The sequence below is a fragment of the Phacochoerus africanus genome, chromosome 8 (assembly GCF_016906955.1).
Source record: "Phacochoerus africanus isolate WHEZ1 chromosome 8, ROS_Pafr_v1, whole genome shotgun sequence".
Lineage (NCBI taxonomy): Eukaryota > Metazoa > Chordata > Mammalia > Artiodactyla > Suidae > Phacochoerus > Phacochoerus africanus.
Genome location: NC_062551.1, coordinates 36,519,522 through 36,591,610, shown reverse-complemented (window position 1 = coordinate 36,591,610; position 72,089 = coordinate 36,519,522). Strand labels below are relative to the sequence as shown.

General features: G+C 43.0%; 1 long non-coding RNA gene across 1 annotated transcript; it reads right to left on the bottom strand.

Moving 5' to 3' along the window:
- Positions 1 to 39,685: 39,685 nt before the first annotated feature.
- LOC125134537 (uncharacterized) lies at positions 39,686 to 68,726 on the bottom strand. The gene is made up of 3 exons (XR_007136679.1): positions 68,696 to 68,726; positions 62,579 to 62,678; positions 39,686 to 39,794 (listed from the first exon to the last, which is right to left on the bottom strand). It is a non-coding gene; the product is annotated as an uncharacterized LOC125134537 (long non-coding RNA).
- Positions 68,727 to 72,089: the final 3,363 nt, after the last annotated feature.

Sequence of the window (72,089 nt, the reverse complement as noted above, 5' to 3'; positions counted from 1 at the left end):
TCAAGCTCTATAATCCAATTCTGTCCCCAATTCTTTGCCCATAAATCCTTTTTCCTGGTCTGGCTGATTTTCTTAGGATGCCCTGTAGTTGACATACCTGTGGAGTTCCTGGGCTTCCTTCCCTGAGATCTTTTTCCATCTCCCTGGGAGTAGGTCCCTGCAGCCCTAGATGCCCACTTTCTTACACCACAGCTGACTGGATCTGTGGTCTCACAGAGGCTCTAGTTAGTTGCAGAGCTAGACTGGAAGTTCTATGGACTTGGGGGGCTGTGAGGTGAGTGGGGGTTTCCAGGCTGAACCATATAGAGGTGGAATAAATGAAGCTGGTCCAAGAGAAGTCAGGCAAAGGAAAGATGCTCTTTGTCTGAGATCTTGCTAGCATTCTAGGTCCTTGTTCCTATTTGTCTTTTTGTCTTGACAACAAGGCTTTTTTTTTTTTTTTTTGCCACATGCATGGCATATGGAAATTTCCAGGCCAAGGACTGAGCCAGAGCCACAGCAGTGACAATGCCAAGTCCTTAATCACTAGGCTACCAGGGAACTCCCCAGGCATGTTTGTTTAACTTGAATATCAGGAAATAATATTATAGTAAGTCTACTTTTTTTTTTTTTTGGCCACACCTGCAGCATGTGGATGTTCATGGGCCAGGGATCAAACTCATGCTATAGCAGCAACCTGGGCCAGTGCAGTGACAACACCAGGTCCATAATCTGCTGTACCACAAGGGAACTCTGTAATAAGTCTACTTTTAAGTTATAATAAGTATATGGTAAAATGGCTCAAGTACTGAGTGGGTTGTGGTTTCTAGATCCCAAATGGTCTGTGATAAGCCCACATGTTGACTGTTTCATTGTCCCCATTTATGCTGCCCCCACTTCAGTGGTGTCTTCCTCTCTGCCCTCTGCTTACTTGAGCCCTCCCCATCCTCCATAAGCCTCCCTGACTTCCCTAGCCCAGAAAGGGCTCCCTGTGCTTTGAGCCTGTCTTAGTCAGTCTGGGATGCTCTTAACAGAAATATCATAGGCCATATGACTTAAGCAATAGAAATTGATTCCTCACAGTTCTGAAGCCTGGGAAGACCAAGATCAAGGTGCTGGCCAATCTGGCTCCTAGTGAGGACTCTCCTGGTTTACAGATGGCTGCCTTCTTGCTGTGTCCTTATGTCTCTTGTGTTTCTTCTTAGAAAGACTCTAATCCCATTCCTAAGGGCTCCACCCTCATGACCTAATTATCTCCTGAAGGCCCCACCTCCAAATACCATCACCCTGGGGATTAGGTTTCAAAATAAGAATATGGGGCAGGGGGTAGGGGGGAAGCACACAGATATTCAGTCCATAGCAAGCCTAAGGATTTGACTCCACAGAAGCAGTCTAGTTAACAGTCTCCATGTGAGCTTCCTCTATGGGCCAGGCCTGTGCTGGGCACTGGGAACACAGAGACACAGAGACGCCAGCTGCCCTGTAGGCATTCACAGCAGAGGAGACAGGCCTGTGAAAAGACAACCATAATGCCAAGTGACAAGTGCCATGAGAGCCTTTCTTTTTGTGTGGGGAGGCATGGGGTCCTCAGGGAAAGATAGAAAGCAAGGTGACCTTGAAATTGAAGGACGAATGAAGTTTTGCCAGGTATGCAAGAGATGCAGAGCCTTCCAGATTCTTAAGTTATAGTTGAGAAAAAAATGATTCTGATATTTGTTAAAACAGTAAGGAATATTTTACGCAAGACTGTTGCAGTACCAGAGATTCTTATACTAAGTGAAGTAAGTCAGAAAGAGAAAGACAAATACCATACGGTATCACTTATATGTGGAATCTAAAATATGGCACAGGGAGTTCTCTTCGTGGCACAGTGGAAACAAATCTGACTAGAATCCATGAGGATGCAGGTTTGATCCCTGGCCTTGCTCAGTGTGTCAGGGATCCGGCACTGCCATGAGCTGTGGTGTAGGTTGCAGACACTGCTTGGATCTGGCATTCCTATGGCTGTGGTGTAGGCCAGTGGCTACAGCTCCGATTCAACCCCTAGTCTGGGAACTTCCATATGCTGTGGGTGGGGCCCTAAAAAGCAAAAAAATTAGAAATAAAATAAAATAAAATTTGGCACAAATGAATCTATCTACCAAACTGAAATAGACTCACAGACATAGAGAAGAGACTTGTGGTTGCCAAGGGGAGGGGGGAAGGAAAGGTTTAGACTGGGAGTTTGGGGTTAATAGATACAAACTACTACATTTAGGATGGATAAGCAATGAGGTCCTTCTGTGGCAGCACAGGGAACTATATTCATGACAGAATATGATGGAAGATATGGGAAAAAGAATATATATATATGCATATATATATGTATGTATATATATACATATATATATATATGTATGTGACAGGGTCACTATACTGTACAGTAAGATATGGGAAAAAGAATATATATATGCATATATATATGTATGAATATATATATATACATATATATATGTATGTGACAGGGTCACTATACTGTACAGCATAAATTGGCACATCATTGTAAATCAACTATATTTAATAAAAATTTTTAAAAATTTAAAAGAAGATCATTGCAATCAAGAGAGATCAGCAAGGTCAGTGGGGTTTACAGCCAAGGCACAGGGCGAGGGGGTCAGTGGATAAAAAACTGCCAAGAGGAGACATCAAGCAGAGGGATACTCTTGCTAAATTGACCTAAAAAAATTCTTGGTGAAAGGCGGCCAAGGGGTCATACAGCAAAGGTGGGGGGGATGAAGAATTTGGTCAGATTTCTAAGGGTAGAGGGATGACTCTGCAGGACTCTTTGCTTAGACCCGTCCGAGGAGGCCAAAGACAGGATGTGGGCTCAGGCAGAGGCCTCGTGGAAGAGAGGGCTCAAGGAACCTGTCTCAACCTTGGTCAAGGAGAGTCTGTCATAGTCCAGGTCCTGAAATATTATCCGATTATTATGTGTGAGATAGACTTGACTTCTGGTCAGTCTCAGTCATTGACTGGCTAGGAAGAAGGACTGGTCAGCTCTCTGACATGGGGCATCCCTTTTCTCTCCTCCCTCCTTCCCCATCCCCAACTTCACCTTCTTTGTCTCAACTACTTTGACTTCCAGTTTTCTTGTAGAGACCTAGGAATTTCAGCATCTAGAAATCACACACACACACACACACACACACACACACACACACACACACACTCTCACACACAATGGTAAAGAAACCATCTTGGAAGTGTATTAAGATATAGATAAGAAAGGGTTAAAAAACAATCCTTATTTCCTACAAGTTCAAAAGGGAGCTAGGAATGGAAGCTAGCATCAACGGAGGCAGCAGACAAAGGCCAGTAAGTAAAGAAACTCATAGGTGGGAATGGCCCCACTTTAGGGTGAAGGTGTTGAGGCAAAGTTGGGCTTCTCTAACTTGGCAGAAAAGAGGAGGTAGGCCTGAGTTATTTCTCTGAGACACTATAACATTGGCTCCATTCCTATCTCAGCATCTCTATGGCCCCTGGGTGCTTTGTGCAGACTACTGCCTCCATCAGCATTTGTATCAAATGAAACATAATTAGAAGCCACTGCTTGGTGACCCTCGTCACAAATGGTAGCAGATTTACCATCAGGACCCAAAGTAAAGTGAGGGATGGACAAAAAATATATTGAGAGTATTAAAAGGAATTCAGAACAGCATGCTCTTCTTTTCAAATATCTTTTCTTCCATTCTTCTTTCTTGACAAGGGTTTTGAAATAATGAGGCTAGTAGGTGATATATGAGGGCCCTTTATTTCTTACAGCTATGAAAAATGTAAGGAGCTTGGCTGAAGAATCTCATCTCATTGTCATCTACTCTTAGTTAGATACCTGCGTTGGTACAGCCTTCAGAGGGGAGATTTGATAGTATCTATCAAAGTTGTATAGCATTTTTTCTTGCACCCAGCAGCCATAATTCTGAGCGTTCTGTTCTGGTTATCTGTTGCTGCATAACAGACCACCCCAGGACTTAGTGTCTTAAAATGACCATTTCTTATTACTGCTCAGCTTGTGCAAGTTGACCAGAAGTAGCTCACTTAGGGTGTCTCAGGTGGCTGTGGGCAGATGGAGGTGGGGGCCAAAGTCCTCTGAAGGTTCACCTGGGCTAGACACCCAGGATGGGGCACCCCTGAGGTTGGGAATTGGTGCTGGCTGGCAGTGAGAGCCCCACCCCTAGGGCTGCCTGGATTACTTCACATGGCGTCTTCATGTGCATTGGCTTTTCCTAGCATAGCAGCTGGATCTCAAGAAGAAATGTGTCATGAGTAAGTGTTCCAATAGGCAAAAAAATGGAAGATTCCAAACCAGTTAAGGGCAATGTCCAGACCTGGCCCAGTGTCATTTCAGCCTGATTCTACTGGTCACAGCAGTCCCTGGGTCCACCCTCTCACCGAGGGCCCATACACCCCTCACTCCCTTAATATGTTCTTTGAAAGGTTTTCACACCAGTCTCTTTCTTGTTTAAAAATATCAGAACTCTTTTTATGTGCTAAGTTTTTTCACTTTAGGGTTCTTTGACTCTAAGCAAGAGAAACTGATTGCAAGCAGTAGAGAAGCTTCTGGATGAGGAGTGGCTGAGGGATGGGGCTTGGAGCAGGAAGTAAGTGCTGAGCAGTGTCTCCTGGGTTCTGCTGCTGGAATGAATGAACGCTGTGCTTGATTCCACTCTTGCTCCTCAGCTCAGGAGTCAGTGTCCCAGGAGACAGACCCTGGTTGGCCAAGCTTAGGGTAGGAGCCCTGTCTTTGGGGAGCCGCGGGAGTTGCTTCTGGAAACTCCTATAGCTTCCATGGTGCAGGCAGTTGCCAAGATTTCCATTCCAGCTGATTTAACTCAAAGGCAGAGAGGCGATAGCCCAAGGACAATGATGCTGATGCTGGATTGACAGACAATGATGGATATCCTGCCCAATGGATTTACTTTCTAATGCCTTCTTCTGATGTCACAGGTTGCACTCATGACCAGATATGAATCTTGGCTGTGGTCCAAGAAGGATGGACTTTGAATCCAGACATGGGCCATCACTTAATCTTTCCTAGTCACATTTTCCTGATCTATAGAGTGGAGGTAAATAGTGCCAAATTTTCAGGGTACAGGTAAGGATTAGAGATGACCTGTATAATGTGCTTTGCCTGATCTCGGGCCCACAGTAGACCCTTGGTAAGTGGCAGCCATTGCATCATTCTTCCTGATGGAGCAGTCATGGAACCAGCTCCTCTCTTTCCCACCACTGCTGGGGGACATCTGTTCTTCCTTTACGACTGATGATGAACATACTATCTGATGTGTGAACTGGGTATGAACTGTGGGACCTCAGAACACCCTGGGAGGGAAGGGCAGCTGACAGAGAGCCCCCTGCCTGCCCCCGAGGAGAGTGGTACCTGCCTGCGTGCCCACTGTTGGAAGGAGGGGCTCAAGCTTCACATCATTTGACAGAGTGTTTGAGCACACACCCTCTCACGGCTTTTGCTCCTTCCCAGAAAGCCAGGCACACTATGTGCTATTTAAAGCTGCCATTCCATGGGCAGTCACATCCCTCCTCTTTCATTCCTGGGTCTTTCTGTTCTTTCAACAGACCTTTGTTCTGTTTTTTGAGATCCCTCTAAGAGTAATAGGATGGGTTCATGACTCCTGTCACCCTCAGAATTGCCTGGCTTTGAGATTGTATTCAGAATCCTTTAATGGTGCTTTAATGTCAGGTATAAAATGAAGCCTTTCCTGAGTCTTTATAACATGCTTGAAGGGACAAAGTGGTCTTGTCATAGGCTGCTGTGATGCTCTCAGAGCCTTGCCACAATTCATCTTGTAACAGATGGACTCTTCATCAGATGTGCGCATTGCATCCACCCGGGAACGCATTACCTTTGGTGGAGATTTGATTCCAGCTGCAGATAATTACTCCCTTTCTTGTTTTGACCCTTAGATCAAAGAGGATCAACAAATTCAAATTCTTTTGTCTCTTCTGCTGGGTTGGAATGCTAGAAATAGGTTGGATGAAACCAGCTTTCTTTCAAACAGCTTGGCTTGGATTCAAATACAAAGACCCAGGTTATTAGTGTTTGGCAGGAAGTGCAACACAGAGCTTCTGGCATTCATAGCCATGGATATCATGGACGAGAGCAGATTCCATTTCTATTGCTCCTGGCATCACTCCTGCAAAGCTCAGGTAAGGGACCCAATGACCTCCACATGAAATCATTCTTAATATGCTCCTTCCTTCTCCTGATTTATTTTCCTGCCACTCTGACCATTGCATCTGTCTTTTTGCAGGTTTGTTTTGCCCATTAAATATATGAGGAAACTCAAGCTTAATCCAATTTCTTTTCTGTTTTCATGTTTTTTGGTTTTTTGTTTTTTTTTCTTTATGGCAGCACCCATGGCACATGGAAGTTCCCAGGCCAGGGGTCAAATTGGAGCTACAGCTGCTGGCCTACACCACAGCCACAGCAACTCAGGATCTGAGCCACAACTGTGATTTACACCACAGCTTATGGCTATGCTGGATCCCCAACCCACTGAGCGAGGCCAGGGATTGAACCTGTGTCCTCATGGATACTAGTTGGATTCATTTCCACTATACCACAAGGGAAACTCCCTGTTCTCATTCTTTAATCTCTTCTTACGAACTTCATTGGTGCCCATGTCTCTACTGACTCCAGTTTGAAGAGCCTAAACCTAGCCTCCGAATCTCAAACTCATACACCCAACTGCCTTCCTGACATCTCCATGTGGATACGTCAAAGGCTCTTCAAATTCAGCCTCTTAAAATCTGAACTCAGAGAGTTCCCGTTGTGGCTCAGCAGGTTAGGGACCCAACATAGTGTTTGTGAGGATTCAAATTCAATCCCTGGCCTCACTCAGTGGATTAAGGATCTGGCATTGCCACAAGCTGCAGCATAGGTGGCAGATGCAGCTCAAATCCCAGTGTCACTGTGGCTGTGGTGTAGGCCTCAGCTGCAGCTACAATTTTGCTCCTAGCCCAGGAACTTCCTGCGCAGTGGGTGCAGCCATAGAAAGAAAAAAAAAATTAAAGAAAATCTGAACTCAGTATTTCCCCTCAGAGAAAGGTTTTCTTCTGGGATTTCCATCTCCATGGATGGTGGCCCCATCTACTAACCTTCAAACAAAAAACCCAGGTGTTTTTCCTGCCATGTCTTTCATCCACCCTCTCCCAACCACTCTATCATTAATCACTGCACTTCTATCTTTTGAATATCTCACATTGGTCCACCTATTTGTATCCTGCCACCAGCACTCTGGCCCATATCATCTTTCTGGCTGAGATTCCTGTGCATGTTGTAAGCTTTCCAAAATGTAAATTATGCTATGTTATCCGCTGCCTAAAAACCTTCAAGGTTTTTTCATCTGATGTGAAGATAAGAACTCAAATCCTTAACCTGTTCAGAAGACCATTCTTGTCCGACCCTTCTCCTGCCTTCCACACCATGCATTGCCTTCCCTCTGCCTGTGCCTGTTTCTGTGATGGTCACAGCAAAGCTTTCTTGCAGGCTGTTTGCTCTACATTCCCCACCCTTTCCCTGTGCTTGAGATAATGTTTACCCTGGTTCAGATTTCTGCTCAATTATCAGCCCCTCAAGGAAGACTTTTCCTTACCTCCCAGACAGGTCAAGTCCTTCTTGTGAATATTCTCAGAGCACCTGTGCAGAGGCACTTATCATCACAGCACTTAACATAATGGATCCGTGGGATTCTCTGATTCCCAGGCTCTATCTTATGAGAGCAAGGGCTGTATCTGTCTTTGCTCATCGTTACGGTGCAGCACTTAGGACAGCGACCACACACATAGTAGGTGCTCATTACACATTTTTAAGTTCACACGAAATGCATGCCATTCAAGGATTAGACCAGATAAGCCTCCATGAGTTCTGGATAGAAGCAAAGAGGAAACAGGACACCTTATTCAGAAAGTCTGGTTTGGGGCTAGGGGACTCAGTGGTCTCTGCTTTTTATCATGGAAGTCTTTGTTGTAGCCCCAATGTCAGTCTATGCCCAATGGGATTTCTGCAGTTGTACAAGCTAGGTTTGCCATGGGAAGGAACATTCTATCATAGTTCTATTGAAGGACTGCTCTATTAGTTGCTAAATGTTTATTTCTACTGTGTCCCATTCCTGTGCTTACTGAATTTGAGGAACTCAGTCCAGCAGGAGGGCAGGGACAAATCGACATGAAATATAAGTGTTGAAGCACAAAAGGAGAGACCAGGATTAGAATCGGCTCTTCAGTTCTCAGATGTGGGACTTCTAAAACACTTCTTAACCCCTCTGAGCCCAGGGGTTTTCAGCTGTAAAGTGAAGATCACAGATTTGTAACCAAGCTAGTATGCTTTTGGGCTCCTAGGCACACAAGCCTTTCTGTGTCCCCCATTTTTTGTTTTTAGGGAATAAGCCTCAGCCTCCATGACCTTCCCTGGGTTCCAAAGAGCAGTTGCTAAGCAGGAAATGGAGGGGAGGCAGAGACCAGGGAGGAGGAGTCCAGAGACAATGGGGCAGCCTTGGGGCAGGATCCTGGTTCCTCCTCAAGGAAGATACATAGTAATATCTCTGAGCCTTTCTGCAGAACTAAAACTCCCAACAAATGGAAGACCTACTTGATGAAGCATTCTTTATTCTGGGAAGAAGGAGGGCCATTAGAACCAGTCCTGGGGCCACTAACCCCCAGCTTTGAAAGACAATGCAAGCTTGCCTCTACCCTGATCCTTATTCCACTCCCCAAACTGTAAAACCACCTCCTAACCCCTTCCAAAGGGGGCACAGTCTTTAAGCCTGGGAACCTCCATAAGCCATGAGTGTGGCCCTAAAAAAAAAAAAAAGAAAAAGAAAGAAATAGGAGTTTCCTGGCAGCTTAGTGGGTTAAGTATACAGCTCTATGGCGTTGTCACTGCTGTGGCTCAGGTCATTGCTGTGGCACGGGTTCAATCTCTGGCCTAAGAACTTCTGCATGCCACGAGTGCAGCCAAAAAAAAAAAAAAATCAAGAAATAAGTAAAGCTGACCATGTGGAGTTTGAACTTGAGTTTGCTAGGTATTTTTCTAATGCAAACAGAATTGTAAATTTTTGGGGCTCTGTGCTAAGGATTTTCGCACCCTATTTTACAAGGAAAAGGGAAGAAAGCACACAGGCATGGGTGTCCTGCTATGTCAGGATAACATGACATCATTAACGTTTCTCAACCTCAGTTTCACACCTTTAAAATGGAATTAAAGGAGTTCCTGCTGTGGCATAAGAGGTTAAGGACCCAGCGTTGATGAAAATGTGGTGTAGGTTGCAGCTGTGGCTTGGATTGGATCCCTGGCTCAGGAACTTCTGTAGACTGTGGATGTGACACACACACACAAAACAAAAAATGCAATTAAAACACTGCCCAGCAACGGTAAATATCTTCTAAGTGCCTATGGGCTGGACACTGAAGTGTCTTAGTAATCAAGATATGCAATTGATTGGACATCATATTATGTGATTTACATGCATCAAACACTCATGAGAACCCATTGAGGTAAGCTTATTATCATCCCCATCTTCCCTGTGAGGCACAGGGAGGTTCAGTAAATCAGCCAGTCAGGTTCCAGGACTCAGTGTCTGACCCAGGAAGCTTGGACTGTCCTAGTTACTACCTCACAGAGCTGTACCAGGAACATGTGGCATAGTGTATGGAAAACACTACCCAGGAGTTCCTGTCATGGCTCAGTGGTTAACTAATCTGACCAGTGTCCATGAGGATGAAGGTTCGATCCCTGGTCTTGCTCAGTGGGTTAAGGATCCAGCATTGCTGTGAGCTGTGGTGTAGGTTGCAGATGTGGCACAGATCTGGCATTGCTGTGGCTGTGGCATGGGCCAGCAGCTACCGCTCCGATTCATCCCCTAGTTGGGAACCTCCGTATGTCTCAGGTATGGCCCAAAAAAGACGAAAACACCACGTGGCCTACTAACTCGTTTGTTGTAAGCATTCACCACACATATGCTCTCTCACATTTGATTATATTTATCTCAGTAATTTATTACACACTGTTCCTTATTTGTTTCAGGTGTTTCCTTTTCATTCACTAACAATGGTAATAAATTTCTTAAAGCAGGCATTACAGCTTGTGTTTCTTTTGTAGTGTTCACAGTGCACCTAGAGCTTCTCAATAGAAATTTCTTAAAAGGAACTGAATAAATGCCTGCTGGTTGAATAAATGAGGATTTGGTTTAAAAAAAAAAAAAGCAAATGTAGAATATGACTGATTAGCTTTGATGTCTTATTTTACCCTGCTAAATTCAAAAGGAAGATTGGAGGACGATTATAAAAATATGAAAGATTCGACAGGCTGAAAGAAAAAAGTGAGAAAACTGGAGTGAGGAGAAATAAAATTAAACAGGTGCTTATTTCATCATCAATTTTTTGTCTTTTGTTTTTTGTTTTTTGTTTTGTAGTTGTTGTTGTTGTTGTTGTTTTAAGGCCTGCACTGCAGCATATGGAAGTTCTCAGGCTAGGGGTCAAATCGGAGCTACAGCTGTTGGCCTACACCACAGCCACAGCCAAAGCCACAGCCACAGCCACTGGGGATTCAAGCCACATCTGCGACCTACCCAACAGCTCAAGGCAATGTCAGATCCTTAACCCACTGAGCAAGGCCAGGGATTGAACCCGCATCCTCATGGATATTGCTTGGATTCATTTCCACTGCTCCACAAGGGGAACTCCTAATTGTCATTTTTTTTTTTTAATGGAAATTTGTCAGCAAATAGAGATGAAACTCAGAAAATTTTCCAAGAACTGAAACTGATTCCTGTAGAATGTTCCTTGGACTGATGGGACACAGCTCAAATCTCCAAGGGAAAGGGATGGATGGTTTGAAAATGGAGGGAATCTGGGACTTTTCTCTGATCTGGCTTCTAGGAAGGTATCAGGTCTTCCTCGAGACCAATGCACTCGGACCTCTCTTTATAAAGAGGTAGTTTTCTCAAAGGTAGAGAGAAACGTATCCCACTGGCTTACTTTTCCCATTCGACCTCTCTCACTTCAATTTCTTCCTGCTCTCCGATATCTATCACCATGTGTCCAGAAGTCTTGGCAGAACCTTATTAATCATCTCTCTTCTCTTCCACATTTAGAAGTGGTTGAGGAAGTTCCCATTGTGGCTCAATGATAATGAGCCAGACTAGTATCCCTGAGGATGCGGGTGCAATCCCTGTCCTTGCTCACTGGGTTCAGGATCTGGCATTGCCCTGAGCTATGATACAGGTCACAGACATGGCTCAGATCCCACGTTGCTGTGGCTGTGGCTGTGGCTGTGACTGGCAGGAGCAGCACTGATTCTACCCCTAGCCTGGGAACTTCCATATGCCACAGGTGCAGACCTAAAAAGCAATGGAGAATAGACACAACAGGGTCTATGGAAACCAGAGACAGTGGAATAAGGTTAAAAGATTGCCTCGGAGACTATCTACCCCTCACATCTCACTTGACCTTTTCATTTACAAATTTCTCCCAATCAGTGGTTCTTAGTTGTGGCTGCTCAGTAGAATGAGTGGCTTTAACAAATCACTGTCGCCTGTACACCATCCAGGGAGCATCTGATTTAATCGATCTGGGAGGGGTCAGGCATCATCATCTCTTAAGCTCCTGAAAGGATTCTAATGTGTAGCCTAGTGTTGAGAATGGTTTATCCTGCCTCAGAATCCCCTGCAGGGCTTGTTACAACACAGGTTGCTGGAGCCCACTCCAGAGCTTTGGATCCAGAAGCAAGAGCAGAAATAAACTGGTAGGTGATGCTGGTGCTGTGGGACCTGGGACCCCACCCTGAGAACCGTTTCTCTCAACCCACAGTTTAGCCAGAGGATCTCAAGGCTCACAAAAATTCCATTATCATATAAAGTTTTATTGGTATAGAGATCATTTCTGTGTGTTTCTTTTTGATTTATGGAACAACTAATACTAGAAAAAAAATGGAATGGAACACAAAATCCCACAACCTTTGCACACGTACCATTATATTATATAACAGCAACAGTTGTAACTAGCATTGATCTCGTGCTTCCTATGTCTAAGGCACAAGCTAAAACTTGAAGGGCATTCTTTGTTTTTGGGGTTTGTTTGTTTTTTTGCTTTTTAGGGCTGCACTTGAGGTATGTAGAAGCTCCCAGGCTAGGGGTCGAATGGGACCTGCAGCTGCCTGCCTATGCCACAGCCACAACAACGCAGGATCTGAGCCATGTGTGCGACCTACACCACAGCTCACAGCAACCCTGGATCCTTAACCCACTGAGCAAGGCCAGGGATCGAACCCACATCCTCATGGATACTAGTCGGGTTTGTTACCACTGAACCACAACAGGAACTCCTTGAAGGACATTCTTCATGACAACTCTATGAAGTAGTTACTTTACTATCCTATTTTAGGAAAAGGAAAGTTTGCAACATGAAGAGATTGTAAGGGTTATTTTATGCACTTGTCACCAGAGCACAAAGTCTGCTTCTTCATACCATATTTTCCATACTCTCCCCCTGCATTCACATATCACAAATTTTTTTCTCATTGGAGGTTTAGATATTTTCCATGTTTCACAATTAGCATTAACATAGCAATGATCAATTTCATTTCATTCTTGTCTTATTTTCTTAGGCTAGAACCTCAGTCCATTCAAAGGTAAAATCACCTAGCTTTGCTTACAATGTACCAGAAAAGAAAACACTTCCCCCCACCAAAGCAATTTTTTTTCCAAGCCAAATCATTCTCTGACTGGGTTTAGATAGTCATTTCAAATACTGGTACTATAAGAAAATACTTAGGGAGGTATTCCCTGTCATCGAGCCTCATCCTCAGGCAGCCAAGCATTTTAAGAAGATGCTCAGATTTCTGATGGCAAAAAGATGTTTCTGCCCTCTCCTACTAGTCACCCCCAAACAACAAGGGCATGTGAACTAGAAACATGACTCTATTTTGGGCAACAGCACAAGACCTCTGTAACTGAGGTCCCCCATTGTATAAGCAGAATGTGTGGCAGGAAGGTCAAAGCTGGGTGCCTGAAGGAAGGCTCAGGAATCTGAGGCACCAGGTACTGCTGCAAGTGAGCAAAAGGCAGTAGCCGAGGACAAGGGGGCAATGTGAAGCTCAGTGGAAGGGACAGGCAGAGCCCCCAGATCTCATCTCCCACTGCCATGCAGCAGGTGGTTATGCTCCCCGGAAAATGACTAGATAGCATCCAGATACAGGAACATCAGGCACAGAGGGGTAAGATGTGCCAGGCCAGAGCCAGGAGGTTGGGGACAGATCTGCATCTCGAACAGGGCCCTTTGACCAGGTGAAATCACATCATTGGGTTTCCCTGACTCTGCATAGGATTTTTTTGTTGTTGTCTTTTTGCCTTTTCTAGGGCCGCTCCCATAGCCTATGGAGGTTCCCAGGCTAGGGGTCTAATAGGAGCTGTAGACGCCGGCTTACGCCAGAGCCACAGCAACACAGGATCCGAGTCACGTCTGCGACCTACACCAACACCACAGCTCGCGGCAACGCCGGATCCTCAACCCACCGAACAAGGCCAGGGATCGAACCTGCAACCTCATGGGTTCCTAGTCAGATTCATTAACCACTGAGCCACGATGGGAACCCCATTTTTTTTTTCTGTCTTGCATAGGATTTTAATGTTGAAAACACTTCAGATAGATTTATTCAAAGGTTATGCTATAAGCATATTAGAAGATTGAGTTGAAGAGAGGAAGTAGGACGTGAGAGAGCCTTATCTATTTAATAGCAAATTGTGTTCAATATGGAAATATTTGGAAATATGGAGGTAAATAAAGGATATACAGATAAAATTGTTAAAAGTATTTGCCTCTAGGAACAGGGATGAGGGAGGGAGGGTTAGATGCTGTTATATGTTTTTTTCTCTTATAAGCTTTTAAGCACTAATTGACTTTTTAATAATGTGAGTGTATTTCTTTGACAAATTAAAATTGAAGAAAAAGGGAAAACATGCTTGGGCACTTACCAGTCTACTACCTAATTTATGTACCTTATAAGCTGGATTTCCACAAATGGATTTTGTTCAAGCCAGCCACTCACAGAGATTGCAGGTCATAAAAAAGAATCAGTCATATTGGGGAGATAACTAATTGGTCTGTAGCAAAAGAGAAAACATCAGTTCTTAAGAGATAAGTCTGGGCTCCAACTTAGTTAGGATCTCAACCGTGGGCTTCATTCTGGCCAATATTCTAAGAGAAAACCTGTACTATGCCACCCTTTGCAATTCAGTCTAGCTGATGAGTCACCTATACTGTTGATGAGAGTCTAACTAACCATCCTTCCAACTAAAAAAATGCTCAGCTGACTCTCTGTTGCCATAGAAACTGTGCAGCTCGAGTCTCTCTGTTGCTTTGGTAACCCACCCCCTTTTCCTCACATCACTACCGCTGGGGTATTTTGCTGCCAAGATAATGGTCTCTATTGTGGAATGAATGTTAATGGGGCAGCACTCTGCCCCAGCCTACACCCAGCCCCCCTCTGCAGCTCCACATTTTAAGGCCTTGTCTAAGTGTCATTTCAATGAGATGATAATAGACACTCAAATCAGATGGAGAGGAGCTGTAGTGGTTGCAGTGGTGGGCGGGAGGAGGGGGTGTTCCTTGTTATGGGGAAACAAGGGGTCAGCTCCTAATCTGGAAAAGGGGAAGATCATCCATTAGAGGGCTCAGCTCTGTGTCAGGCCCTGAAGCCAGTCCTCTCAATCAATAAAGGAAAATCATCATAAATAAAGCTCACTAGGTGATGAATATATACTCAGCACTGGGTTAAGTACTTCATGCCCACTGAATCCCTTCATTTACAGAAGAAAAAGGTAAGCAACCTATTCAGTATCACACAGACTCAAAGTTCAACCTTAAATCTTTTTTTATTTGTTTGTTTGTTTTTTTTGTATTTTTAGAGCCACACGCAGGGCATCTGGAGGTTCCTAGGCTAGGGGTTGAATTGGAGCTGCACCTGCTGGCCTACACCCCAGCCACAGCAACCTGGGGTCCGAGCTGCATCTGCAACCTACACCATAGCTCACAGTAACACCGATCCTTAACCCACTGAGTGAGGCCAGGGATCGAACCCTCATCCTCATGGATATTAGTCGGGCTCATTACCGCTGAGCCGCAATGGGAACTCTCAAACTTAAATCTCAATCAATGCACTAAGCTGCCGCTCAAGACCAGGGAAACCAAAAGACTCCCCTGAGAGCGTACTTGAGCCAAAAGAGTTTACTCTTTAACTGGAAAAAGAAGCTTAACACAAAGGGGGAAAAAAGGAGAAGTGAAGGGTGTGAAGTTCATGTGCCATGTTCACCAAGAGGAAGGAGCAGGCACAGAAGTCATAATGGAGTTTCTGCAGGGAAAAAGGAGAGGGAGGATCCTGCAGATGTCATGAGAGATCAGGGGACAAGTCTTACATCGCAAGGCTCAGGATCAACGTCAGCCTCTGGCCCAGAGCAGGGTTTAACCCAAGTCACCTCCCGGTGATGGCAGCCTTTCAATTACGCAGCAAAGGGAAGCCTTTTGCTCCCCTCCTGATTGCCTGTGTCCTCAAGCCTTAGGAGATTCAAATTTACTTGATGCTGTCTGCCTCTTTCATTTAGAAATAAAAAAAAAATGGAATTTCATATAAAATTGTTTTAAATTTTATGGCTCTCAATTTCACAATCCAATAATTCTATTTGCTTTCCAAGTAAATTTTTTTTAGCCACCCTAAGTCTGCATGGCTTTAAGTGGAGTATAAATCTTCAGAAATAGAATTTTTATGGTGTCTGGATTTTTTTTTATCAGAATTATAATGCTTAGACGTGTCCTTGTGTACCCTCTAGTTTGCCCACACTCTCCTCCTTTTAATACTCCAAGGCATGACAGTCGTAGACAGCAGGCTGCAGGGACCATGTGGAGTTATAATGGAGACACTGAGTTCTCCAAGGAGAACTCAAGGGTGAAGCATCCTGATGGCCCCATCTGTGGGGTCTTTTAAAGCCCAAAGCAGTGGTTCTCAATTCTGAGCTCTCTCCCCAGTGATCACAAAAGATGTAAGAAAGGTTCAACTGTCAAAGTCAAATGAATATAAATTTGCTTTTACTTTTTATAACATATACATATGTTGTCAGGAAATCTTAGCAGAACTTGAAGGCAAAGGTTCATCTGAGCCTACTAGTAACTCTTGGTTAGGATGGTGGCTTGTGGGAGTTCCTGTTGTGGCTCATCAGTAATGACTCGACTAGTGTCCATGAGGACGAGTGTTTGATCCCTGGCCTCACGCAATGGGTTAGGTATCTGGCGTTGCCAAGAGCTGCAGTGTAGTTCGCAGAGGAGGCTTGGATCCTGTGTTGCTGTAACTGTGGTGTAGGCTGGCAGCTGTAGCTCTGTTTCGACCCCTAGCCTGGGAACCTCCATAAGCCATGAGTATGGCCCTAAAAAGACCCCCTAAAAAAGGATGATGGCTTGTGAGAGAGACTTAGATTTGAGTCCAGCTCAGCCTCTCTCTGTTTCCTTTCTCCCTTTCCCAATAGTTCTCCCCTTTCTCTCTCTCGATAGCTGTGTGACCTTGACCAAGTCCCTTCATCTTCTGAAGCCTCAGTTTGCTCAGCTGCAAAATGGGGAAAATAATGGTAAGTCATTTTTGTGCAGATTAGGTGAGGCTTTGCATGTAAAGACTTGTTCGTGGTACCTGGCACATAACGCTTAGCAGATAATAACAGTTTTTACTCTAGAAAAAGAATCCACCAGGTGCTTAAGATCTTCGGAAAGATTCCTCTGCTTTGGGGTTTGGCTTCGGTCAGTCTAGCTCGGTTTGGTGTATGGATTTTGGAAAGTGGAACTGCCCAGCTATTCCTGCAGTTTCTCTTCTAGGCTCCTACTTGGATTTCACAATTCAGACCCTGATGTCTTAAGCTTCTGACGTTGCTTAGTCCTTGCCTCCAGCCATTTCCACATTCTACATTCTGGTTTCCATGGTCCTGCTTCTCGACTTGGGATTAGGTCTTGAATCTTAGTTGTTTCCTTTGCTTAGCAGTAAATTTCTGATATTCTTTAAAAAATTTTTTTTCCTTTGGCTGTGACTGCAGCATGTGGAAGTTCTTGGGCTAGGGAGTTGAACCTGTGCCACAGCAGTGACCCAAGCCACAGCAGTGACAACGCCAGATCCTTACCTTGCTGAACCACCAGGGAACTCCCAAAGTTCCAATATTCTTGATGATGATAATTCAGGTTATAATTCACACAATCGTGGAAGGGATTTGAGCTCTTGTAGGAAGAAATCGGATGTGTTGGCATTATGTGAATTGATCATTACTGCTCCAGAGTGTAGAGGCAAATGTATTAATCAATGACTGTGTCAGGGCCTAGAATTTAGAAAGCTTCTGGCAAGAGTGTACGGCTGTTCTTGATTAGCTTTGTCTGAATAACAGACTTCTCATCTATGAAAAATCTTCATCACACAGAGAGCATTCAGCCTATTAATGATGGGAAAGGAGGTCTGTAAAGAAAGAAGGGGACCCTCACAGCCATCAGAGCAACTGGACCAATTTTGGTGATTCATGGAGTGATGGTAGTAGTTACTCAATATGCTCACATCCCTGATAATTTATCATTTGCAAAAATGCAGAAAACTGAGAAAACTGGAATTCTCACTGTGGTGCAGCAGGTTAAGAGTCTGACTGCAGCAGCTTGGGTTGCTGTGGAGGCACAAGTTCAATCCCCAGCTTGGCACAGTGGGTTAAAGAATCCGGTGTTGCCGTAGCTGCCGCTCAGATTCTATCCCTGGCCCAGGAACTTCCATATGCCGAAGGTGTGGCTGAAACTGACAACGCTAAAGACTTGAACCTGACCAGAACCCATGTGCCAGGACTTGAACCCAGCCTAAACCCAGACTGGGACTTGAACCCAGCTTTTAAATTAGAATCACTCACCCAGTGTCTGGACTTCCTGAGGTTCAGGTTCTCTGTGCCTCCACACGGAAGGAATTCAGCAAGAGACAAAGTGATAGGCAAGAAATAGATGTGTTAAGATAGGACGCTTGTGAGGGAGGCAAGCAGGCAGGCAAGGAGGATTAGTAGGAGGGCTACAGTTTTATAATCCAAGGGGAGTAGGGGTGGGAAAAGACTGCCTCTTCCTCTTTCTTTAAATAGTAGCTCCTCCTTGGTATTCAGTAAGAGAAAACTGATCAAAACTAAACTTGGATTCAAATCAGCAGAAAGGTGGTCCTTAAACTCCTGCCCTTGGTCTGAACCTGAATACAAGTCTCACCCAACCCCCCCACCCAATGACCTAAGGCATATCTCATGCCTGCCTCCTTCTAATGACTTTCTTGAGCAATGAATTAACTTACAGTGATCTTGAAAAGTCCCCTAGGTTTCCCTCTCCATCTATGGTCCCTTACTGGGACTTCCACAACTACCTGTGTAACTATCCTACTCCATCCCTATCATAAAAAAAAAAAAAAAAAAAAAAAACATAAGAGTTCCCGTCGTGGCGCAGTGGTTAACGAATCCGACTAGGAACCATGAGGTTGCGGGTTCGGTCCCTGCCCTTGCTCAGTGGGTTGACGATCCGGCGTTGCCATGAGCTGTGGTGTAGGTTGCAGACGCGGCTCAGATCCCGCGTTGCTGTGGCTCTGGCGTAGGCCGGTGGCTACAGCTCTGATTCAACCCCTAGCCTGGGAACCTCCATATGCCGCGGGAGCGGCCCAAGAAATAGCAACAACAACAACAACTAAATAAAATTAAAAAAAAAAACATAGAAAACTTATATATTGCTCTTCATAAGCTGCTGTAATTGTTGAGGATAGGTAAACAGAATCAGATACTATATAAGTATCTCTATATAAGAGAATATGTATACAATATATGTATATGTGTGTTTATAACAAACTCTAAAGGCTATAGAGTTGAAAGATACTTACCAAAATGTGGCAGAGCTAAACCACACAGCTGAATGAGGCTGAGGTGGGGTGGTATTCAAGGTAACTATTTATGCTTGGGTTGGAGACCATCCAAATATAGCAGAAAGAGAGTATTGACTTGGCAAGGTTCATCCATTTCCAGTTCAGTCCTCACTTTGCTGTGATGTATAACTCTCCTGTAGTTGGATTAAAAACAGATAATGAACGTGACATTGATTTGGAAACATGTAATTGCCATAGAGTCAAGAGTTAAGTAACCATTGTGAGTCTGTGGCTTGAGTTTCAATACATCTAGCTGCTCTTTTTACATGAAAATTCATAATTTTATCCAAGGAAAGTTTACAGATGTGTTACCATGTGCACAGAGTGGTGTTGGCTGCTGGGCAAGTGTGACTGGCAGGCTGTCTTGCTCAGCTTTCCAGAGGGTGCACAGTGGAGGGATGAATGGCCTCACCTGGGAACTGAGATAGCCCCTAACAAGTCTCATGGCTTCTTCTCATGCTTCTTTCAACTCTTTCTCCATGCAGGAGCCAGAATGACCCACTTTTCCCTTAAACATAATATTTGATACAGCACATATATATTACATGTATTATACGTATAATGTATATGCATGTGTATATATACATATGATAGAGCATAAGCAAATGAATACTCAAAACCAACCATCCACCTTAAAGACTAGGATACAACCTTGTGACTACCAAGGTGTCCCCTAACACACCCTCTTTCCTCTTCCCAGAGGCGCCACCATCCTAATTATCATGTTTATAGTTTCCTTTAAAGAAATATTATTTCACCCCATCTGTAGCCTCACATAATGTATTGCTTAGTTTTGCTTGGTTTCGATGGTAAAGATAATTTGCTTGGTTTCGGTAGTATCTCACCGTATCTTTCTAAGATGCTCCATGTTGGTGCATGTATTTCTTATTCTTTCATTTTTATCTCTGTATACCCAGTGTGATCTTTAAAAATATGTCAAATCATATCACTCTTGAACTAAAATACTTCAGTGGCCTCCCACTGAATTGCCAAAACTTGGCTTCTGTCTACCATTGCCAAATAGAAACATGGAGACAGAGTTTAGGAGAAAAAGATAGATTTATTGCTTTGCCAGACAAAGGGGGTCACAGCAGGCTAATGCCTTAAAGACTGTGCCCTTGGGAGAGATTAGGAGGTGCTTTTATACTTTGGGGAGTGGAAAATAGGGCCATAGATAAGGATCAGGGTAGAGGCAAGGTTGCATTGTCTTTCAAAGCTGGGGGTTAGTGGCCCCAGGACTGGTTCTAATGGCCCTCCTTCTTCCCAGAATGAAGAATGTTTCATCAAGTAGGTTTTCCATTTGTTGGGAGTTTTAGTTCTGCACAAAGGCTCAGAGATACTATTATGTATCTTCCTTGAGGAGGAACCAGGACCCTGCCCCAAGGCTGCCCTATTGTCTCTGGACTCTTCCTCCCTGGTCTCTGCCTCCCCTCCCTTCCCTGCTTTGGAACCCAGGGAAGGTCATGGAGGCTGAGGCTTATTCCCTAAAAGCAAAAAATGGGGGACACAGGAAGGCTTGTGTGCCCAGGAGCCCCACAGGGCACTAGCTCGGTTACAAATTTAAGGTAAGTCGCAGACTCCTTCCCTCCACTATAAGGCCCTCCATGATTTTGTCACAGTCCCAAGGTGTCCCAGTCTTCTGGCAGCCCCCTCTAGCCTAGGGATCTTCTCCTCTGTGCCAGTATCAGCCTATTGTTGCCTGGGAACTTTGGAATATGCCATCTCCTAGCCTCTCCTGCTCCCTCGCCCCTGATGCTAACTGGCTTTGGTTATTCAGAGCCTCCCCACCTCAACACCTCTCCAGGCTCTGCTGTCTCCACTCTTACTTTCCAGCCACACTGCCCTTTCTTTCGAACTCCTGTGTGCCCACCTAAGAACCTTTGCACAGCATGTACCTTCCACTGGATGCTACTGTTCCTTATCTCCATCTCCTAAAACTAGGATGATCCTGCCTTCTCACCTGCTGACTAGACCAAGTAGCCCTGTTCAAATCTCTTATCCTTCCCTGTTCATTCTCTTCATGGTACTTAATGAAGGGTGCACTTTGATTATGCTTACCTATTAGTATGATTATTTAGTTATTGTCCTTTCTCCTTCTGGAAGTTCAGTGAGGCCAAGCAATATCTTCCTTATTCACCACTGTTGCTGTAGCACCTGGAACAGTACTGGCAAAAAGTAGATACTCATAAAATACATGTTGGCTGAATGCACCCTTGAATGCATACATGAAAAAATGAATAAACTTATTAATAAACATCTGGATGGACTGGAGTTTGTTTACAAGATCCACTGCTAGGGGCAGCCATATCTCAGCCTCACCTGATATCTCCCCAAAGAGCTCTGACTTTGCCATACTCCCACCTTCAAATTCTGGATAGCTGCATTTCTGTCTGTCGTGATAGGGATGGAGTAGGATAGTTACACAGGTAGTTGTAGAAGTCCCAGTAGGGGACCATAGACAGAGAGGAAAAGCTAGGGCATTTTGAGAGATCACTGCAAGTTAATAATCACTCAAGAAAGCCATCAGAACATCTTGGAATGAACCAGGCTTGCTTAAATATAAAACCAGAAATAAAAGCATGAGATATTAGCAGAAAGAGAAAATGGGCTTGCATTCAGGTTCAGCAGGATAATGATCCTTAGGACTCAGGAGAGGAATTTAAGGGAAAGATGACCTTCCAAAGTAGGAGACCTTCATTGTACAGAAACCTGAGATGATTCAATGTATTTTAGCACATGTTACCACCCTTCGACTGATTGGAATAAGCACCATTGAAACTGAGAGCACCAATGGTTTGAATCAAGCCAAAACCCAGACTGGGACTTGAAAGCAGTTTTTAAGTTAGAATCACTCACCCGGTGTCTCGACTTCCTGAGGCTCAGGTTCTTTGTGCCTCCGCATGGAAGGAATTCAGCAAGAGGCAAAGTGGTAGGCAAGAAAGAGAGTATTAAGATAGGACACTTGTGAGAGATGAAAGCAGGCAGGCAAGGAGGCTCTGCCCTGAGGATTCAGTGGGCTACAGTTTTATCACCCAAGGGGACTGGGTGTGGGAAAAAACCACCTCTTCCTCTTTCTTTCAGTAGTAGCTCCTCTTTAGAATACAGTAAGAGAGTATTTTACCCTAAAAGGTCAAATTGGGACTGTCATGGTGCTTATTCAAATTGCAGAAGGGAGATTCTTTAACTCCTGCCTTTGGCCTGAACCTGAATGCAGGCCTCACCCCATCCCCCACCCAGTGACCTGAGGAGTATCTCCTGCCTCCACTAGTCAAGGAAGGCTGCCTCGTTCGGATGGCCCTCTTGAGCAATTGTTAATTTACAGTGATCTCCCAAGGTTCCCTAGGTTTCCCTCTCTATGGTCCCTTACTGGGACTTCCACAACTACCTGTGTAACCATCCTACTCCATCCCTATCACCATGACTGTCCTAGTTTGACCTCAGAGGGTCAAATACTCTCTTACCAGATGCAAAGGAGGAGCTAGTGATGTAAGCCTGACGTCTCCTTGAAGATGTCTTTGGATTATAAAACCTTAGCCTATCTAATCTTCAGGGCAGAGCCTCCTTGCCTGCCTGCTCGCATATCTCACAAGCATCCTATCTTAATAAATCTATTTCTTTTTTTTCTTTTTTTTTTTAAATTTTTTTCCCGCTGTACAGCATGGGGATCAAGTTACTCTTATATATATACATTTTTCTTTCCCACCCTTTGCTCTGTTGCAATATGAGTATCTAGACATAGTTCTCAGTGCTACTCAGCAGGACCTCCTTGTAAATCTACTCTAAGTTGTATCTGATAACCCCAAGCTCCCCATCCCTCCCACTCCCTCCCTCTCCTGTCGGGCACAAGTCTATTCTCCAAGTCCATGATTTTCTTTTCTGTGGAGATGTTCATTTGTGCTGTATATTAGATTCCAGTTATAGGTGATATCTTATGGTATTTGTCTTTGTCTTTCTGACTCAGAATAAATCTATTTCTTATCTATCACATTGACTCTCTCTCGAATACTTTCTGTGCTGAGACACAAAGAACCTGAACCTAATTAAGTCCAGACACCAGGTGAATGATTCCAATTAAAAAACCGTGGGTTCAAGTCCCAAACTGGATTCTCATTAGGTTCAAGTCAGAGGTGTTTGCGGTTTCTGTCGGAGTCCTGTCTCCCTAGAAGCCCACTGTTATGTGGTTAAAGGAAATCCTGGATACAAATTCCTGCCTCCTTGCGCCATAGCTGCCCTTGTCTTCCCAAGTATAGGCCTTGAGTTGAGTTTCTCTCTCTAAGGTAAATAGGAGTATGCTGAGGGTTAATTTGGCAGAGTCTCTTGCTTGTGCCTGAAATGACATTTTTGCTTTGACCTGTCGTGTCCTTGTGACTTTCCAGAAATGGATTTGGGTAATGACTTGTCATTATGAGTAATTAGCATTTGCAAAAGTCTGAGAAGACCTGCCCTTTCATTTTTAGCTTTGGAAGCTTTACTACCCTTTTGACACATCCATTGAAATTGCACTTTTGGCAAAGGGTGAGATGAAATCATGGAAATGAAGGTTATCCATCAATGCCTATAATTAACCCTTCGCCAGCCTGAAAGAAATAAAGTTGTTTACATGTCTAGATCTAGTAGCTATAACTTCTAGACTAGACCATATTTCCATTCAACATTTCAAGTTCAAGTTAGCATTTTAAAATTACCGTTTGGGGAGTTCCCATTATGGCGCAGTGGAAACGAATCCGACCAGGAACCATGAGGATTCCTGTTCCATTCCTGGCCTCACTCAGTGGTTTATGGATCCGGCATTGCTGTGAGCTCTGGTGTAGGCTGGCAGCAACAGCTCTGATTAGATCCCTAGCCTTGGAAACTCCATATGCTACAGGTGCAGCCCTAAAAATACAAAAAGATAGAAAGAAAGAAAGAAAGAAAGAAAGAAAGAAAGAAAGAAAGAAAGAAAGCAAGCAAGCAAAAGAAAAGAAAGCAAGCAAGCAAAAGAAAAGAAAGCAAAAAGGAAAGTTACTATTTGGAAAATCAGAAGAGATCCATACTTGTATTTTCTTTTTTCCCTTTTATAGCTGCATTTGCAGCATATGGAAGTTCCTGGACTAGGGGTCAAATTGAAGCTGCAGCTGCCTGACTATGCCACAGCCATGGCAACACTGGATCCGAGCCACATCTGTGACCTACACCCGAGCTTGCAGCAATGCCGGATCCTTAACCCACTGAGCAAGGCCAGGGATTGAACCTGCATCTTCACGGACATTATGCCAGGTTCTTAAACCCCTGAGCCACAAAGAGGAACTCCTAGTTATATGTTCTTATTCAGTGCGTTGGACCATGCACCAGGGAGCTGGTGACGGCTTACTTCTCCCCTAGACGTGCCTGTTGATGTATGAGATGTTGGAACTAGAATGATCTTAAGACATTGACAAGTCCAGTCCTCTCATTTTACAGATGAAGAAATCCAGCCCTGCCACCCACCCCCTGGAGAAGATAAAGGGATTTTGTTTTTAGTACTTAACTCATAGTTTGAAGATTGAGGTAGATGACCTTTAAAATTCTTTCCAAATGTATGAAACACAGAGCAAAGTATTTTAAAGTTTCAGGACTTGTAGTGATTCTCTGGGCTGGCAATAGTATTGATCTTATCTAGTCCTATGAAGACAAATTCTGGCATGTTTGTAAATGGATTGTCTCAGTTTAGACATCGTAAGTGTCTTATTTGTTCCGTGATCAGGGTTGCATTGTGCTGGAGGCTCAGTCCAGCGCCTGGAAACAGAACAAATGGTACTGCTAGGCTGCTTCCTGGATGCTGGCCATCAGCACATTCATGGCTCTCACGCAGGCATTGGGGAAGCCACAAAGGAGGGATGCGGTTCAGCCCTGTCTTCCCACCTACACTGTAAATTGGAGTGAGGAAATCTGATCTTGATGTCCCTTGACCAACCCAAGCCTGTTGCTTGAACAAGAGCATCACAATATATCCTATGTACATATAAGGCAGTTGGTTTTCCCCCAAAATCCATCTGTGGCTTCAGAACTCTCTTCTTCCCTCACTTTCTCTCTCCTCCCCCTCTTCCTTTTCTCCCTCCTTGCTCTTTCACTCCTTCCTTTCTTTTCTTTTTTTGGCCATACTTGTGGGCATTCCCTGGTAGCTCAGCAGATTAAGGATCCTTCACTGTCCCTACTGTGGCTCGGGTCACTGCTGTGATGTAAGTTTTATCCCTTGCCTGGAAACTTCTACCTACTGCCAAGCTACCAGGGAACTCCTCAATCCTCTCTTCCATTCATCCTTCCTTACCTCTTTCCTCTCTCCCTCCCTTCTGCTTTTGCTCCTCCATCCTTTCACCTTTTCATCTTTTCTTTTCTCTTCCTGTGTAATGTATTATGCTGGGCTTCCTTCCCCTGTGGCCCCAGTAGATTTTATTATTTTAATGAAGAATGCTGATACAGTCTAGGGATTCTCAGAGTGGAGTGATTGCGGGAGGATCCATTGCTATGCGTAAATAGAGATTCTAGTTCTAATACTTACTGTGTTACAATATGAAAATGGGTCATATTTTCGAAAGTGGTACAAGATCAAATACGTTTGGATTTTTCAGATTTTCTCAGAGCAATAAGGACATGTAGAGTAAAAAAAAATTAGTTCTAGTCCTAGATCTGAGCAGTTTGATCTGTGATCTTAACCAAGATGCCCAGTTTACTTCAGTACTGCAGGTTTTATATCTCCTTTATTTGCTGGATGGGCACAAGAATACATTGAGAGTTTAACTCTCTTGCAATATGCCTTGTTGCTATTCTGCAGCTGCCAGGTCAACTAGGGCTTTCTGAAACCTTCCTTCTTAGCATATTGTAAAAGCAGGTGTTCACCTCAGGTGCCACGTAGTGGGACAGGCCTAGGACCAGCTTGTTCCACAGAAATACAGTGGGTCTTTGCATATGAGTATTCTGCCGTCTATGTGTCTGTGTCTGACTAATGCAGAGTTGGGCCTGTCTTCATATATTTGCTAAACATTTACTGAGCATCTCTGGGTAGGGTACCGTGAGCCAGGGACTTGAGCTGCAGAGATGAATAGGAATGGGTTCCACTGCCCAGTTGCAGACATAGCACAGACAGACAATTGCAACAGAGTGTGGTAAGTGCTTCGACAGAAGTATTGTGGGTGTAGCCATGATGCAGGGATTCCTGGAGTGGGTGCTCAAGGCGCTCTCTCTCCATGTGCCAGTGCTTTTCAAAAATGTCGCGCGTGGACCCTGGGAACAGTGCTTAACAGGCGGATTCCCAGCATCACCCCAGAACTATTAAATCTCTGAAAATGGGAGCTTGCATTTATAGCAGGCTCCCAAATAATATATATATAGATGATTCTAGTGGTATTTAAATTATCCCTGAGAATCCGTCATTGGAGGTTTTTTTTTTTTTTTTCCTTAGAGTCTTTTAAGGCTTAAGACTCCCAGTTTAAAAATGCAAAGGCAGGAGGTCCCATTGTGGCACAGCAGAAACGAATCCGACTAGGAACCATGAGATTGGGGGTTCGATCCCTGGCCTCTCTCAGTAGGTTAAGGATCTGGCGTTGCTGTGAGCTGTGGTGTAGGTTGCAGCTTTGGCTCAGATCCTGTGTTGCTATGGCTGTGGTGTAGGCCAGCAGCTGTAGCTCTGATTAGATCCCTAGCCTGGGAACCTCCATATGCCTCGGGTGCTGCCCTAAAAAGCAAAATACATACATACATACATACAAATAAAAAAGCAAAGGCAGGCCCTTGCTGGGAGAGACCTTGTGTCACATTCTTTACTATATACCTTCCCATTCTTGCCATAATGCTCAGCATCCTCTAGGTACTCAATGGAAAACTCAAGGTCATGCATGGAAAAGCTGTGCTGAATATTAAAGTTGATCCCTAAGCCTTGGGAGTAGGAGCAGAGAGGGAGTTGTATTTAAACAATTGAGAGCAAGCAGAGGACCATGGGTGACAAATTAGGAGCATCAGGAATAGAGAGAAAGACTCTTAAAGGGAAAATGGGACTGGGGTAAGGAAAAAATCTAATCTGTTTCACAATGTCCGATAACTTTTATCAAGTAAGATTGAGGACAAAACTTACCCTTGATTTTTATATTCTATCGCTATCATTGTTTGCTACCAAGATATGGTCTAACTTTAAAATATATTTTATTTTATATTTTTTACAGCTGTGACTTCAGCATATGGATGTTTCCGGACTAGGGGTCAAATTGGAGCTGAAGCTACAGGCCTACAACCACAGCCACAGCAATGCTGGATCTGAGCCACATCTGTGACCTGTGTCAAAGGTTGCAGCAACACCAGATCCTTAACCCACAGAGTGAGGACAGGGATCGAACCCGCATCCTCACAGATACATATCGAGTTCTTAATCTGTTAAGCCACAATGGGAATTCCTTAAAATATATGCATATTTTAAACTGAAAGATGAGACTTAGAGTCTGTCAGGCTTAAAATTCTGGCTCTATCCTTTAATAGTTACATAACTCAGACAAGTCTTTCTCCCAGGTTTAGTTGGCTTCTTTATAAAGTAGGAGTAGCAATACCTGCAGGCATCCCTGGACTGTCATAATAATCAAATAAAATGATATAAGCCTATTGTAAATCTGTATTGAGCTATTTCTAAAATATCAGCTGTAAGAAAGCAGAGATTTTTGTCCAGTATTTATTGCTGTGTTCCCAGCACCTGGGCCATTGCCAGCTAATTGCAAGCCCTCAAATACTGGTGACAATTGACTTCTGATGACTTATCTGATGAGGCAGATGAAGAGTGGAGCAAACTTCAGACCCAGGAAGGGCTGAGCTCAGATGACAAGGTCTACCTCCAATTGCTGTGTGACCCTGGGCAAGTGCCTGGGCATTGCTGATCTTCATTCTTCTCTGTAACATGGGAGTGGTAATATCTACCTTATAAAGTTGGGCAGAAACCACAAATATATACATGTAAAGTTCTTGTTGCAGTTCCTGGGATTTGGTTGACAATCAAGGGTAGCTATATTATTAGGCAGAAGCTTAAAAATCAAAGACAGAAGAAATGCAGAAAGCACAGAACTACATTCTGGAGTATATACAATTCTACTGGTTGGATGAGAATAATGCACAATAATTTTAATAGGAAAAATGCACACACATATCTATTATGTACAAGATACCACAAAGAATTTCAGAGTTCATCTTGAAACCATTAGTCCCTGACTTTTTCAAGTCATGATTTTATTTTTTTTAAACGTAGCACGTGATCATGGTTTAAAAAAAAATGCAAACAAGAAAAATGCAAAAGAACCATCGCATTCTTTTCAAAACAGAAAAGAATACTGAGGCAATGAATTAAACTCCTAGTCTCTAGAAATAACTAATATTAGCACTTAGTGTACAGGATTTCAAACATTTCTATCTGAATAAATATATGGAGCAGAGAGAGAAATCTGTAAGGATAGATGCTTTTGAGAAAATAAAAATATTTAATTTTGCGTGAATGTAATACAAGAGAAAGAAAGTAATGCAACGTTGAAGGAATTTTCAGACCTCTACAAAACACTTTCTACTACAGGTATCCTTAGTTGCCAAGAGGTTCATTAATTGCCAAAAGATTCCTCTATGGTCAAGGAAATATATAGTACATTATCTTTAAGAGCTAATTCTATTTTTAATTTTATTTCACTTTTAGGAGTGACTTCTGATCTTTATTATGGATGATGAGTTAATTATATTCCTGCTTGTATTTTTGCCTCTTTCCTCCCTTGACCACTCATTTTTTGTTGGCTACATTACTTTTAGTTTATCAGGGTGTTTTATATTTATATTCTATACTGCAACCATAATTTTCTCAATAATTGTTTATGTTAGTGAACACTTTATAGTGTTTATTCTGTTTTGTTGGAACTCAGTTTGGGGTGGAGGGGGGATAGTAGACCAGAACATCAGATACACATACTTCTTATGCTATTTTTGAGTGGTCCAGGGGATGCAAAATATTGGCACACAGTCTTGGGCCAATTGACAGGAATTAGGATGCCATCTGACTAGATTATTTGAGGAATGTAGGTAAAGGGCACGAGCCTGCTGGACAGCCATGGCTGTGACATGTTGGGCTCAGATTCCTGGGAGAATCCTTCGGTTCCCTGAGAGGACCATCTGTTAGTCTCCACCTTCAATCTATTCCACTCAGTCCCTCAAAAGAGGTGGCTCTTCAAGGCCAGCCCCTGTGGTCTTGTGTCTAGGCTACTCCCTAACCCTACGGCTTGACTCATACTTGCTGTTATTTTATTTTATTTTATTTTATTTTATTTTATTAGGGCTGCACTCGTGGCACATGCAAGTTCCCAGGCTAGGGGTAAAATCAGAGCCACAGCCACAGCAAGGAGGATCTGCCGGATCCTTAACCTACTGAGCAAGGCCAGGGATCGAACCTGCGTCCTCATGGGTCCTAGTCAGCTTCGTTAACCACTGAGTCACCAAGGGAACTCCCATTGCTGTTCTATTAATGGTGCTAGTCAGAGGAAAGAGAGATCCCTCTCTCTTTTTCTACAAATGCTAGTAAAATGTTTAAGATCAACAGTGAACATGCCTAACCCAGCTTCTGCCACATAGGTGCTGCATTAATGTTTACTTGAAATGCATGTTGAAGGAACAATTTAGTGGGGTTTTTGTTGTTGTTGTTGTTGTTTTGCTTTTTAGGGCCACACCTGTGGCATATGGAGGTTCCCAGGCTAGGGGTCCAATTGGAGCTACCGGACTATGCCACAGCCACGGTGACATCAGATCTGAGCTGCATCTGCGACCTACACCACAGCTCAGGCAATACCAGCTCCTTAACCCACTGAGCGAAGCCAGGGAATCGAACCGGCAACCTCATGGTTCCTAGTTGGATTTGTTTCCACTGTGCCATGAACTCCTAATTTAGCGTTTTACTCACATTTAGTCAGCCCATCTCTTGAGGGCTAGGGTCCACTATCAGCTCTTTGCTGGTATACACTGGGAAAGGATTGCAGTGTGAAATGAGGTCAGAGGGCCCACTTGGGCAGAAGAGGAAGCCAGAAAGGTAAACCAAGGTCACAGATGATGGAGCGCATGCTCTGTTAGCGGACGGCTGTTTCGCATCATCAAGGAGGGAGAGACAGACCACGTGCATGGAAGTATTTTTGTCCTGCAGCTGCACAAGCAGGCAGCTCACTTTGCATGATTTATAAGGATCTTTCTAGTTTGTTCTCTTTAACCTAGCCGAATCTGTGAGAAGGAGCTCCATGCCCAGGGGAATCATTAATTGAAGCATCCCTCAAAATAGGAATGTCTCCTCCAAGCGTGGGTCGGAGGGTTCTCTTAGGGATCATCCCTTCCAGTGATCTCAGTCCTGGCTACACATGGGAATCTCCGGAGGTGCTTTCAACAATGTTGATGCCTGGGCACTACCCCAAGGAAAGTACACATTAGTAGGTTATCTGTGGAGGAAGCCATGCTTGTGCAAGTGTGTACTTAAAAGTTCCCCAGGTGATTCTGATCTGTGGCCTGAGTTGAGAACTTCTGAACTATTTCAACCCTCTCTGGGTATATGTGGGGCAAGTGCAGCTCAGAGAGGGTGGGGAGCTTGACCTGTGACACAGGGTCACATTAGTTGTCCACTGGGGACAAGAACCCAGGGGTTCTGACTCCTGGGTCAATTTCTCTGGCAATACAGTAGGGCCATCATGCCCTATTCTAACCAGAACTTTGGACGTGGTAGCTAATTACTCCTTATTCCTCACAAGGCTCAGAGGATTCGAATTTCACCTACTGCTACCAGATAACAGTTGGTCCACTCCTGCAGAGCGTTATTTAATTAATTAATTAATTAAGTGTCTTTTTAAGGCTGTACCCTCGGCATATTCAAGTTCCCAGGCTAGAGGTCAAATCGGAGCTATAGCTGCCGGCCTGCAACCACAGCCACAGCAATGCCAGATCCAACCTGCATCTGCGACCTACACCAAAGCTCATGGCAATGCCAGATCCTTAACCCCCTGAGCGAAGCCAGGGATCAAATCCACATCCTCATGGATACTTGTTGAGTTCATTACCACTGAGCCATGACAGGAACTCCGGAGCTCTGTTTTCCAAAGTCAATAATCCTCTCCTGGAAATACCATTAAAGGCAATTTTGTGAACTTAGATGGTCTATTCTTAGGGTAAAGAGAGTGTGGGGGGTTTGAGAGGCAGAGAGATCCAGACTCAAACCTGTGCCCTCCTCCCAACACACACGCTGTTTACTCAGTGTGTGGCCTTAGTAAAATCACTTCTTTCTGAACCTACTTGCTCACCTACCATATGGGGATAATTGTAGCACTTGCTTCATTGGGATGTTGGGTGGCGATGGATGAAACACACACATGCAAGGCTTAGCCAAGCACCTGGCGCAAGGTTAAGTGCTTGATAAAGGGTGTTGTTTACTCCCTAGCAAGGATGGTAACAACACCCAAAGGCCCTTCTCCAGGGAAGCCTCTGAGAGTCAAAGAAGTGAATTTTTCAGGAGACTAAACACGCTCAGTTCTCAGACTTCCAAGTTCTGCAGAATAGCAGCCCTGAAAATCCCCTCCTGAAGTGCCGTGTCCACGCAGCTCAGTTGAAGACATAGCAAGCAGCCTCTATAGAGCTACAGAAAACTGGGGAGTGTATTAAAACTGGCCACGAAAGCAAGGGAAAATCAGGCTCAGTAATTGGTGCTCAGGCTTCTACAGACTGTGAAGTTTAACAAGATGGTCTAAAGGTCAGAAGTAGGCCTTAGCTAAACCCAGAGAGTGAGCAAGCGAGCAAGAGAGAAGAGAAACATCTTGATGCCTGACCGTTTCCACATTCCAAAGACCTTGTGTTGGGGAATTAGAGAAACTCCAATTAAGCCCTTTCATTTTGATTTCTCATTAGGTCCTTAGAATATCTGCAGAAAATTAAATCGAACTGGAGACCTCCAGCCGAGAGATTTATCCGATTTAATGTTTTGAAAGAGACTTATTATCTTGTCAGGAATAATTTGAAAATCCAAATAAGAGCAATTGAATCAGCAGAATTTAGGCCTCGAGATAATGATCATTCTGTACAACCAACCATAGCATTTAAACAGCTGAAGTGGCATTTCCAAAACAGCCGCTCCTGGCAGTTTCCTGCTTCCAAAAGCTCAGCCCTTCCTCACTCGGTCCTCCCCTCCCCCTCCCATCACCCACCATTTTTTTGACAGACCACGATCAAAGGCCACGACAATAGCATTCAAACTAAACTCACATGTGGGTTCCCGCTCTGGCTTTACTTGTCTTCACTCGATCTCATGTTCTAATCACGCAGCCTGGTGGCTTTCCAGAATGCTCGCACCGTCCCTCCGGGTGTCTTTGGCTGGCTGTGTTCTCTATGTGAAATAGCAACTGGCTGCCTTCCTCATCATCTCCTGGGATGGGGGGCTCACTGCTAGAAACAATTAAATGGGTTTCAAATGTAATTGGGCTTGTTTTTTTTTTTGTTTGTTTGTTTTGTTTTAGAGCCTTTCAGCTACAGGCAGAAACTGCATCGAGAGATCCGAGGGGGCAGGCTGTTTGAGGAATAACCAGAGCCTTTGGGTAAAGTCAGGAGGTGCATTCCATTGCAGTTCCTCTCACAATTCCTGTTGAGCCCACGTGGATGCTGAGATGTGGCCCAATGACTTATGCCTCAATCCTGAAGGATGAGGTCTCTCTATGTATTATCAGTTGTCCTGGGGCTGCTGGCTCCCATACTCTCCAGCCATCTCTTCTGAGAAGGGGCCAGGGAGTGAGGAGAGGGCAGGAGGCAGGTAACACACTCTGAACTTGCCAAATAATGGTTTCTCCAACTTGCATTATGTAAAGAGTCTCTTTTGGTTTAAAGCGGTCTCTATTGGGTGAATATTTGGTCAGTTCAAAGCCATTTCTTCTCCACCCCCCCTCCTCCTGCCTCCTGCCTTACTTCTGGGTGTGGGGAAGGTTTGAGTCCTGGCTTGGAGGTTGTGCTCTCTCATTTTCACTGTTGGGTGGCTGAGCTGGTCTGATGGCTGAACTGGTGTTTGCTTAGGTACCACTCTTGTGACTTCTGGCCATGGAGGTCCTACCCTCTGTGCATCCTGACACAGATTTCTGCTATACCAAGTGTCCTCTCTGTACTTTGTCTCCTTCACAGGAACATATAGAAAATTCCAAGTTCCCTGAAGCCCACACACAGCCTGAGAGATTCAGGAATGCTGTGGCAAGCTATCCTCTCTGATTCCTCACTCTGAGCTGCTGCATTCTCTCTGTGGCTCATGCTGTAGTTTTCCCCAGGCAATGCCCATAGACATCTGAGTCTTTCCAACCCCCAGCCCCATGATCATCTTGGCATCCCCTTACCCTTCAGGATATGTCTACCAACCCCAGGAAAACCTCCACCCAATGAGGAGGATCATGGGGACACACGTCTGCCATCTTGCCCTACTCCTTCCCACACTTCAGAGTGGTGGAAGGAATGCTTCATCTCGCACTTCTCTTTGGAAAGCACTTACCCTACTTCCCAGAGCCTGCGTCTCAGGGCTCAGACTTAATAGCAGAAGGAGAAGAATCCTTGCTACATCATGGAAGAAAGTCTATGATCTGAGCCTATGGGTGTGGTTCTTGATGTGGGAGCTCATATGACCAGGAAGGAAGGATGAACAGGGATGAAGATTACGAAGTTTAATATCCCCCAGATATCCTCACTAAATTTACAATCCATCTTGCATTTTAGGGGAGGGGGATCCCGAGAAGGAGGCTTTGTTATTGAGCGGGGGCTGAGGGTATGGATGCTCCCCCAGAGATTCTAAGAGCATGAATCTCACTGCCCTACCCCAAACAGGAAAGGCAGGGACCCACAGAATCTGGGTAGCCTCAGGTGGAAAGGAGGCTGGGTCTGGTCCAGTTTGGGAAGCTGTGGGAAGGGCTGCTCTAGGGGAGAAGGCAAATGTCAGTTGGCTGGCATCTGGAGAGCACTTTGGGGACAGGGCAAGGATGTCTAAAGAGAGTATTTATGGGGAGTTTCCATTGTGGTGCAGCAGAGACACCCTCCAAATAAGGGTGACCTTGAGAAGTCGAACCCTCTAAGTTGGCTCATCTGTAAACTCAGGATAAAGTACCTGACTCAGAGGCTTATTCTGAGGATTACATGAAATAATCCACACAGATCACTTAGCATAGGCCTGGCCCATAGTAATCACGTGATAAACGCTAGGCCATGTTGAGGATTTCAGATTATATTTTTAAAGCAATGGGGAACCACTGGTTTTAAGGAGGATTCTGTGATCTGTCATGTGCTTTTACAGCAAAGGAAGAGTGGCTGGAGAGGAACAGGGAATACAAGAGTGTCATTGGGAAGATGGTGGCAGATATGGGGAGGGGGTTGCCTGGTTCGGCATCCAATTCAGCATCCCTCAAACATGTCTTCCTGTGCTGCAGAGGCTGCAGAAGACCAGGTTCCAGCTCAGGTTCTGTAGCAGATAACTTTCCATCAATTATATGCATCTGGGAGATTCAGAAAGTGGTCTCAACTGGCAAGACTTGTCACAGCCATTAGCTCTCTTGGATGTGTATTTGAGGAAGGGTACTTGGCTGAGTTGCCCTGCAGGATGAGCAGACCTGAACTAGGGAAATGAGCTGTCCACTGTCAGACACCAGCCAAACAGTGGCAAGAAGCAGCTTCACTGCCTCTGTGGCCCCAAACCACATCTAATGTGATGTTGTTAGAAGCAGAATTTCCAGTGATGGCTCCCTGATTCTCCATCTTTCGGAAGGTGATAGGAGAGCAGTTCCCCTGCTGGGCTCATTTTGTCATATTGTTCTGGGCATATTTTCTGGAATCCTGGCCCAGAGCCTTCCAGTCCCTCCGGGATTTCAAGCTCCTTATTTCCTATATTAAATCCCTTTATACATTAAAAAGCTAAAGTGTTTTCTATTTCCTGCAACTAACTCTTAATTGATATAAAGATTATAGAGATACAGAGGTTATTGCAATACTTTAGACAAGAAATGATGGTTAAACTAGCATATGGTCATGGGGAAATTTGTAGAAAGGGATATATCTATTTTAAAAATTGAATTAATAGGACTCAGTGATTGATTGAGTATGAGGTTGGGAAGGAATAACAAATGACTCATAAATTATTGACTTGAGAAATTATGTGGGTGGTGGTGGTATTTCTTAAGGCTATCAAGTGGAGTTAAAGCAGTCTGGGTAGAAAAAGTATGCATTTGATTCTAGACATATTCTGTTTCAGGAATAGTTAAAGTAGCTACATGGAGATGTGGCCAAGTCAGTCGAATATATGAGTCTGGAGTTCAGAGGAAAGGCATGGGCTTGGTATTTGGGAATCCATTGCATAGAGATGGTAATTAAAGTCTTTGAAGTGCATGTCGTTGCTTAGGGCACATGCAGAGTGAGAAGAAATTTAGGTTCCAGATGTAACGGGTGCTAAAAGAAAGAGGAACTAAAAGGAGCCATAGAGGAGCAGGTAGATAGGCAAGGGGAACCTAAAGAGAAAGAGCCCAGGGAAAGGTAGGGCACCAAAACTGAGAGAGACTCAAGTAGGATGGAGCGGAAAGGCATCCATTTGATTTAGCAACACTGAGGTCAGAGGTAGAGTGGCAGGGGAAGAAACCAGATTGGAGTGGGCTGAGAAAAGGGTAGGAAGTGGGGAAAAGGAGGAGACACACGTCAACAGCACCACAGGACACCAGTCACCAGCTCATATGCCAGAAAATCTCAAAATAACAATAAGAGTAGCAGGCACATCCTGAAAGGGCTTCCTTCTTACCATCTCTTGAGTCCTCTAATCTTTGCATAATGGACTCTTTATAGTCCACATATGTAGGAGAAATGTAACTGTGAAAAAAATTACAGAAAAACTTCCAACAATTTTTTGTTTGTTTGTTTGTTTGTTTTATATTTTTAGGGCTGTACCCACAGCATATGGAGGTTCCCAGGCTAGGGGTCCAAGAGGAGCTACAGCTACTGGCCTACACCACAGCCACAGCAACACCAGATCCAAGCCTCGTCTGCGATGTACACCATAGCTCACGTGGATGGATCCTTAACCCACTGAGCAAGGCCAGGAACCGAACCTGCAACCTCTTGGTTCCTAGTCAGATTTGTTTCCACCGTGCCGTGATGGGAACTCCAAAACTCCCAACAATTTAATGCTGAAGTTTGGCTCTGAGAGAGAAGAGGAAGGAAAAAAGTCGTTGTAAAGGAGGCAGGGTTGAGGGGAGGTTTAGTTTTTTAAGATGGAAGAGGCTTGAGCTTGTTTCCATCCTGATGGGAAAGAGGCAAGAAAAAAGAGAAAGGACTATTGATTGAGCAAGTTTCCTGGGAAGACAGAACAGCACAGGGTCCAGAACACAGGAGGAGGCGTTGGCCTTGAATACTGTCAGGGATCGCTCAGTTCCAACAGGAGGTAAGGAGGCAAAGAACAATCAGCGGGTATCTTAGGTCAAGTTCCTTAGGAGAAAAACTCAATATGGAGATTTTTGTACAAGTCATTTATTAAGGGAGTGTTCTCAAGAAAAACGTGTAAGGGAGTATAAGAGACAGGAGGTTGCAGGGCAAAAGCTAAGAAAAGATGTGGTTTCAGAGATCCAGCCTCAGCCTAATCCCTCAGGGAATTCTAGCATGTCAACTGCTCCTATCGGTCTTTGAGGCAGGGGAGCTAAACTTCTATGTCCCTGCATCAGGTCATCAGCATCCATCAGCCAATCTCTTGGAAGTGGAGTAGAGTGTATACTCTCCCAGGTATCTTAGGATGAGGTAGCTTCCATAATCCAAGGGCAGTCTTTTAGAGAAGGGGCACGAGTGAACCCTTAGCAGTCAACTCACTCCCCCAAGCAGCTGCGGAATGAATGCCCCTACCTGTAATGGATATCTGGGTGCCCTGATAACAGATGCTATAGTATTGGTGCAGGGATATTTGTGTGTTTGGTTTCAAGGATGAACAGTAAGTGAGGAGGAAAGGGAATCTGAGATGTAAGAAGAGGAGGAAATGTTGAAAATAATAGGAATATGAACAGACCAGGAAACACATAGTAAACTTCCTGGACAGTTGAGCTTGGTGACCATGGATCCTAGAGGTACCACTGAGCCAACCTGTGTAATTTTTTCCAGTGGTGCCCAACAATCCAAGGCAGCCACAGAGAAAGCAGTTAGATTCATCTGGAGCTGGTGTCAAGGGTAGATGCTTTAAAAGGACAGAAGACGGGGAAGTTTAGGCATGAGTTATGATCCTTAGGGTCTAGCTGGCACAGGGACAAGAAGAGGAGACTGATGGAGAGGGTGAAAAATATAAGAGTCAATGGCTGGAGGTCTCCATGATTTTGGAGGTTGTGGGGGGTTGTTGAGGGAACAAACTTAAATGATAGACTTTCGTGGGCATATAGAAAGCACTTTGAACCTTTGATCTGATAGGGTGGACCAGGGGAAGGAATGGCTGACTTGAGCCAAATACCAGAGTCATCAATGAATGAGGCTGGAAATGAATGAGCAATCAATGTGGTATGGAGAGTGCTGAGCTAGAAGGCACATGCCTCAGAGGTGGAGACATTGCACAGTAAGACTTCCTTTTTGGAGTTCCAGTTGTGGCGCTGTGGAAATGAATCTGACTAGTATCTGAGAGGATACAGGTTTGATCCCTGGACTCCCTCAGTGGCTCAGGGATCTGGTGTTTCCATGAGCTGCAGTGCAGATCACAAATGTGGCTTAGATCCCAAGTTGCTGTGGCAGTGGCCTAGGCCTGCTCTGATTGGACCCCTAGCCTGGGAACTTCTGCAGGTGCAGCCGTAAAAAGGAAGAAAAAAAAAAAAAAGTCTTCCTGTCAGGGCTCTAGGGATCCTCTAAATCTTGTAGCAGGCTTTGGTCACCAAGGCAACTTCACATGAGGCTCCTTCAATAAGCTGTGATCATTTGAGATTCTGTTTCTAGTGTTCCCTAGAGCTTCCCAAACTCCATCCTATTTGCTTTCCCCTTGAGGCACAGTGAATCCAACTGTGTGTTGTATGCAGAAGGGAGAGCCCTGGGGCTGTGGTCCAAGGTGGGCATTTCAGCCTCAACAGAGCCTTATGTCCTTGGGGTCAGTACCAAAGCAGCATCCCCTTAGGACACTGTCAGAGAGCAAGACCCATTTCCTTTGGGGTAATGTTAGGTAAACAACTATACCTTCAGGTGCTTCGGGAGCAGGTAGTGCTCCCTCCTTCCTCTTCACCTTCAGTGGTTTCATGACTGGACTTGAGGATCGAACTTGCTCGATTTGATTCCCAGCCTTGATTTTCTAGCTCTACAAGGAGGCTTCCTCCACTGTAACATGGAATCCATTATTCTAGGTTCTTAAGTTTGTGGTAAGAAACTGACCCATTGCAGCTCTAGGTTCCATTTCTGGAACCTAGAAACTCCTCACTAAAAGTGTGCCACCAGTATTTTGACAACAGTCCACCTTCCTTCATAAGTCGTGAGGTGTCATGGAAATACTGGCCTTTGGAATCAGTATGGGCTCAAACTCTCGCTTTTCCACTTGGTGGGTGTTTGGTCGGGACAAATTATTTACACCTTAGAACTTTATGTATGAAATGGGAGCAAACTCATAGAAGCAAAACGTAGAATGGGGATTGCCAGGGGCTATGGGGGATGGGGGGCGAGGAGTTGCTAGTTAACAAGCATACAGTTTCAGTTGTGTAAGATGTGTTAGTTTTAGAGATCTGCTCTATGACATTGTGCCCATAGATAATAATACTTTATTGTGCACGTAATGTCAAGTGTGCTTACCACAATAAACAAGAAAATAAGCAAACAAATTAAGTTGTCAATGTGGGAAAAAAATGGGGAAATGGGAGTTTTATAAGGATCAAGTGAGACAATGTATACAGGAAAATGAATGGTCAACTACTGTTCACCCTTTTCATTATTTCTGTTTGGAAATGTAACAATGTTAACATTGCTGATAAGAGCTAATTAACCTGGGGAGTTCCCTTGTGGTGCAGCTGGTTAAGAATCCAGTGCTGTCACTGCAGCAGCTTGGGTCGCTTCTATGGCACAAGCTCCATCCCTGGCCTGGGAGGTTCCACATGCCATGGGTGTGGCCAAAAAAAAAAAAAAAAAAAAAAAGAACTAATTAACAGGGCTTTTGGTATAAGGCTTTTTGACCAAAGCATCTTAAGGTTTTTCAACATTGAGAGTGAACAGAGGAAAATGAGCTCGTTGTATGTTTAGAGTTTAAGAGGATGTGGGTGTTTATATAGCATGGAGCCTCTTATTTCTGCTGACTATAAAATCCACATGATCTCTTAGGGTACGTATTTTATACATGGGGAGCTTTGGCCTCAGAGGATGATGGGACTGCCTTAGTGTTGGGGTGGTACCTGCATTGTGATAGTCCACAGTTTAAAGGTGTATCACAACTGCATAAACCTTGCCAATAAATTACTGCTAACTCAACTACATAAGAAAAGGAGGCAACTTAACATCCATTAAGAACAAAATGACATGGATTTTACCCTCAGAGAAATCCTCCCCCCAAATGCACTGGACATGGAACAATTGTTCACCTGGTTGGCAGGTGAGTTTCAGTGTGTTTTTCTAATCGTTCTTTGAGATTGCTCCTCCCACCTTTAGATGTATTTCATGCACGATAGGATCTCAGCACAAAGACCCAAAGACCATGGCAATTTCTGATCCAACAGGAGAGTTTAATTGAATTTTATTCCAGAATATAAGTGTGAGAGATACATTCTCCAGGACCATTTCTAGTCTCATCTTGGATCCTTCCTTGTCATGAGGTGCATCTCAAAGTCACGAATCACTATAAAAGAAATGTCATATTTCAAAAAAAATTATTTATAGATTTCCTGGCAGGAAATCTCTTTTTTAAAGCCTATGATTGTTTTATTTTTCTTCACCCAGACTGGGCGGTGTCACTCAAATCAGTCCACATGAGCTGCATGTCCAAATCATCTATACACCTTTGTACTCCACCACCTCAATGTTTTATTCATCAGCACCTGCTTCTCTGAGTGTCACTGAAACTTATTTTGCTCTGAGTAGCTGCCTTTCAGCCTTTTATCAAATAATCTCCAAACCCCCATTAATAATTTGATAGGAAAAGGCTGGAGATGGAGTCCTCCACAGTGTGACAAATATGCCAGTGATTTCATTTGAATCACAGCAATGGAGTGTCTACCTTTGCAATCAATGATTTTTCTTCCTTCCTTGGATGATAATAATTTTTTATTATAAATAGTGTTCAACAAACTTGATAACATTCCCTGGTGATTTTCTATAACAGCAGCCATATGGAAGCCTAATTTCAAAGTCCCTCTGATCTCATTCTGCTTTGTGCTATTGGATTAAATGTCAAAGTTGTTTTTGTACCATCTGAAGATCTTTTCTATTCTTGAATACGCTTAGTGTGCCCTCAGTTATCTGGTGAATCATTCTTTACATTTATCACTAGCATCAAATTTTTCACTGAAAGCTGTTCAACATAATTTATTTTGCTACCTCTAGTTTTAATAATATGAGAGTAAAATTTATTCCCAGGTGTCAAGAAGTATAGAAGTAGATCAACAGGGGAGAAAGTTTGATTTTAAAACGCATCACACATATTCCTTAGGGTTCTGACTAAAAAAACATCTCATAATGTTTAAAACACATTGGTTTAGGTTTTTTCCTAATCTCCATCAATGAAACAGAGTTGAAAGTAATATGTCTAAACAGGTTTAGGAAAAAGGGCATTGCTGAAGATAGTAAATATTGGAAACAATTCACGTATCTTTGCATAGAGAATTGGTTAAGCAAATATAGTAGCCCATGCTATGAATACGCAGTCGCTAGGGAGAGTGCAGTGGGCCAAAATCATTAAAAGGAACAGAAGAACTTTTGTTAACAAAAATTATAGTACACAAGGAAGAAAATAATAGATATGACTCATCATGCAACAAATAACTAAGCCAGGAAATATGTATAATAGAAATGCTTAGAAATGTATGAGGAATTTGATAGAACCATATTTGTACTGAGAGACTTTGTCCAGGTATTTTGGAATTTGATAGGCAAATTAAACAAAACATTAAAAAGACATAAATGGCATGAATACAACAATTAACAAACTTTAAATATATTTGGTATATGATAGAGAACATCTATTTCTACCTTAATTATTTATTTATCTTTTTTGCTTTTTAGGGCCACATCTGTGGCAAATGAAGGTTCCCAGGCTACGGGTCAAATCAGAGCTATAGCTGCTGGCCTATGCCCCAGCCACAGTAACATCAGATCTCAGCCACATCTGAGACCTACACCACAGCTCATGGCAACGCCAAATTCTTAACCCACCGAGTGAGGCCAGGGATTGAACCCTCAACCTCATGGTTCCTAGTTGGATTCGTTTCTGCTGCGCCACAATGGGAACTTCTTTTCTTAGGTTCATAAATCATTTATAAAAACTGGCCCTTTACTTGGTTACATCAGACACAAACAAAAGCCTTCATAGATTTTCCAACTATAAACATTTTGGGCCCACAGAGCAGTAAACACACAAATCAACAAAATCACAATCACTTCCCCCCTAAAAAATAAAAAAAAATTACACTGTGAAATTTTTTAAAAAGCTACATTTGAAAGAGGTTTTTTCAAAGAAAAAAATCACCACTGAAATTAGAATTTATTTGTGATTAAATATATATAAATCCTTTATCTCAAATCTTCAGAATGACCTTTCTAAAGTAGAGTCAAAACATGTCTCCCCGCCTCCCCCGGCTTAAAACACTTCATTCTAGTTCCACAGCAACTAGAAAAAATACCCAGACTTCTTTCACGGCATTCAAGTGCCTACATAACCTCTTCCTACCTAAATCTCCAAACTCACCACTTAGCTTTTCCCTTCTATCAGCCCCCTGCAGGAACACTGCCTTTCTTTTCATCCAGCAGAGGGCCAAGGTAATTCTCATCTTAGCTTTTCCTTTTACTTATTTTTTCTGCTTGAAAACTGAGTCTGCAGACCAGTGTTATCCAATAGAACTTTTTGTTATGATGGAAATATTCTATATTTGTGCTGTCCAATACAGTAGCCACTAACCACATGAGCACTTGACACGTAACTAGGGCAACTGAGGAACTGGATTTTAAGTTTAATTTTAAATTTTTAACTTTTTTTGTGTGTTTTTAGGGTCGCAACTGTGGCGTATGGAGGTTCCAGGCTAGGATCTGAGCTGCGTCTTTGACCTACATCACAGCTGATGGCAATACCAGATCCTTAACCCACTGAGGGAGGCCAGGGATGGAACCTGTGTCCTCATGGGTGCTAGTCAAATTCATTTCTGCTGAGGCACATTGGGAACTCCAATTTATTTTTAACTTATGAAAATTTAATTATTTAAATTTGGTTAGCTAGTCACTACCACTTTGAATAGTGCAGTTCTAAACCTTCCCAAGGCTCTTCTTTTCATTCATATTTCAACACAAATACAGCCTCAAAGAAACTTTCAGCCGGTGATCAAATCAAGCTTCATGATTCAGTCTTGGTAAGTTGTGTTTTTCTGGGAATTTTTCCATTTCTTTTAGGTTATCCAAGTTGTTGATATAAAATTATTCTTGGTATCCTCTTATAAACCTTTTTACTTCTGTTGCATCAGTTGTAATGTCCCATTTTCCATTTCTGATTTTAGCTGAGACTCCTGTTTTTTTTTTCTCTTAGTTAATTTAATTAAAGTTTTGTCAAGTTATTTGCATGTTTAAAAAAACCAACTCTTAGTTTGGTTGATTTGTTTCATTTTTCTATTTCATTTACCTCTATTCTAATTTTTATTTTTTTCCTCTCTTCTGCTAATTTTGGGTTTAGTTTGTTCTTTTTCTAATTCTTTGAGGTATAAGTTAGGTTGTTGATTTGAGATCTTTCTTCTTTTTTAATGTAAGCATTTACACCTATGAACTTCCCTCTTAGCACTTCTTTCATTGCATCACATAGGTTTTGGTATTTTGTATTTTTATTTTCATTTAACTCAAGTATTTGCTAAGTTTCCTTGTTATTTCTTCTTTGATGCTTTGGTTGTTTAAGAGTATGCTGTTTAATTTCCACACATCTGTGTATTTTCAAGTTTTCTGATACTTATTTCTAATTTTGTTCCATTATGATCAGAAAAAATACATTGCATAATTTTACTTTTCTTAAATTGTTGAACTTGTTTTGTGGTCTAATAGGTAGTCTATCCTGGAAAATATTCTATATGCATTTGAGAAGAATATATATTCTGCTATTGTTTGGTCATGTGTTTTGTGTATATCTGTTAGGTCTAGTTGGTGTTTTTTGTATGTCTGTTAAGTCAGCCTACAGTGTTGTTCATGTTCTTTTCCATGTGATATTCAATCTAGTTTTCTACCCATTATTGAAGTCTTCTACTATTATTGTATTGCTACTTCTCCCTTCAATTCTGTCAAAGTTTGCTCATATATTCAGGAGTTCTGAGGCTGGGTATGAATATTTACCATTGTCATATCTTCTTGGTGAATTGACCTTTTTATCATTATAATATCCTTCTTTGTCTCTTCAAACAATTTTTGCCTTAAAGTCTATTTTGTCTGATATTTTTATAGCCACTCCTGTTCTATTTTAGTTACTATTTTCACAGAATATTTTTTTCCATTCTTGACTTTCAGCCTATGTGTCTTTAGATATAAAGTGAGTACTGGGTAGACAGCATATTGTTGGATACTATTTTAATACATTCAGCCAATCTCCATCTTTTCGCTGGTGAGGTTAATTCATTTACATTTAAAGAAATTACTGATAGAGAAGGGCTTACTATTGTCATTTTGTTAACTGTTTTCTATATATCTTAACTTTTTTGCCCTTCCTTTCCTCTCTTACTGTCTTCATGTATGGTTTTTGTTTTTGTTTTGTGCTGACATGCTTTTTTTTTTTTTTGTAATAGCGAAATGCTTTGATTGCCTTCTTTTTTATTTATTTATTTTTGAATTTAGTAGTTTTCTTTTCTTTTTATTTCTTTATATATATATATATATTTTTTTTTTCTACTGCACAGCATGGTGACCTGGTTACACATACATGTATACATTCTTTTTTCTCACATTATGTATTCCATCATAATTGACTAGATAGAGTTCCCAGTGATTGCCTTCTCACTTCCTTCTGTGTATAATCTATAGACATTTTCACTCATGAAATCATATAAACCATCTTAAAGTTATAACAGCTATATTAAACTGATAATTCCAATCCCATTCAAAAATTCTATCCTTTACAATCCATCTCTCTTCACCCAGTTTATATTATTGATATCACAAATTACATCTTTATATGTTGCACCTATCAACATAGATTTATATTATTGCTATGTTTTCGTCTATAATTCCATGCACCAGAATAACTATAATACAGTTTATATATTTGTCTACATATTCACCTGGAGAACTTTATTATTATTATTATTATTATTTATAGCTTCATGTTGCTATCTACCATCATTTTTTTTTCAGCTGGAAGGACTTCTTTTAGTATTTCTTGTAGGGCAGGTAATGAATTTATTCAGCTTTCATTTATCTGAAGTCTTAATTTCCCCTTCATTTTTGAAGGACAGTTTTGCCAGATCTAGCTTCCTCAGGTGTTTTGGTTTTTTTGTTTGTTTGTTTTTGTTTGTTTTTAGCACTTAATATATTATTCCAATTCCTTCTAGACTGCCAGGTTTCTGTGGATTAAACCACTTATAATCTTATAGATGATCCCTTGTACATGATGAATCGAATTTTTTTTGTTGCTAAGATTCTTTATTGCTGACTTTTGACAATTCGTAATCTGATTCATTAACTTTTTTGGGGGGGTTATCCTAGTTGGAGTTCTTTGAGCTTCTTGAATATGTATGCCCATTTCCCCCCAAGATTTGGAGAGTTTTCAGCCATTATTTCTTCAAATAAACTCTGCCTTTTTCTCCCTTCTCCTTCTGAGATCCCCATAATCAATACATTGATCTACTTTCTGGCATAATGTATACATTGATCTACTGTCTAGATCCCATAAATCCCTTAGGCTTTCTTCACTTTTCTTTGTTCTTTTTTCCTTTTGCTTCTCTAAGTGGATGATATTTAATGACATCTTCAAGGACACTGATTCTTTCTTCTGCCTGATCAAGTGTGTTGTTGAACCCCTCTAGTAAATCTTTAAATTCAGTTATGGTCATTTTCAGCACATTAAATTCAGTTTAGTTGTTCTTAACAGTTTCTATCTCTTTATCAATTTTGTTTATACATTGTTTTCCTTATTTAGTTTTATATCTCTTTTTTATGTCTCTGTTTATCTATATATTTAGTTGTATATCTCTGTTCTCTTTCAGCTCATTGAGTATATTTGCAAGAGTTATTTTAAATTCTGTGTCAGGGAGATTCCCATTGTGGCACAGTGGAAACAAATCCAACTAGTATCCGTGAAGATGCAAGTTTGACCCCTGGCCTTGCTCAGTGGGTTGGGGATCCAGTTTTGCCATGAGCCATGGTATAGGTCACAGACCCAGCTTGGATCCCAGTTGCTGTGGCTATGGCATAGGCCTGCAAGTATAGGTCCAATTCGACCCCTAGCCTGAGAACTTCCATATCTGCATGTGCAGCCCTAAAAAGAAATAAATAAATAGATAAATAAAATATGCATCAGACCGCTTATGAATCTGCATTTCTTTAGGTTTTTTTTTTTTATTGAAGTTTTATTTTGTTCCTCTCATTGGACCATGCTTCCCGATTTCTTTGTATAGTTTGTGATCTTTTCTTGAAATTTGGGCATTTGAATAAAGAGCTAATTCTCCCAGTCATTACATTCTGCTTTGTGCAGGGGAAGAACTTCATAGTCACCCTGGCAGGAGGTTATAGGATCTTTCAAACCGTTTCTGATCTTTTGCTTCCCTTAATGACTGCTTGCAGGACTGGAGCTATAATGTTCTGAAACACTTGCCTCTATTTTTCAGCAACTTCTAACCTCTGGCACCAGTTCCATCAATGCTCCAAGTCAGGCAAAAGAAACCAATGTCTCAGGCAGCCAACAGATAAGCCATAACGTTGGATACCAAAGAATTCTTGCTGTTAGGTGTTGGGGGTACCTTGTTAAGCTGTGTAGAGGGAGGGGAAAGGATGGTTATGTAAAATGCCATAATTTTTTTTTTACCTTTTCTAGGGCCACTCCCATGGCATAAGGAGGTTCCCAGGCTAGGAGTCTAATTGGAGCTAGACTGGCCTATGCCAGAGCTACAGCAACATAGGATCTGAGCCAAGTCTTCAACCTACACCACAACTCACAGTAACACTGGATCCTTAACCCACTGAGAAAGGCCAGGGATCAAACCCACAACCTCATGGTTCCTAGTCAGATTCATTAACCATTGAGCCATGATGGGAACTCCAAATGCCATGAATTTTCTACACCTTTCTCTGGAATCCAGTTTTGGTTTTACATTGGCCTGAGTGTTATAGCTTCTTGATTGTCTCTACAGTTCTCACAGAGGTATTATGGACCATATATTGTTGTTAACTCACTGTTACTCTAGGGAATGGAAGGCCTGGAGCATCCTAATCTACCATTCTGCTCTAACTCTGGTGTACTGTGAACAAAGACTAGGAACCTAGAATGAGAAAGAAATTTCATTGTTAATTATTTTGTACTATTTGAAATACTTCAAACTATACTCCTTTTTAAAGGTTAAGAAATATTGAAACAAGCAAGATATAGAATGCCTATTTTGGAAAATCAAAAAAGAGAGATTAGAGAGGTGGCCCCATGTTTGAGACAATTTCTATTCAGCAAACATGAATCCATAGGACATATTCAAATAAAGAGAATTTAATGTGGAGAACTCATTATCAAGGTATGAAGGTGTTTAAATGATCTGAGAAGTCAAACAGGGTTAGTGAGGCAGCCCAGATATTAGTAATAGCAGAAGCTATTGCCAACTGCGGAGAAGACTAAGCACTAGGAGAGATGACTTTCCTCAAGAATGTCTTACCTACTATTGAGTGAGCCAACTTAGAAGCCAGTTGGCAAAGGAGCCTTGGAAAAAAGGTTTGCAGGAGTCAGTTCTCCCCATACAGAGCAGAACAGGGGAAAGGTGGCAGTGAATTAAAGAACAAAAGGTAAAGGCACATTCTATGACACTTGGTAGTCCTCTACAAAAGTGGAAATCCAACCAAACCTTAAACAATGGAGGAGGTTTGGGATAAATTGGAAGGAGGAAATGAGGATATCAGGTGTGAAAATAAGCATGAAGCAATGGAGGACTGAGGTGGCAACCCAAGATGGAGATGAGTTAGGTTTAGGAGAGTGGATCCCTATCTTGTGTAGTTTTGAGCAGTAGGAGTTTATGGAGAATCATAACAAAGTAATGTTTTAGACGAACTACCTTGGCATCTGTGTGGAAGGCATATTGAAAGGAGCTTATATTGGAGTTGAGGATACTTTTTAAAAGCTCACTTGAGGCCACAATTAGAAACATGAAAATTATGAAAGGAAAAGTCTCATTTGTAAAGGCAAATACACTGTAAAGGTAGCAAATCAACCACATATAAAGCTAATAGGAAGGATAAAATAAAAAACCTGTAAAATCACCTATATATACAATAAGTTAATGGATACACAAAACAAAAAGATGTAAAATATAATGTCAAAAACATTTGGGGGATGGATTAAATATGCAAGATTGTTAAAATGCAGTTGAGCTTGAGATAAGAAACAAAATAATTATGTATATATATTCATGGTAACCACAGATACAAAGTTTATACTAGATACACATACAAAAAAAGAGGAATAATCCAAACATAACACTAAACATAGTCATCAAATCACAAGAGAACAAAATAAGAAGGAAGAAAAAAGAACTATAGAAACAATCCCCCCCCCAAATTAACAAAGTGGCAATAAGTATATTCCTATCAACAATTACTTTAAATGTAAATAGACTAAATACATTAATCAAAAGACATAGAGTTGCTTGATGGATACAAAAACAAGATCCATATATTTGCTGCCCACAAGAGACTCACTTCAGCTCTAAAGACACACAGACTGAAGATGAGGGAATGGAAAAAGATATTCCATGCAAATGGAAATCAGAAGAAAGCTTGGGTAGCAATACTTATAAAAGACAAAATAGACTTTAAAATAAAAACTCTTAACAAAAAAAAAAGTAGGACATATGATCAAGGGATCAATTCAAGAATAAGAATAAAAATTATAAAAATAAACGCACCCAACTTAGGACTACCTAAATACATAAAGCAAATATTAACAGACATAAAGGGAGAAATAGACAGTAATATGGTAATAGTAAGGGACTTTAATACCCCACTACATCAATGGACATATCGAAGACAGAAAGTCAATAAGGAAACACTGGACTTAAATGACACATTAGACCAAATGGACTTAAATAGATATGTAGAGAGTGAACATCCTCATCAAAAATGGCAGAATACATTCTCTTCAAGTGTTCATAGAACATTATCCAGGTTAGATCATTTATTAGATTACAAAACAAACCTCCGTAAATTTAAGACAACTGAAATCATATCAAACGTCTTTTCCAACCTCAAAAGAATGAGACTAGAAATCAACTACAAGAAAAAAAAATGCAAAAAAATACAAACACATTGAGGCTAAACAGTATGCTACTAAATAAGCAACAGGTCACTGAAAAATCAAATAAAAAAATAAAAAATTACCTAGAGACAAATAAAAATTTAACAATCCGAAATATATAAGATGCAGTATAAGCAGTACTAAGAGGTATAGCAGCACAAGCTATACCTAAAGAAACAAGAAAAACCACAAACAACCTAAGCTTACACCCAAAGGAATGAGAAAAGCAAACAAAACCCAAAATTAGTAGAAGGGAAAAAAAATCACAAAAATCAGAGCAGAAGTAAATGAAACAGAAAAAAAAAAGCAAAGACAGAAAAAGAAAAGGAAAAAATCAGTGAAACAAAGAGGTGGTTCTTTGAAAAGATAAAAAAATTGATAAATGTTTATCCAAACTTATCAAGAAAAAAAGAGGGCCCAAATCAATAGAATCAGAAATGAAAAAGGAGAACTTACAACCCACACCACAGAAATAAAAAAGACCATAAGAAAGTACTATGAACAATTACATGCCAATAAAAATTGTCAACTTAGAAGAAATGGACGAATTCCTAGAAACACAATCTTCCAAGACTGAATCGGGGAAAAATAAAAACTATGAGCAGACCAATTACCAGCAGTGAAATTGAATCAGATGATGGCTTCATAGATAGAATTTTACCAAATGTTTAGAGGAGAGTTAACACTTAATTCTTCTCAAACTATTTCAAAAACTGTAGAGAAAGGAATGCTTTCGAGCTCATTCTACAGGCTAACATTGCCCTGATACCAAAACTAGATAAAGATAACACAAAAAAGAAATTACATCCCAATATCACTGATGAATATAGATGCAAAAACCTCAACAAAATTTTAGCAAATTGAATTCAACAACACATTAAAATGATCATATACCATGCTCAAGTGGGATTTATCCCAGGGATGCAAGGATAGTTCAATATCCACAAAGCAATCAATGTGATACCTCACATTAACAACCTGAAGAATAAAACTCATATGATTATCTCAATAGATGCAGAAAAAGCTTTTGACAAAATGCAAAATCTACTTACATCCACAAAGTGATGTAGAGGGAACATACCTCAACATAACAAAGGCCACATATAATAAGCCCATAGCTAACATCATACTCAATGGTGAAAAGCTGGAAGCATTTCCTCTAACATCAGGAATAAGACACTGATGCCCACCCTTGCCACTTTATCCAACATAATATTGGAAATCCTAGCCACAGCAATCAGACAAGAAAAAAATAAAAGAAATCCATGGAGTTCTCACTGTGGCACTATGAGTTAGGATACAACTGCACCAGCTCAGGTCATTGTAGAGGTACAGGTATGATCCCCAGCCTAGTGCAGTGGGTTGAGGATTTTGCATTGCTATAGCTCTGGCATAGGTCACAGCTGTGGTTCAGATTTGACCCCTGGCCCGGGAAATTCTGTATGTCATGGGTGTGGCCAAAAATAAATAAATCCAAATTGGAAAGGAATAAGTAAAATTGTCCCTGTTTGCAGATGACTTGATACATAAAATATCTTAAAGATGCCATTATAAAACTACTAGAGCTTATCAAGGATTTCAGTCAAGTTTCAGGATATAAAACTAATATACAAAAATCTGACATTTCTGTGCACTAACTACAAACTATCAGAGAGAGAAATTAAGGAAATAATCCCATTTACAATCTCATCAAAATTAATAAAATCCCTAGGAATAAGCCTAAGTAAGGAGGTGAAAGATCTGTACTGAGAAAACTAAGACACTAATGAAAGAAACTGCAAACACAGATAGAAAGATACCATTTTAATGGATCAAAAGAATGAATATTTTTAAGATATCCATACTGCCCAAGGTGACCTACAGATTTAGTGCAATCCATATCAAAACACCCATGACATGTTTCACAGAACTAGAAAAAAACAGTACTAAAACTTATATGGAACCATAAAAGACCCCAAGTTGCCAAAGCAATCTTAAGAAACAAGAGTCAAAGCTGGAGGTGTCAATCTCCCTGACTTCAGACTACACTACAAAGGTACAGTAATAAAAACAATATGATAATAGCACAAAAACAGACACATAGATGAATGGAACAGAATAGAGAGCCCAGAAATAAACCCAGTCACCTACAGTCAATTAATCTACAACAAAAGAAGCAAGAATAAAAATGGGGGAAAGATAGTCTATCCAATAGTGGTGTTGGGAAAACTGGACAGCTACATGTGAAAGAATGAAATCAGAACATTCTCACACCATATACACAAATAAACTCAAAATGGATTAAAGACCTAAATTAAGACCTGAAACCATAAAACTTCTAAAAGAAAACAGGCAGAACACTCTTTGGCGTAAATGATAACAATGTTTCTTTGGATCTGTCTCCCAAGGCAAAAGAAATGAAAGCAAAAAACCAAACAGGACTTAGTCAAACTTAAAAGCTTTTGCACAGTAAAGGAAAATATTGGCAAGATGAAAGGAAAATGTACCATATGGTAGAAAATATTTGCAAATGATATTACCAATAAAGGGGTAATATCCAAAATATATAAATAGCTCATACAACTCAATATCAAAAAAGCAAACAACCCTATTAAAAATGGGCAGACAACCTAAACAGACATTTTTCCAAAGTGGAAATGCAGATGTCCAACAGGCACATGAAAAGATACTCAGACTGCTAATCATCAGGGAAGTGCACATCAAAGTCACAATAAACTATTACTTCACATCTATGATCACAAAAAAGACCACAAATAACTAATGTTAGTGAGAATGCAGAGGAAAGGGAACCTTAGTGCTGTGTTGGTGGGGAAAACCAACAATGGATAACAGTAGGGAGGTTCCTCAAAAAACTAAAAATAGAATTACCATGAGATCTAACATTTCCAGTCTTGGGTATATATCCAAAGAAAACAAAAACATTAATTCAAAAAGATACATGTGCTCTAATGTTCATAGCAGCATTATTTACACTAGCCAAGATACAGACACAACCTAAGTAACCATCAACAGATGAATGTATAAAAGAAGATAGAGTATACATACATAATGCAATATTACTTGACCACGCGACCATACAAAAGGATGAAATTTTTGCCATTTCCAACAACATGGATGGACATAGAAGGTATTGTGGTTAGTGAAAATAAGTCAGACAGAGAAAGACAAATACTGTATATTATCAATTGTATGAGGAATCTAAAGAATGAACCAAATGAATAAATATAATGAAACTGAAACAGACGTACAGATATAGAGAACAAACGAGTGGTTATCAATGGGGAAAGGGAAGGGGGAGGAGCAAGATAAGGGCAGGGAATTGAGATACAAAGGGCTATGGCTAAAATGAACAAACTACAAGGATACATTGTATAGCACAGGGAATAAAGCCAATAATTTTATTTTATAAAATTATTGAATGTGTTGTATACCTAAAACTAATATAATAAATTAATTAAATTTAAGAAACAAAGCCTACTGGAGTATTTCTTAACAATTTTGCACAGTTAATATTGCATACAGGCATTCCCATTGGGATGCAGGAGGTTAAGAGGCTGACTGCAGCAGCTCAGGTCACTGTGGAGTTGTGGGTTCAATCCCTGGCCTGGTGTAGTGGGTTAAAGGATCCAGTGTTACCACAGCTGCAACATAGTTTGCAGCTGGGACTAAGATTCAGTTTCTGGCCCAGGAACTTCTATATGCCACGGTGTGGCCATAAAATAAAATTTAAAAAAAATGCATTGTATAAAGACAACCAAGACCCGTCCGATCAGAGTTTCTGCCATGGCTCAGAGGAAAGAAATCTGACTAGCATTCATAAGAGCACAGATTGAATCCCTGGCCTCCTTCAGTGGGTTAAGGATCCAGTGTTGCCATGAGCTGTGGTGTAGGTCCCAGATACAGCTCAGATATGGAGTTGCTGTGGCTGTGGGTGTAGGCTACAGCTCTGATTTGACCCCTAGCCTGGGAACCTCCATATGCCACAGGTACATCCCTAAAAAGACCAAAAAAAAAAAAAAAGACCAATTTGATCTAATGTGTCATTTCTCTTCTAAAATGCAAAAAACAATAAACTTCAGGCTCAGTGCAGTAGGAAATCCATACCTTCTTTTTGTTTTCTAAAGTAACTTTCTCTGTGCTCTAAATTCTTGGACAAAGAAAGGAAAATCTGGAAGCTACATTGGGAAATCTTGGTCAAAACATTTCTTTTGAATGATTCAGATACTTGGGACTGGGGTAAGCATTTCTCTGAATTATTCATGTAGTATCCTCAGTTCTCCACTTTACTTTTTAGACAAAGCTCTAGGCTCCAGGCCCAATGTCCCGCTGTGTTCTTTGCCAAGGTCATCTTTTTTTTCCCTGCCCCACACCCTCTCTTCTGAGCACATTTCTCCTTTCCCTGCAGTGATAATCCCTGCTGATCCCAGTTCTCTGCATCCATGGACACAGGGTTAGGTCCACAGGATTGGCCAGTTGGAGTTCTTCCCTAGGATATTTTTGAACTGGAGCTGGGATAATGATGTGGCTTCTCAATGTAAAATGAGACTCTTTCAACTATGTTGTTTACTATGGGTCAGAGAGAATGAAACTAGCACAGGGAAAGAGGCAGAGAAAAAACAAAACAAAACACAAAACAAAGCCCTTATCCTTGGTTCCAGTTGTCCCTCAGCCTGGCTGCATCTTTGTTCTTACCACAGTTATATGAACCAATACTTTCTCCTTTTTTACCAGGCTGATTCAAATTGGGTTTCTGTCGCTTGTAATCAGAGGGACCTTGTCATTCACAGCCCTTTAAGTGTATACAAACTATCTGGGGGAATCAAATTCTCAAAGGGTCAGAGACCCGAGGCAGGTTAAGAGCTTTTTTCTAGGCTCTCTAAGTGGGATATTTGCTTTATCTTTCTCCTATGTTTCCTGGATCACCCAGAGGTCAGCTCTACTAACCTAAGGCATGCACAGAAGCTGGAGATCACTGCTTCTGGGAGAATGTTCTGGAAGGATCCCCTCTTCCTGGAAGTGAGAGCCCATGTGGAGTGTAAGGCGTTCCCAGCTGGCTGGGAAGAAAGGCATGTGGATTATAGGAGAGGCACCCTTGCAGAGCACAATTTCTAGAACCAGGCTGTCTAAACTTGGATTCTAGCTCTTCCTTAAGCTGACTCTATAACCTTAGTCAACTTACTTACTTTCTCTGTGCTCTAGTTCCATCACCTGTAAAATGAGGAAACCCATATCCACCAGGCACTCCAGACCACCAACTTATCAGCTAAAGAACAAATAGGAAGACAAAGTCTTTTTCCCAATAATTGTTGTAAAAGTCCCAGTAGTGAATCTGATGGGCCAGCCTTGAATCATATGCCCTTTGATGAATCAGTGAGGGGAACGAAACAGTCTGAATGCTTAGCCCTGAGTCGTGTGACCATCTATGAAATTTGGTTAGAGGCAGTGCACATATAGTCTGAGAGTGGAAGAGGACTGGTTCCTCAGATGACATCAAACCTCCTTGAGTAGCATAAATGAACACAGCTCCCCTGGGGTAGACTGTGAGGCTCCTGAGGGTGGAGAAGACAGCTTCTGCTCTTCTGAGCAAAATCATTATGTACTCTGTGCACATAGTAGGTACTCAATAAAATAATTTTCCCTTTACTCTGGCTATCACCAAGCCTGACAATAATTGAAAATTACATGACTCTTTTCCTTTCTTTCTTTCTTTCTTTCTTTCTTTCTTTCTTTCTTTCTTTCTTTCTTTCTTTCTTTCTTTCTTTCTTTCTTTCTTTCTTTCTTTCTTTCTCTTTCTCTCTTTCTCTCTTTCTTTCTTCTTGCTTTTTAGGGTCTCACCTGCAGCATATGGAAGTTCCCAGGCTAGGGGTCCAATTGGAGCTGTAGCTGCTGGCCTACATCACAGCCACAGCACCCGCATTCTCATGGATACTAGTTGGATTCATTTTGGCTGCACCACAACAGGAACTCCCAAAAACTCCTTAGTTCTTAAAGCTGTGATTCCATCCTGCTTTTTAGGCAGAAATGTCTGGGATAATACTTATGATCAGAAATGTAGCATGAACTTTTAAACAAACAAAAAAAAACCCTCTCTCTGATTTTGTTTAAAGTTGTGAATGGTGCTGGGTAGCCTTAGACTCAGACTTGGAGCAGAGAAGCCCACAAGATGTCTTTGGAAACTCAGGTGGGGTTTGTAAATACACGAGGGACTGGCTAGGTCCAGTGCTGTCCATTTGAATAGGTCTTTATGTGGACACCACATGTCAGTGAGCACTGAGTTTCTCAGGATCCCTCTGGGGACACTGCTGTGGTGGATCCGTGGCTCCAGCTAGCCTGGGAAGGAGGCCTCCCAGGACACAGTGGGGTCTTGGTCTTCAGCTAATATGCTGTGGAAAAGAACTGTTTGTCTGCCTATAAATCTGTTCAGCCCAAATGCCGAGACAATTTTTTAAAGGCAAAGATAATCTGACCAATATAATAACACAGATGGAGCCTGCTTGGTTAAATGTCATGAAAGAAGAGACTTAGGATAATAACAAGGAGGAGAAAACCTCCCCCATCTTCTTGCCAGTAGCTCTGAGGCTGTTCCAAGGAGGGAGTGCTGTTGGCTGGCTCAGGGAAGAAGAGCAGGTGACCAGGTGCCTTGGATTTCTCCAAGAGGTGACAATTTACAGTGGGGGGCCTTTGGAAAACTTTGGTCTAGAATTCCTGTTGTGGCTCAGTGGTAACAAATCCAACTAGTACTCATGAGGATGTGAGTTTGATTGGCCTGGTTTCCCTGAGTTGTGGTGTCGGTCACAGATGGCTCGGTTCCTGCATTGCTGTGGCTGTGGCTGTGGCTGTGGCTGTGGCATAGGCTGACGGCTGTAGCTCCAATTTGACCCCTAGCCTGGGAATTTCCATATGCCGTGGGTGTGGCCCTAAAAAGAAAAATAAATAAATAAAAATAAATAAAAGACCTTGGTCCATAGTCTGTCTTTTTAAAAATAAGATTATTATTGGGAAGGATTACACTGTAAGATCCTAACACGGAAAGAGAGAGAAAGAGAAAGACAGAGAAATAGAGAGTATATGAGCATGTGTACCTGACACTGTGTAGATGATAATGTCATTATTTCTTATTGATGGTGAAAAAGGAGGTACCGCCTGGGAAGACTCATTAGAGTGAGTAAGTGGGAGCAAAATAGTGCCTAAGTGGCTTTGAAATTCATGGACATCTGGTGGAGGAAGAGGAAGTGAAGGGCGAGTGACTAAATATCTTCTGTTTTACCTGCCCTGCATCACTGGCCCTTTCTGCTGGGAAGGCTAACATTTTACCCATGGGGTCTGTCTTGATCTTACATGCACCTCCTGTAGCTGTAGCTGATTGGGCAGAAGTGGGCACCTGACCTAACCTGGGCCAATGATAGTGTCCCACCATCCTGGCCATGTCTGATTGGTCCAGGAATGAGCCTCTGGTCCCTGATTCAATAAGCCTCTTCCCTAGGAATTTTTATTAGAACCACAGAGCTTATCAATCAATTGTCTCCCTAGTGGATGAAGTTAATATGGAGGTGCTGGTAGCCAAGTTCCCTGTCATGCAGATGAAGCCTCTCTGCAGAGCGGGGGAGGTGAAGCTGAGGTATAGAAGTGGGCAAGGGACAAGCATTTGGTGCCATTTGAGACCTGGCCTCTGTCTGCTCCTGAGGCCCATCCCTGCTTTTCTGTGGCTGACTGCCCAACCTTTCTCTGGATTCACTTGAGCCTGTAAAGTTCCTTTATTGCTTTAGCAGTTTCCAGCGGCTTCTGTTACTTAAGGCTAAAGGTCTAACAGCACAGGCACTTCGAATGGTCCTGAGAAGACAGAAAAGTAGAGAGGTGGTTGCCAGGGCTGGGAGGAGGGGCAATGCGGAGTTGTTTAAGGGGAAAAAAGGTTCACTTTTGCAAGATGAAGACACTTCTGAAGATCAGTTGCAGAACAAAGTGAATAGACTTAACATTACTGACCACTACCCTTAAAAAATGGTTAGAAAGGTAAATCTTGTTACATGTATTTTACCACAATTAAAAAAAGGGGGGGAATCTAATATATGGCACAAATGAACATTTCCACAGAAAAGAAAATCATAGACTTGGAGAATAGACTTGTGGCTGCCTGATGGGAGAGGGAGGGAGTGAGAGAGATCGGGAGCTTGGGGTTATCAGATACAACTTGGAATGGATTTACAAGGAGATCCTGCTGAGTAGCATTGAGAACTATGTCTAGATACTTATACTACAACAGAACAAAGGGTGGAGAAAAATGTATACATGTAAGTGTAACTTGGCCCCCATGCTGTACAGCAGAAAAATAAACAATAAATTTTTAAAAAAAAGAAAAAAGGCCCTGGGAAGACCAGAACAAAAACGTACTGGGAGTTCCCTTCGTGCCTCAGTGGTTAAGGAACCCGACTAGGATCCATGAGGATGAGGGTCCGATCCCTGGCCTTGCTCAGTGGATTAAGGATCTGGCACTGCCATGAGCTGTGGTGTAGGTCTCAAACTTGCCTCGGATCCAGTGTTGCTGTGGCTGTGGTGCAGGCCAGCAGCTGTAGCTCTGATTCGACACCTAGCCTGGGAACTTCCATCTGCCGAAGGTGCAGCCCTAAAAAGCAAACAACAACAACAAACATACCTCCCCCAAATGTCAAAGTCAAGGGTCAGCCTTGCTGTGGATTGAGACCATCACTTCTTTTCTTAATATAAGCATTGCGACTGAGCTTGACACTCTTTTCCACCCAGTCTGATGGGATCCCATCACTTGCCACTCCTGCTTTGTAACATGGGGTCTGCGAGGCCGAGCTCTAACGAGGACTCCAGAAAATACACTGGCTCCCTCAGAACCAGGTTCCTTTGATGCCTTCCAAAGCTTCATAGAAATGATGTGGGGTCTTCAGCCTTGTCGCCACCCCTCCATCAGCACAGATAACCTGAGGGGTCTGAACAGATTCACGAGGGTGGGAGGGAGGGCTTCAGTCTGGGCATGGGTTTCACAAGGGCAAGAGAAAGCGCTCTGATTGCAGCTCAGTTTTAAAACTCTTGCATGTGGCTGAAATGGGGGAAGTGGCTTCTAATGGACATAACCTGCCCCAAGGACAGCCACTATCTCCTAAGCCAGTCAGCTGAACGAGGGCAAAGGGTGATGAGAGAGAAAGGGCAGCACGTCTTCCTTCCCACTTTGCTAAGTTTTTCTCCAGGGGCTCAGCCCGAGGCGAAGCAATCCACAAAGACAGAATTTCAATAAAGAAAACTCCAGAGCCGATTTCCTCTTACTGTGTTGAAAAGACCTATCAATCACAAATACAGAGCTCTGTCCTCTGGGTACCAAAATATTTTGTGAGTATATTTGTGTATAATATTCTTATCCACAAACCGAGAAATCCCTTTCTTTTCAAAATGTGCTATTAAAGATATAAACATCTTTAATATATTTAAAGAGAATTGACTTGTAGAGATGAAAATCCACCCCCTTTCATCAAGAGGTGAAAATGGGAAAAAAAAAGATGTTTATAAAATAGATTGAGGAGAAAGTGGGTTTGTGTTTTAAGACACAAGGAAGAAGCAATGGGGGTCAGACACTTGCCTACTGAAACACACTTCTTTTCTGGGCGAAATGCAGGGGGTGTTTTTGAGTTGCAACGTGTACATTTTGAAAGTCCTTCGGCTTTAAAGCCCTGTGTGTGCATGTCCGTGAGGATATGGGCATGACAGCGCTATTGCCTGCGCTGCACATTAAGATTCCAGGCGGCAGCAAGATGATTTGATTTTACCAAATTTGAGAAGCTATTAATAAAAGCTGAATTGAAATAAATCACCATCCTGCAAATGCTGGCTGCTGGACGTTGAGGGAAGGTGAGACCCGTGAGACTGTGCAGCATGAAAAAAAAAAATTAAAACAGTTCCCTTCTGAGCATTCTGGCTGGGAAGCTGTAGTAAAACCACCAGCTCTCTCTGCTGGAACCAACTGCCCTGCTGAGGTCAAGTTTGCTCAGCACTCCTCTCAGTGCCCTGTGGGTCTAGACTAGCCCCTACCCTGACCTTGCTCTTCTTCCCTCTCTCGTTTTTTCTATTTCAAGGACACATACATACACTGGAGTTCATCTGTAACTACTTCTGGAAAACTATGATTGATCTTTTCAAGAGGGCCAGTTGCTCTGGAATACATTTCTTCAGGCTCCAAAAAATTGATAGAAATATATATTATGTTTGTTTTCTTTTTTAAAAACAAAATAGAAATAGACTTGGACAAAGGTATGAAATCGACAAGGTGTGTCTTGGCCACATTAGCCCACAACTCCCATTGGCATCACCCTCTTCTGATCACTCTTGCATACTTCCCTACAGCCCACGCTGGCATCCTTTGACCTCTGGACCTTCTCCCAAACCTGTATTTCATCCCTGAGATCCCCCTCTTTTCCAGGGAATAACAGGTGATAAATGGTTTAGTCACAAGCTAACAAACCCTACTCAGTTGACTTTCAAGGGAAGAAACCTGTAGTTTAGTCAGAGCATAAATTTTTAGCAAGTCTTTCCAGTCCAATTGGTCCTATTGGAGGGTATTTAAAACACAGCAGGTGTCCTGGTTGTGGCATTGTTTCTGCTCCTGGAGCATCACTAGGTTTAAATCTGGATATTTGACTACCTTCCTTCTCATGGGTTTGCTGAAAACAAAAGTAACTGTCTGGTATTTGAACAAGACAAGCATTATTATCTCTAACAAAATGATGGCACAGCAGCAGGAAAAACAACTCATCAATTGAGACAGCTCCCACCTTGGGGGGTCCCACTGCCATCTTCCCACTGGTGTGTCTATTTTGTCGGCCTGGAGCTAGCCTACCAGAAAGAAGCTGAGGAAAAGAAATTTGGGAAAACATCATTTTGATGCTGAGGTGATACTCAGATCTGTACTGCTGACCCTGGCAATTGAAATCTTATTAGAGGGTGTATATGAAAAACATAAAGCTGTCATTCACAATGCCCTTTGAACATGAGTCAGGTGAAGTGGGGCTATGAAGCTTCTTGCAATCACTAGATCTAAGAAGGGAATGATAGAGTTGGCACCTGTCTGGCTACCAGGTAGCTGGGAAGGTCTGAGATTGGCAGCTGACATCGCTACATCACTTGATCATAACAAAAAGATGGGGAGGGAAGCAGATTGTTAAATTCAACAAACCAACAACAAAAAGCCCAAAAATTATTCAAGGAATTACGTATCTGCTCTCTTTGTTGAGGTAATTCCCCAGTATTTCTCCAGATCAAAATCCAAATCTATTCCCTTTGGTCACATAGTTACCGGGCAGAGCACCTGTCAGGCTGATGCACACACACCGGTAGGGGAGTCTAAGCCTTTGGAACAGACTTCATGACCATGAGAAGCACACAAAGTGTGTTTTAGGTGAATGTCAGCAAGTGGGTATGTGTGTGCACATGTGTGCATGTGTGTGTGTGTGTGTGTGTGTGTGTGTGTGTTTACTTGATGCTATGTGCTGGCAAGACTATAAAAACTTAATGTGGAATCTAAAATATGACACAGATGAACCTATCTACAGAGCAGAAACAGAATCACAGACATGGAGAACAGACTTATGGTTGCCAAGGGGGACAGGGAGGGAGTGGGATGGATGGGAGTTTGGGGTTAGCAGATGCAAACTATTCCATTTAGAATGGATAAGCAATGAGGTCCTACTGTGTAGCACAGGGAACTATATCAATTTCTTGTGATAGACACATGATGGAAGATAGTATGAGAAAAAGAATGTATATATATGTGTGTATATGTATATATGACTGGGTCACTGCACTGTTCAGCAGAAATTGGCACAACACTGTAAATCAACTACACTTTAATAAAAACATTTTTTAAAAAATCAATGGAAAGCAGGCTGAAGGCAACATGGAAATGCCCCATGCTGAATACCCACTGCTCCTGGAAAGGCTCCAAGGCACCTTGCTGCTCCTCACACCTCTGTTTTTGCAATCATGTCTCCACATGCTGGAAGGTCCTCTTCTATTCATCATTTAAAGCTCAGCTTAAGCATCTCTTTCAAAGCCATCGTTGACTGTAAACAGGCAGTTAGTCACTTCCCCCACGGTGCCCACTCTACTTTGCATTCTTCCCTGACAGAACATCAAGCTTCAAAACCAGCGTTTTTTACATGTCTCTCTCCCCAGCTAGCTCAATCAGAGCAGGGATTACACCAGACAAGAGCTGCTTCTGTGACCACAAGTCTGCACTGTGCAGAGCATAAAGGCACTCAACTGTGAGGACAACTCAAACACAGGACGGCTACTGACCCCAGGCACCCATCTGTGGAGCACCATTTATGTGCATTGAGTTCTTGACTGTAATATCAGGATGGAAGTGCCCAGGATCTTTCTGGCATCTTATGGGAACTTCCAAGGGATTCACAGCAAGATCGCAAACCAAAGGAAAGGAGCAGTTTGTTTCAGATTCCATTGGAAGAATATTACAGAAGAGTTTTAGAAAATCAGGGGATTTCTTTCCAGGTATAATTGATTTTCTTATGTCATTTGCATAAGAGACAGAAGATTTTAATTTTGCAGCTGATCTGAGTTTTTTGCCATTTGTTCGTTTGCTCATTCGGCTAATGTTTATCAGGCATCTGAACTTCGACTCCAGAATCACCTCGTGCATCTGAACATGACATAAAAATCTTTTTCCAGACGGAGTTTTATAAATGTAGGATTTAGGAATATTGGAAAGATAGCCACTGTATTATCCATCTGTGGTAGCTGCCTCCCCTCCTCAACTTCATCTTTCCTCTAAGAAGCCCAGAGACCCTGATCATGGAGTTTACAGCAAGCTTGCCAGCTCCTTCCACGAGCACCTGTCTCCACGCAGAGGGAGAAAGGCAAACACAGTGGGCCCTGGCAAAGTACAAAGAGGCCAGTCAATATTTATTGAACATGTACTACCTGCCTGACACAAAGGAGCTACGAGGAGAAAACAAAGTAATGTCTGCCGGCCTCCTTACTTACTCTCCTTTCTTGGAAATAATTACATGGGAAATAATTACAGGCCATAGAAGACAGTGTATTCCCCCCCATGAGCATCTCTGAATCTCCTTCCATTGAAGCAGTCCTGCGGGAGCCCCGGGAAATGCAGGTGTAGAAATTCATTCCCTGTTGGCAGGGGGGCTCCTGGTCTAGGGGCCATCTCCAATTAGCATGGAAACTGTAGGGGTGGAGAGTCACGGTTGCCTGATGAAACAAATATTGAGTCAACTGGAGGCCAGGGCCACCTTTCAGAGAGGATAGCTTGGGAGGGGTAAGTTCACTGGGGAGTATCTGGAGCAATTAATTACTATTGAGGTATTCTTATGAAGTACTCTAATTACACAGAGATCTGATGCCAGAATAGTTCCATTGGTGAGTTGGAAGGAGGAGAAGATTTTCAAACTTTGCCAAGCCCCCATTTGCTTCTAAGAGGCCTCTTAAGCCAAAGGTGTGAGGTTTTTCTCTGTTGCTTCCTTTCCCATTTACTTAATCATTCATTCGGCAAACTTTACTGATGTCCCAGGGGCCAGGAGGGGTTCTGAGGACTGGGGATATCTTGTACAAGACAAAGTCCCTGTCTTCAAGGAGATTTTATTCTGATGGGGAAGCAAATAAACAGGACTATGTCCCTTTTGACAGGTGCAGTGAAGGATGAAGGTGTGACATGACTGGGAGGAGCTTCGTAACAAGGAGGTCCCCCTGTAAAGGTGATGTTTGAGCTGAGAATTGAAAGATAAGGACTAAGCTGTATGAAGAGTTGGTGTGCAGAGGAGTTGGGAAATATCCATTAAACAAGCGTTCTTTCAGGCCTTGGTCCCCTTACAGCCCCCTCATAAAAAGACTTATCCATCAGGCAGGACAGACTGGATTATGCCGCAGTAATAAGTGATTCCCAATCTCAGTGGTTTCCAGTGATATAGGCTTACATGGCATTTATGTCCCGTGTCCACAGCATAGCAGAAACTCTTCCTATCTCCTCATCCCGGGACTCAGGTCGATGGAGCAGCCAGCATCTTCCTGCTGGTTCTTGTTATATAAAGGGAAAGAGGAGAAGAGAGAATATAATCAGTCCCACACTGGCTCTCGCAGCCTTTAGACCTGACACACACTTTATTGCCCAGATTGTCACCTGTGCACACCTCACTCTCGGGGTTAGTGCAACGCAATCCTGCATCATATCGGGAGAACAAAAATGTTTAGTGAAGAGCACTAATGACACCTTAGATGGGAAAAATAACGAATTGATGTTTCTCCTTTGTCTGGTACAGGAAATAAAGAATTTAAGCTCTGGAGGTTTGTCAGTGAGCTCCAAGCAGCTTGAGCATAGTCCCTCTGAGCTCTCTGAACAAAGGAGCAAAGCTAATTTTTGCTGTTAGCAACCTTGTCTTCGTCTGCTCGGGCTGTTCTAACAGAACACCACACTCTGGGTGCCTTAAACGACAGCAACTTATTTATCCCCGTTCAAGGTCCTGGTTTGTAAACAGCTGCCTTCTTGATATGCGCTTTTCGGAGGTGGGGGCTGCACCCGCGGGCTGTGGAAGTTCCTGGGCCAGGGATTGAATCCTAGCTCGAGCTGCGACCTACCCCACAGCTGCAACAATGCCGGATATTTTAACCCACCGCATCAGGTGGGGATCGAAGCTATGCCTCCACAGCGACCTACTGCAGTTGGATTCTTACCCCACTAGGCTGCAGTGGGAACTCTACCTTCCTCTTATATAAGAGGAAATAATCACCTCACGAGGGCACCGCCTCACGACCTCATCCAAACCTAATGACCTCCCAAAGGATGCTCCCACCTCCAAATACCATCACATTGGGGATTGGGGCTTCCACATGTGAATCTGAGGAGGGACACGAACTTTTAGTCCATCACAGCCCCTGCCTTGAGGAGCCATCTCTCTGAACATTCTCTAATTTCCTGAAATGAAGGACACTATAGGCAATAACTGTTCCAAAGATGCTGCAGCCAAACAAATGTGCCTTAATTTCTATGACCTTAGGGCCCTAAGAACCTCAGGGAAAGACAGGTTCTAGGAGCCAGAGGACCCATGAGATTTCATGGAAATTTAGAGAAAGACGAGCTCCGTGAGGGATGAACTAAATGTCTGTGGAGGCAAGTGCCTGTCTCTTCCTCTAGGCTCAGACACACTTGGCATCACAGACCTCTTAGCAACTGTCTGTCCTCCCTCAGCAACAAAAAGCCCCAATGAGAGATGCTTCATCTCCCTGAAGCTCAGTTCCCTGAAGCATAGACTTCGAAATGCTTTAAGACCAACCGAGAAAAGCCCCTGGGCTCTCATGTGTCTGGGCTGGGGCCTTAAGGAATGCTCAGCAAGTAGTGGAGAAGTCGGGCTTTGGTTTTTAATGGCAGTGGGAATGTGTCAGGAGAAGGATGCGCAGAAAGGAAATGAGAGATTGGATGCATTTCTGATGAAAGAGCCTGAGCCAAGGGAATGTAAGCAGAGGTGGGGGAGAAAGCCAAGGGAATGAGGCAAAGCAAGAGCCGGTTGAGGGGCAGGGAAGGTATCAAAAGGGAAGTCGTCCCATTAGGTGCAATCGTGGAGGGCCTGGACGAGAGCAGCTGGGCACAGCTGCCACGGGCTGGCCGCTCCTTCCTTGGGGAGAGGAGAGATTGGTTTGCATTTGTGCCTTACCAAGCTGGGGACTCAGAGCAGGCAGGAGCAGTGGCTGTGGGATTTGGCTGGTGCATGGCTGGTTGCCACTTCTCTGTCCAGAGGGCAAGAGCAAAGGACAGCTGCTGTTTCTGCCTATCCAGCACACACCCCCTCTTCTGCTCATAGTACCCATGCTAGCTTCCTCCCACTGTTACGTTGTGCCAAAGGTGGGTCTATGAGCCAGGTTTGGCCAATGTGAATTAAAGCATAAACCAAAGGGTTGGTTTGGAGGTTGACCTGTGACCCCAACTGGATGCATCACACTACCAAACCTCTTCTGGCAGCAAGTTCATTTTGCTCAGCTTTCTCCTTATACTAACATGGCCTCGTCCTGTGGCTACAGCCAAAATACAGCATCCTAGTATGTAGTTTGAAGGCTAGCTCTGCTATTTATGAAGTGGGAGACCTTGACTAAGTTTCGCAAGCTCTCTGTCCGAAACTTAAAAATGGGAATACTAACATTATCTCACCCAGTTGTTGGCAAAATTAAATGCATCTGTACGTGTCAATTGCTTAGAATGGTGCCTAGCTCATAGTAATCTCTCAATAAGCATTAGCTCGTCCCATTTTTTAGCCCATATGTGGATCCAGGAAGAGATGCAAAACTGTTGCCACCGCCATGTGGTCTCTCCTTCCTGAGCTTGATTTTAAGAGTTCTGGGCTTTCCCCCTACACCTGCTGTGACCCTTCAAAACCTGAAAAGGGTAAGGTGAGTGTGGATGTGCAGGAATGGATCCCAGAATGCAGGCAGCTATGCCCCAGGGAGGGGAGAGGAGTAGCCCAGCCTTCCTGACAGAGGAAAGGCATGGCTCTGGAGGGGCACAGCAGATGCAGGGCCAGCAGTCACGGGGAGGGGTTTTCTGCATGTGGGCATCGAACAGTTTCAAACAGGACCAAGCACTGGTCCCTCCATCCTCTGAAACTTATCCAAGGGGCTTGGAACCATGTAAAAAGTTTACTTGTCGGTCTACTGCCTGCATAGGAATGGCATATTAACACTCCTGAATAATACACTCTAACTACAGTTTCCTCCCCTTCACCTTATTTTCCAAAGTCTTAAATTGTCCTTATAAAAAAAGACAAAATGTGAATTTGTAGGGGAGAATAAGCTAAGTCTGATGTTTCTATTACTCTACTTGTTGGGACCATTCCTGCAGTGACGGTGCCTTCTGCCTTGGATGTGTGGCAGGGTAGCCCTCCAAATGCCCAGAGTTCATTTTTTAGTTCCCGCATATCAGAACAACAGCACTTTCTTCGTGGACCCTCCACTCAGCTTGTTACCATAGAAACTGCTGCTTGTGTCAGAGCACCTCTGAGAGGGTAGGAAGGAGACAGAGCTGCTGCCATGGCAACACGCATCTCCACAGCAGCAGCCCACACTCAGTGCCATCTTGATTCCAAAGAAGGAGGAATGGTCATAGGGGATGCCTGAGTGGTTTCCCCAGGCAGGGAAGTGGGAACACAAATACCTGATCCTTATCAGGAATTCAGGCAGCTCTGCCTGCAATGAAAGAATCAGAAAAGTTCATTTCCAGGTCCTGAGATGACCACAGGGGCCAGAACCATTTGAAGCCAAAGTACCAGTGAGGCTACTTGCCATTGTTGAAAAAGTCTAAGTATTCACTCTCATGTTTCCACTAACACTGTACTTAATGTAACTAATGTATACAGCATCGAGGTAAGCTCAGGGGTCGACCTCACTGGAATCAAATGCTGGCTTTTCACTTATATCTGGAATCTAGTATATGGCACAAATGAACCTTTCCACAGAAAAGAAACTCATGGACTTGGAGAATAGACTTGTGGTTGCCAAGGGGGAGGGGGAAGGAGTGGGATGGATTGGGAGTTTGGGGTTAGTAGATGCAAACTATTGCCTTTGGGATGGATTAGCAAATGAGATCCTGCTGTGTAGCACTGGAAACTATGTCTAGTCACTTATGATGGCACATGATAATGTGAGAAAAAACAATGTATACATGTATGAGTAACTGGGTCACCGTGCTGTACAGCAGAAAATTGACAGTACACTGTAAACCAGCTATAATAAAAAAAAAAATGCTGGCTTTGTCACTTATGGGCTCTATGACCTTGGATAAGTTAATGTGTCTGTGCCTCCTTCTCCTTAGTCATAAGGTGATAATAATGGTGCCTACCTCACAGGGTAGCTGTGAGAACTAAGCCACTGAGCTTATGAAAAGCTCTAAATCCCACTATATAATAATTCCCCAGGATTTCCATTGTGGCTCAGTGGATTAAGAACCTGACATCGTGTCTATAATGATTTGGGTTCAGTCCCTGACCTCGTTCAGTGGGTTAAAGACCCAGCATTGCTATAAGCTATGGTGTGGTCAAAGATGTGGCTCTGATCTGGTGTTGCTGTGGCTGTAGCATAGGCCTGCAGCTGCAGCTCTGATTCAGCCTCTAGCCCAGAGACTTCCATATGCTGTGGGTGTGGACATTAAAAAAAAAATTTGCAGGTAAACATTAACTGTCATGATGATCTCGAGTAATGTTGTTTTGAGGGCCTAACTGGTGCCGGGTGTGTGCCAGTCACTTTACTTGCAACATGGCCTTTAGTCCTTCAATAACCTCACGAGGAGATGCTGCTGTTGTTCCCTAGGATCCAAGGCCCCGAGAGGCCAGGTCTGTCGGTACCATTTCTTTGGAGCCTGCATCATCGAGGGGGCAAAATCACCCCCAAAGGGGTAAAAATTGGTTCCTGGGAGGGTGGGGGTGGAAAAAAATCTTACTTTTTTTATGTATCTGCAGAGATAAAATAGTACATAAACAGACCTACAGTGTATCTGCAGTACGAATGTTTCATGGAAGGGTAGAAGGCGAATAGGGGAAACTATCTAAAAAGGCTTTTGAGGAAGGTGATAATGAAACAGAGTTGAGAAATCAGCAATCAGATGGGAAGTTCTGGGAACCTAAATTGAAACAAATCCGACCCCAGCCCGCACTCTCCAGGTTATCAAGGCCAGGACTTCCAAACCATCACCCTTTCACACAAGATAAAGAACTGGCAGGACATGTACCCCTAGGTTCATTGAAACACTATTCACAATAGCCAAGACATGGAAACAACCTAAATGTCCATCGACAGATGAATGGATTAAGAAGAAGTGGTATATATACACGATGGAATACCAGTCAGCCATAAAAAAAGAACAAAATTATGCCACTTGCAGCCACATAGATGGAACTTGAGACTCTCATACTAAGTGAAGTAAGTCAGAAAGAGAAAGACAAATACCATATGATATCACTTATATCTGGAATCTAATATATGGCACAAATGAACCTTTCCACAGAAAAGAAACTTATGGACTTGGAGAAGAGACTTGTGGTTGCCAGGGGGAGGGGGAGGGAGTGGGAGTGGGATAGACCGGGAATCTGGGGTTAATAGATGCAAACTATTGCCTTTGGAATAGATAAGCAATGAGATCCTGCTGTATAGCACTGGGAACTATCTCTAGTTACTTGTAATGGAGTATGATGGAGGATAATATGAGAAAAAGAATGTATATATATATATATATATGTGTGTGTGTGTGTGTGTATGTGTGACTGGGTCACTTTGCTGTACAGTAGAAAATTGACAGAATGCAGTAAACCAAATATAATGGAAAAAATAAAAATCATTAAAAAAAAAAAAAAGGAGGAGAAGAACAGGCAGGAACAGCACACCCTCCAGAGTGACCTTGGAAGAAATGAGTCCAACATCTAAGAAACCACTCGGAGCTGGTTGGAAGCAAGATCCTGTGGTGTAAACTCACAGGATTGTTGTGATTCTTGCACTGAGGGTAAAATCTGAGGCTGCCACAGGAATCAAGCCCCAGAGCTCTTATCTGACCTGTGAAAGGCTGGGGGCTGAGGGAGCCAGCAAACTTCTGCCCCTATCTCCCCAGGAAGCTGAGAGCCAGCTGCCAGCAGGGGTGAGTCCAGGCCCTGGCCAGCCCTCAGATGTCTGGGAAAAGGCTGATGGGGCTAAACCCTCCTAGAACCACTTCCCAGAGGATTTTTCTACCCCTCTCGCCTAAGCAGCTAACTTCTGGGCACTGAGCTTCTAATTAGAAGGAATGATCCCCAGAGGGCTGGCAGGTGGCAGCAGCTGCAGGGCAGCGAAACAGGAGACTTCCCTGGAGCCCACAATGCTGGTCCTATAACACCTACCCCTCCATCCGCCCCCAGGCATGCCTACAGAACCACTCAGCAAAAGCCAAAATCAACCCAGAATACTGAGCATGTGCAACATTTTAGGATTTACTAAGCAATTTCACATCCATCAGAACCACGAGAAATCACTGCCATTAATGTTATTATAATTAGGGAGTTCCCGTCGCCGCGCAGTGGTTAACAAACCTGACTAGGAACCATGAGGTTGTGGGTTCGACCCCTGGCCTTGCTCCGTGGGTTAAGGATCCGGTGTTGCTGTGAGCTGTGGTGTAGGTCGCAGACGCGGCTCGGATCCCGCGTTGCTGTGGCTCTGGTGTAGGCTGGCAGCTACAGCTCTGATTAGACCTCTAGCCTGGGAACCTCCCATATGCTCCCATTATATATATGTATATATATATAATTATAATTAGGAAAGGTAGGAAAGAGAGAGGGCAGGACCCATCCAGTGTTTTCCCAGAGGCACCCTACAGCCCAGAGACCTTCAGACTACTTTCAATTGTGACTAAACTTGGGAAGGTACACTCTACACTGTAAACAGGTATGGGCATGTTGAACTGAATTGAAACAAAGTGTCAAGAACTAATACTTGTCCTTAATACAAGTACTGATGTATGTATACATCAAAGTGCCCTTTGATGTTCCCAGGTGGAGTCTGGCATGGTCTGTTTTTTCAAAGTGCATGATCCACTAAAATGACTTCGTGACTCACAAGCCAAGATGTGAAGAATGCTGTGGAAGATCACATTACTCTTCTTTTTTTTTTTTTCTTTGGTTTTTAGGGTTGCACCTGCAGCATATGGAGGGGTTCCCAGGCTAGGGGTCGAATCAGAGATACAGCTACTGGTCACAGCCACAGCCACAGCAATGCCAGATCTGTGCCACATCTGTGACCTACCCCACAGCTCACAGCAATGCTGGATCCTTAACCCACTGAGCGAGGGCAGGGATCAAACCTGCATCCTCATGGATGCTAGTCAGATTCGTTTCCGCTGAGCCATGATAGGAATGTCACACGTCGCTCTTTAAAACAGTGATGCACAGATGGGAAGAACCTGGGTTCTGCACTCAGATTCCCTTGCTCCAAGTTCAAGAGGCCAGTCACTGCCGAGGAGAATTCAGCCAAGGTTACTTTACTTCTCTGGTTCTCATTTCCTTACTAGCAAGATGGAAGTAACTCTGTGGTCCCCAGGCCCCAAGGAAGGCTTTGAAATGAAGTGAAATAGTGCTTATCAGGCACTTAACATGATGCTTGACATGGTACAGAAAGTGGCCGCTAAATGGTAAGTATCCTCATTATCACCATTGCTATTGTGGTTGTTGCTGCTTTTAAAGCATATAGGAGGCGTGTGCACCCAAGGGTCTCCATCTGGGAGTCCAAGTCTGGATTAAGCAGTGGCAGAAATGAAGCCAGGCCTAAAAAGAGAAGGATGAACCCTGATGTATTAAGAAGAAAGGGAGGACACCCAGTGGGCACAGGCTGGGGGGGGGGGGGGTCCCAAGACAAGGCTGGTGTGGGGGACTTGGGTGTGGGGGCGGATGGCCTCAGAAAGCCTCCATATGGAATTCTTTCCTTTCCCCACCAAAGACCAGGGCTGACTTGTGTTTAGACCACAATAGTTGCAACATGAATTCCAGAAGCAAACGCGGTAGCCTAGGCAAACCCGGGAGCTTGTGATGCGCTAATCGAAAATAACACACTTGGTGTTTCGACTGCCAGCTACTGTCCACGGATGATCTTAAATACGGGTCTGAGCACACAGTTTACCCGACTCCTGACTCACAGGCTGTGTTTATCGAGCAGCCGAAATTGCCGGTGAACCTGCAGAAATAGCCCAGTTGGGGCTACAAATCATTGTATTCAGGCCAGAAACTGCACGCCAGCGCCTTGCCTTTGCCCTTGGCCCCGCAGGACAGCCAGTCCCAGTGCTCCCAGAGCTAGGAGGTCAAGGGAGGGATGTGTGTGTGTCGGGCACACACATGTCCATGTGGGGGTCAGCAAAATCAGACAGCTCCAGGAGGAATGAAGGAAGAGGCTATTTTCCTCAGCTGATCACTGCTTGTCCCTGAAGCCCTGGACTGGAAAGGAAGTGACAATCATGATGCTGCTGCTGATGAGCACAGTAATATACAAATGACTAATATTTGTGGAGCTTTATTTTATACCCTGCATGGTGCTAAGCTCTTTTACTGCAAAGCTGCATTTACTCTTCATGATAACTATGTGAGACAGTTGTTATTCTTACTCCTGCAGGACAGAGGAGTCAGGGCTCAGAGACGTCAAGCAGCCAGCCCAAGGTCAAGCAGCTGGCCAGTGGCTGAGCAAGGACTTGCACAGTTTGACTTAAAGCATCAGCCTGAGAGAGGGAGCTGATAGGTGCCTCTTCCACCAGGGAGAAGGTAGTCTTCCAAACTGGGCTCTGAGCTGTTCCAGCTGATCTTCTTCTTCTTCTTTTTTCTTTTTTTTTTTTTTTTTTTATTTTTAGGGCCGCACCTGCCCTAAAGTTCCCCAGCTAGGGGTCAAATTGGAGCTATAGCTGCCAGCCCATGCCACAGCCACAGCAACACCAGATCCTTAACCCACTGAGCAAGGCCAGGAATCAAACCCGTATCCTCCTGGATACTAGTTGGGTTGGTTGTCCCTGAGCCACAAAGGGAACTCCCCAAGCTGTTCTTTTGAGATGCAGGGGGCTGCTGACATCTTCAGACAGTTCAGGGTATTGAAGATGAACAGGAGGTGTACAGGGGAGAGCTGGAAGGCTTGGCTTGAATGCCGTCTTTCTAAGAAGCATAGCCTAAAACACATGAGAAGGAAAGGGTCTTTGTCTTTTTTGTTTGTTTGATTTTTGTCTTTTTTTTTTGTCTTTTTTTGCTATTTCTTTGGGCCGCTCCCGCGGCATATGGAGGTTCCCAGGCTAGGGGTTGAATCGGAGCTGTAGCCACCGGCCTACGCCAGAGCCACAGCAACATGGGATCCGAGCCGCATCTGCAACCTACACCACAGCTCATGGCAACGCCGGATCGTTAACCCACTGAGCAGGGGCAGGGATCGAACCTGCACCATGGTTCCTAGTCGGATTTGTTAACCACTGCGCCACGACGGGAACTCCTTTTTTTTTTTTTTTTTTAGGGCTGCACTAATGGCACGTGGAGGTTCCCAGGCTAGGGGCTGAATCCGAGCTGTAGCTGCCAGCCTACACCACAGCCACAGCAACGCCAGATCCTTAACCCACTGAGTGAAGCCAGGGATCGAACCCTCAACCCCATGATTCCTAGTTGAATTCGTTTCTGCTGCACCACGATGGGAACTCCAGGTCTTTGGCTTTGAAGATAGGGACCTTGAGACCCAGAAAGGGAAAGTGACTTACTAAAATCCACACAGCAAGTTAGTGACAGAGACAAGACAAGGATCTAGGTGGACAAACTATCAGTCCAGAATGCTTTTTCCACAGACCGAATGGCAAAAGTCAAAGTAAGAGCAATATCACAAACATTTACTGGGTGCCTATTTTCCACCAGCAACCATGCCAGGTATGTTCTATGCATTAACTCAGTTATGCCTTCCAACAGCCTGAGAAGGTTT